At 46.8% G+C, this 71,633-nt stretch overlaps 1 protein-coding gene, 1 long non-coding RNA gene and 1 pseudogene across 2 annotated transcripts; all 3 read right to left on the bottom strand.

The window, feature by feature from the left end:
* Nucleotides 1–4,799: 4,799 nt before the first annotated feature.
* Nucleotides 4,800–15,091, bottom strand: DEFB1 (defensin beta 1). The gene is made up of 5 exons (XM_027529734.1): nt 15,038–15,091; nt 14,333–14,529; nt 13,800–13,905; nt 12,565–13,261; nt 4,800–4,948 (listed from the first exon to the last, which is right to left on the bottom strand). Exons 1-5 carry the CDS (start codon nt 15,089–15,091, stop codon nt 4,800–4,802), a joined length of 1,203 nt encoding a protein of 400 aa, XP_027385535.1.
* Nucleotides 15,092–25,271: 10,180 nt separating this feature from the next.
* On the bottom strand, nt 25,272–28,239 carry LOC113884917 (annotated as a pseudogene).
* Nucleotides 28,240–44,677: 16,438 nt separating this feature from the next.
* Nucleotides 44,678–52,802, bottom strand: LOC113884975. Its single transcript, XR_003509077.1, has 2 exons — nt 52,304–52,802; nt 44,678–44,933 (listed from the first exon to the last, which is right to left on the bottom strand). It is a non-coding gene; the product is annotated as an uncharacterized LOC113884975 (long non-coding RNA).
* Nucleotides 52,803–71,633: the final 18,831 nt, after the last annotated feature.

Genomic DNA, 71,633 nt, shown 5'->3' on the forward strand with positions numbered 1-71,633 from the left:
CCTTTTGAACGCGAGTCTGCAAAGAGCCCGGACAAACGGACTGTTAACGGAGAGACGCAGGTGCTCACTGACACGGCGGAGTGAGCGCCAGGCGGAACTTGAGATCTGCGGTCCTCCTTTGAAAAGTGCGAGAGGCGAGCGCTGTACACTGGGGGGCCCGCGGGGCCGATCGGCCGGACGCCCCGGGCGCGGGGCCCACACACTGCGCGCTTCCCGGCAGCGCTCAGCTCCCCCCGCCTCCTTTTCTCGGTGCAGACCTGCGCTCCGCTCCTGTGAGACGGGCGCGCCCGGACCTGCTCCCGGACCGACCTGGGGGGCCTGGGGCTCGGGGCGTCCTCCTCACAGGACGGCTGCGGAGGGACAGGGCTGGGGGGCGGAGGTGACCCTGCGGCTGAAGGGGCTTGTAAAGTCCTCCGTGGCTGCTTCCTTTCTTATGGCGAATGCCCAGTCGTGATGTTACTGAAAGACAAAAGAATAACCTTTGTAGCATCACTAAACTCATGACTTCTCTTTCTCTCCCTCCTCGCTACTCCTTTCTTTCCTTTCCTTCTTCTCTTTTTAAACTCACATCTGACAAATGTCAAATACACACAAACGTATAATGAATAATCATATTCCTATTTCCTCGCTTCTTGGTATTTCTCAATATTTTGCAAATCTTCTTTCAGCTCTATGCTTTTCATGTCTTTATTTCTCTCTTCCTTTTCTTTCTTTTTTTGACTGAAATGGGAAGTGTGTACTCTTTAATTTTCATTTATGTATTCATTTCTTTTTTAATTGGACTGTAGTGGCTTTACAACGTTGTGTTGGTCTCTACTGTACAGCAAAGTGAATCAGCTGCATGAATACATGTATCCCTTCTTTCCTGGATTTTCTTCCTACTGAGGTCACCACAGAGCATTTTCCCTTTCTTTTTCTTTTTGCTAGACTGTTTTGAAGCAAATCTAGGGTACCCTGTCGTTTCCCTGCTCAGCCCTTCAGTGAGCTTCTTTAGCTGATGAGGCCCTTTCTCTTCCAGCGTAACTGCCACATTGCTGGCACCCTAATCAAGTCAACAAGAAGCCTCTGATATTGCTGCTGCTGCTGCTAAGTCGCTTCAGTCGTGTCCAACTCTGTGCGACCCCATAGACCGCAGCCCACCAGGCTCCCCCGTCCCTGGGATTCTCCAGGCAAGAACACTGGAGTGGGTTGCCATTTCCTTCTCCAATGCATGAAAGTGAAAAGTGAAAGTGAAGTCGCTCAGTCGTGTCTGACTCTTAGTGACCCCATGGACTGCAGCCCACCAGGCTCCTCCATCCATGGGATTTTCCAGGCAAGAGTACTGGAGTGGGGTGCCATTGCCTTCTCCGTCCTCTGATATTACCTAGTCCATATTCAAACTTACCTGGCCCTCTCAAAAATGTTTTCTTGCAATTGATCTCTTTGATACAGAATCCAAATAAGGCCCAACTGTTGGTTGTTTTGCCTCTTTTCTCTCCCTATCATTGTAATCCTCCTTTCTCCTCAGGCCATTGGGTTGGTAAAAAAACTAGTTTGTTTTTCCTACCTAGCATCTCATGTCCTGAGTTTGACTTATTGCTTCCTTGAGTGGTTGTTTTACTTGTTTCTCTAACTTTGGCATTTCCTGTGAATTGTTAGATGTAGAAACTTGATTAGTTTCAGGTTCAACGGCTGGTGAAACCTGAGGGAACTCGGGAAGGAAACAAGAAATACCCACTATCTAGTAGCCATCAGACTGCAGCCACCCTTGATGGTGCAGCTTGAGGAAACTCAGGATGAGAAAACACAGGATCCTGGCCCCAGAGAGCCGACGAATGATTTCAGTGAGCCCAAACTCTTGCATCTTCCCATACCTAGAAAAGTGCTAAATTCCTTAACTGGGGATATCTGTTTTTCTTTTATTACCAGTAACCTTTTGTTCTTACTACGTGTTGTTATCGCAAAAATTCCTGTATATCCTGGAATATATACTGGGTTCACCATTTCCTCTTCCAAACAGTTTTATCTGAGAGGCTCTCTCCCTAAAACTGCCGGCCGAATAAACATAACTCTCAACTTGTAGGTTGTGCATTTTTTTTCAGTGAACATGCTTTTGGCCAGAGTATTTCTTAGGTGGTGGTGTGCCCTTCTCTGAATCACAATAGGAGGTCCATGAACCTCTGATCCTGTCGCTTACAGTGAGGACAAAGTTGATGATTGAGTGTAGTTGATCTCAGCCATAATTCTCTATCATCAAATTCCTTGCCAAGCTTTCCAACAGATATTTTAAAGCCATCCATTGACATTGTTTTAGTTCTATGGTTTCATTCAGGGGTGCAAAATGTGGTTTTCCAATTCTATTACCCATTCTTCATGTATCTGGAAATTTTCTATAAATATTTCACTCATATAATGGTTATTTACCGTAAAATACAGTTTCTACAAGAAGGGCAGAATAAATGCTTCATCTTTTCTCCTATATACTGATTTCCAGAGTAATAAGTTGGAATCTTAACAAACCCCAAGTATAAATAATATCGTTTTTTAAGTATCAGTATGACCTCATGGGTTTTTCTATACTTGATGTGTTTAAAATATAATTTACTATTATATTTTTGTGTATTTAATGTGTTTATATATTTTATATATTTAATCAGTTATAGTCACAATTCTCTGCCAGGATGGAAAATGCTCCATCCTAGCCTAGGGAGGCCCCCTCAGATTGGAGCCAGTGTTCTCTGGACATTCACCAGCCTTTGGTAGCTTCTCTACTATCTAGCACAACGAGACTCCAGACTCATCTTGTCCATCTCATGCTCCGTACTTGGAACCTGCCGCTTCTATAAGACATCCTGGTTCTTTCTAGTGGCAAAGGTAACGACCCATGGCCTGTGTACTAGGGGTGCTCATTGCTACTTCACTGTCTCTGCATTTGTAGGGGTGGGGCTGAGAAATATACACTTGTTAAGAGGGGGAAAGTCTGGATTTTATACTAATACATCCAATTCAAATTTAAGGCTATAGGATTTTAATATAACCTTTTAATTTTATATGAATCTTCTCTTACATCAAAAATCTTGGTTCTGATGATGTTTCTCATCCTCCCCCCAACCTGACTTTCATCTTGAGAAGCTTCAGATAGACACACAGGCAAGATTAGTACAGTGCGTACCCGTACACCCTCCCTCCGGATCCACCAGTTGTAATTGCTTTGCAAATTTAATTTGCTTTGAGTGATTACAGAGGAAGTTGCCAGCTTTGTGACATTTCAGCCAGCTCTAAATATTTCAGCTCATACCTCCTAAGAACAGGCCATTCTTCGGCAAAAAGTCAGTGCAGGAAACAACTCAGATGCAAATCTCGTAGATACTGCTCTGAGGAGGGGCACTGGTCATGGCGTGTTCAGATGACTTTGGCTTTTCCACTGGACAACAGTCATGTCTTGCATCTTCAAAATATATGTTCTATACTCTGCGTCAGATCAGATCAGATCAGTTGCTCAGTCGTGTCCGACTCTTTGCGACCCCATGAATTGCAGCACACCAGGCCTCCCTGTCCATCACAAACACCCGGAGTTCACTGAGACTCACTTCCATCGAGTCAGCGATGCCATCCAGCCATCTCATCCTCTGTCATCCCCTTCTCCTCCTGCCCCCAATCCCTCCCAGCATCAGAGTCTTTTCCAATGAGTCAACTCTTCGCATGAGGTGGCCAAAGTACTGGAGTTTCAGCTTTAGTATCATTCCTTCCAAAGAAATCCCAGGGCTGATCTCCTTCAGAATGGACTGGTTGGATCTCCTTGCAGTCCAATACATTTTACACAAATATACATGTGTTTTGTGAAAACGAAATTCTTCAAAAGTACTTATAACTGGAAGCCACTGCTTTTCACTGGTCCTTCTCTGAATGGCACGCTTACCCTTCTTATTTTCACTTATCAACTTTAAACACCATCTGTTGGCTCATAAACCACAAGGACTTAGTTGATACCACCCACTGGACCGCCAGGGAATTCCCCCACGTTTTTATACTGCTTGATTTTTATGTGTGCTTGTGATTGATTGAAGTGGAATGTGGGCTTGTTCTTGCTAGATGAAGGAGAGGACAGCGTGTGTATCATCAGGAGTTGAAAGAAATTTATTGGAGAAAAGGGAAGGCAACCCTCTCTCTCCCAGCAGTGGGTGTCTACAGGCCTCGTGGTGCAGAGATGACAAAAGGCAGGGGCAGTGGTCCTGGAGATGCTTCTGTGAGTGATGTGTAAGTAGATCATGTGACGGTGCCGGAGTTAGAAATGATCCTCCAGGAACCAGCTATTAGGCCTCCTTACTCGGGATAGTTTTATGGTCTTAATGAAAGTTCTCAAATGCTAAGGTTAACCAACCCACAGCCCACTGTCCCAGCCCAGGGAGGAGCAGAGGCAGCAGTTCTGGGCTCAGCAGATGGACAGGCTGCTGAGATCACTGGGTCTGGGATGAGCTTCTGCTACGAATGAGGGGGCCTGAGGCTGTGTCATTTATCGCGTGCTCTCAGTCTCACCTGGACCCCCTGCATTGCTCACCTGTAGATCTGGTGATAAATCAGAGTGGAGGTGGCAAGGCTCATGGCCTCATCAGCATCCCCCAGTCCCATACTCGGTGGGCTAGGCGCCTGGCCTTTCTGTCCTTTCAAACTTCAAACTTTCTTAATCTCTTCCAAAAGGAGACACAAGACTCATTCTAGTCTCAAGGACGTCCACTTCACAAAATCCTTTTATTAAAACAATGGTTACAAATACTCCACGTGGCTCCTGAGTGCCCTCTGCCGTCGCTCCCAGCTCAGAGTCAACGGATGCAGCACTTGGCTTTGCCCCTGTAGCAGGTGCCTTCGATCCTGTTGTAGAGGGGGCAGGGCGATAGGTTGCAGGTCCCCCCTTTCCTGGCACATATGTAGCTGTCAGACTGCTGGCCGAGAGCTGTAAGCTGGCCAGCACCTGAGAGAAGGGAAAAGCAACCATGTCAGACTCCTGGCTTGCGGCCACAGGGATTTCAGGGGAAAGCAGGACAGACAGCCCTTTGCAAAGCACATCACAGGGGTTTCCCTTGCAAGAGCTTCACCCCAAGATGACCTGTGGAGCTGCTCGTGAAACACGGCATCTGAAGAGCCCCCTCAATGCTGGTGGGTTATGGTGTCTCCACCCTTAGCGAGCCCTCATTTTTTGGCATTATCTTTGAAGATTCAGTTGGAGAAGGAAATGGCAGCCCACTCCAGTACTCTTGCCTGGAGAATCCCATGGAGGGAGGAGCCTGGTAGGCTACACTCCGTGGGGTTGCAAAGAGTTGGACACGACTGAGCGATTTCACTTCACTTCACTTGAAGATTCAGTACATTATAAGGCCAAAAAGGAATAGCAACGTATCTCATCAGAGTGCTTTGGTTATGTTCCTTATCTAGAATGAGTCTGTGTGATTTTTAGCAAAGCACTCAAACATTCTGAACCCCAGTTCTCAAATTTAAAATTAAGGAGACTAGATTATGTGATCTCAATCATTTTCAAGATTCTGAGGCTGGTCATCTTTCTTTCTGTCGGGAAACAGCACTTTTATGGTTACTTTTTTTTAAATTTAAACTCTTTATTTTATATTGGAGTATAGCTGATTAACAATGTTGTGATAATTTCAGGCGGACAGCAAAGGGACACACCGATGCATATACATGTATCCATTATCCCCCAATTGCTCCTCCCATCCAGGCTGGCGTGTAACATTGGGCAGAGTTCCATGTGCTATACAATACGTCCTTGTTGGACATATAGCATTTATATATACCGTTTTATATATACCATTTTATATATAGCAGTGTGTACATGTCCATTCCATTATGGCTGCCTTTAATTCTCCAAGAAATTTATCACTAACTGACAGAGGAATAGAGATTAAATGTTCTCATTATCTAATCAGTCAATGATTATATTATGTTAAAAGATGCAGAAAAATATTGGAAAAAATTCAACATTGATTCATGATTTTAAAAAAGAAAGAAAGAACTCCTACCAAACAAGGAACTGATTGTCAGTCTCATCACACAGACTCATTCTAGAATAAGGAAATTAACCAAAGCACTCTGATGAGATATGTTGCTATTCCTTTTTGGCCTTATAATGTACTAAATCTTCAAGTGAAGTGAAGTGAAGCAAAATTGCTCAGTCGTGTCTGACTCTTTGCAACCCCATGGAGTGTAGGAAATTTACTTAACCTGATAAAGAGTACTTACAGAAGCCTACAGCATAGTGTACACTTAATGGTCAAGCACTGAAAACGTTCCACGAGACTGACAATCAGACGAGCATAACTGCTATGTTATTATCATTCCACATTGTACTTCAGGCACTAGCCAGGGAAATAAGATAAGAAAGAAAGAAACAAAAGGTACAAGCGTTGGAAAGGAAGAAATAAAACTGTCTCTATTTGCAGATATTATGATTATATGAAGGCAGTCTAAAAGGAATTAACAGGAAAGCTTAGCAAATTTGCTGTCCATGAGATCAATATACAAAAAGAAAAAAAGAATTTTACTTCTGCAATCAACGGGAAAAAAAAAATAAAAACACCTCATAGAAGAGCATAAAACATACCTGGTTACAAATCTAAAAAATAATGTACAATATCTGTATCTGTAAAGAATATAGTATTTTTTAAAGAGGCCCTAAATAAGTAGAAATGCTATGCTTAAGCATTGGAGGATTTATTATTTTTAAACTTTTAATTTTCGCCCAATTAAGCTGCAGTGCTAGCCCCAAACCATGAAAATCCCAGGAGATTCTTGCAGTGAAACTTGATGAGTTGATTCTAAAATTTTTGTGGCAATTCAAAGGACCAAGAATAGCTAAGGCAGTCTTAGCAAAGAAGGCAGGAGAACTTGCTTTATGGGATTTTGAGACTAATTATAGAATGCAATGGCAACCCACTCCAGTTTTCTTGCCTGGAGAATCCCAGGGACAGAGGAGCCTGGTGGGCTGCTGTCTGTGGGGTTGCACAGAGTCAGACACGACTGAAGTGACGCAGCAGCAGCAGCAGCAGCATAGAGCCACTGTGATTAGACCAGATGGTGAGGATACAAACATACCAATGGAACAGGGCAGACGAATATACAAACAGAATAGCAGAAGATGCCCAAGGAGATCCATGCAGATACTGAAAGTTGAACAACAGTGGCTCAGCATAACAGTGGAGGAAAATGGTCTCCTCCATGCTTGGTTCTGGAACAAGTAAATATTCATAATGGAAAAAATAAACCCTTTACCCTTAGTCACACCATACGCGCACATTAAAAATCACTGCCAGATGATTATCAACCTAGATGTAAAAGGAAAATCAATAAGCCCTCAGAAGACAACACTGAACACTCTTCATGCCTTTGGGCTAGAAAAAGATTTCTTAAGGCATCAAAGTACTAACGTTAAAGGAAAAAATATGACACACTTAACCACCTTAAAATAATGTGGAAAATTCAGAGAGTGAAAAACTAAGGCACAAGGTGAGGGAAGTATTTGTCATGCTTACAGCTGACAGGGCTGCTATGTAGAATCGATAAAAAACTACTCCAGGTTACAGGGCCTCTCCTCCGTCCAGCCTCCACACCCAGGAGACCAATCACTTAAAGGAGCCATGTCTGGGGCACCCCTGGTGGTCCAGTGGTTAAGAATCTGCCTTGCAATGCAAGAGACATGGGTTTGATCCCCGGTCCAGGAAGATCCCACATGCCTCAGAACAACTGAGCCCCATGTGCCACACTACTGAGCCTGTGCTCTACAGCGTGGGATCCGCAACTACTGAAGCCCACGTTCCGGAAAGCCCGTGCTCATCCCCAACAAGAGAAGCCGCTACAACCAGAAGCCTGTACACAAAACAAAGAGCAGCCCCCGCTGCATAGCTAGAGAAGGTCCTCACATCAACGAAGACCTAGCACAGCCAAAATGAAGACATAGATCCTTACAAAGAAGAAGCCATGTTTGATTCTGTGACTCTGGTTTGAAAGCCTCTGGGGCCCACCTGAACACAGATGGGGTCTCCTGCGGCCTCAGGCCTGATTGACCTGTGCTTCCCTACATCCCTGGCTCCTCTCCTGACCCCTCACCCAGGTCCCAGCATGCTTTGTGCCTTGACAGCCCTGCAGAGTTGGAGCTGATGGCCTGGGTTTGACAGAGTCGCTGCTCTGTCTGTTACCAATCATGTGACTTTAGCCAAGTTATTAAACCACAGAATGGGGGTAATGATTCTTCCTCCCCATAGTGGAGCTGGGAGGACTAGAGTAAGAGTGAGAGCTCTGCTTTTTTTTTTTTTTTATCTGGATGTCTTGGCTTTCAGGGAGGCCTGGGGTGCTGCGATTCATGGAGTCCCTAAGAGTCGGACACGACTGAGCGACTGAACTGAACTGAACTGGGCTTCCAAGGGGATCCCCTCGTTTCTCAGATGGTAAAGAGTCTGCCTGCAATGCAGGAGACCAGGGTTCAGTCCCTGGGTGGGGGAAGATCCCCTGGAGAAGGAAGTGGCACCATACTCCAGTATTCTTGCCTGGGAAATCCTATGGATGGAGGAGCCTGGCAGGCTACAGTCCATGGGGTCACAAAGAGTCGGACACGACTGAGTGGCTGCACCTACCTCCTGGGCTCTCATACCAGCTCTCCTTCCCATGTGGTTTGTCCTTGCCCCCTCTCGTTTTGACAGAGGCAGATGAAGAGACAAAATAGGTGATGAAATAGTTAATCCCACTAGGGGATTGCAAGCAGAAAAATATGGGAGACCCCTGTAAGTTAGTGATCACTCGAGAGAGTAGGTTTGCTTAACCATAAAACCAAGCAGATTGCTTAGCAACCAAACTGTGCAGCAGAGGCACAAGGCATGGCTCAAAACAGTAAAACAACGGTGGCATGAGACCCACGTCTGCCCAGTGAGCTCAGTGAGTCAATGACCCCCAGGACATGCTCTCTGCACACATAGTAGAACTAATTTGTGGACCTAGCTTGACCAGGAAGGGACGAGAAAACGCCCCTGATCAACCTGGAGGAGGAGCAATGTTGGAAGCATGATGTCTACCTAAGAAAGTCAAAGAAGTTCTCCCTCTCCCCACTTTTCCATTGCTTATAAAAGAAGCCAGTAAGTTTTGGGGTGGTGGCTGCACGGGTGCAGGAGGGCCGCGAGGAACTACTGGACATTCAAGGTCAGGTGGGGCAGCCGTGAGGAGGTACTCCTAGTACAAGGTAAGGAGCAGCAGCTGCGCTTTGCTGGAGCAGCTGTGAAGAGATACCCCACGTCCAAGGTAAGAGAAATCCAAGTAAGACAGTAGGTGTTGTGAGAGGGCGTCAGAGGGCAGACACACTGAAACCATAATCACAGAAAACTAGTCATTCTGATCACATGGACCACAGCCTTGTCTAACTCAATGAAACTAAGACATACTCTGTGGGGCCACCCAAGACAAGAGGGTCATGGTGGAGAGGTCTGACAGAATGTGGTCCACTGGGGAAGGGAACAGAAAACCACCTCAGTATTCTTGCCTTGAGAACCCCATGAACAGTATGAAAAGGCAAAATGATAGGATACTGAAAAAGGAACTCCCCAGGTCGGTAGGTGCCCAATATGCTACTGGAGATAAGTGGAGAAATAATTCCAGAAAGAATGAAGGGATGGAGCCAAAGCAAAAATAATACCCAGTTGTGGATGTGACTGGTGATAGAAGCAAGGTCCGATGCTGTAAAGAGCAATATTGCAGAGTGCCTGATGAACTATGGATGGAGGTTCATGACATTGTACAGAAGGCAGGGATCAAGACCATCCCCATGGAAAAGAAATGCAAAAAAGCAAAACAGCTCTCTGAGGAGGCCTTACAAATAGCTGTGAAAAGAAGAAAAGACAAAAGCAAAGATATTCCCATTTGAATGCAGAGTTCCAAAGAATAGCAAGGAGAGATAAGAAAGGCTTCCTCAGTGATCAATGCAAAGAAAGAGAGGAAAACAACAGAATGGGAAAGACTGGAGATCTCTTCAAGAAAATCACCCTACAAAAATCATGAAATGTGAACATTAAAGTATCCATACCCCATTGCCTAGACCACATCGGTACCTCTTTTGTCTACTGTCCCATTTTCCGATGGAAACACACCACCAAATTTAAATCAGCCTTAATCCCAGTCGCATACTTCTTACCTGTCAATAAATGCTCAGAATGTCGGTGCTGTACAGTCTGTGCACCTTTGAAGGTGGCTAAAGAGGGTCAGTGGGGTCATTTCCCCTCCTGCTACTTTTGAGTCTCTCCCACATCACCTTGATGAGGTTGTATTAATCCAATCAAGGTTAAGTATCACCTTTGATCTAACAACATCTTGCAGACACTTTCCAAAAAGAGAAATACCTTATAAATTCACTCGTATATGGAACACTAAATACAAAGTAAAAGAGGGAATAAGCACAAAAAATTAAAGAGACAGCAAATGACACAAGAATAAAGACACATTCACAGAACAGAGCAGCGGGTTTCCGAGGGTGGCAGTAAAAGAGGCCCACAGGGCGGTAAAAGAAAAACCCGGTTTTTGGTGCTGGTCAGTTTTATGGCATGCCAGTGTTGAAATCTATTTTTATACAAATAAAACATATAGTATTGTAACCCAAAGATACCCTAGAAAAAGAAGTACTTAAAAACTACATTATCCATGCCTCAGTGCATCCCTTGTGACTCAGCAGGTAAAGAATCTGTCTGCAATGCCAGAGACCTGGGTTCAATCCCTGGGTTGGGAAGATCCCCTGGAGAAGGGAAAGGCCTCTCACTCCAATATTCTGGCCTGGAGAATTCCACGGACTATACAGTCCATGGGGTCGCAAAGAGTTGGACACAACTAAACGACTTTCACTCACTTCACTGAGAGACAAGGGGGTGGTGACCCTCAGCCTGAGCAAGGGTAGATAAGTGCCTGGTTTGTCAGGGAGTTCTCGAACCACTCGAGGTGGCCTCTGCTGGCCTCTGTTGGTCCAGGAGCAACAGTCCCTGACACTTGCCTGTAGCCCCCTGCTGAGATCCCCCTGACAGCCCCCTGCTGTCTGGACTCCCAGGGTTCTGGAGGAAGAGCTGGCGAAGGGCACCTGAGGATGAGGGCTGAGCTGATTCTGGGGCTTCCTGTGGCTGTAGGCAGTGCACAGGCTGACCACAGTCTCCAAGCAGGGGACTGACACGGGGGCACTGTTAACGTGCGTAAGTGGCCCCGAGGATCTGGGAGGCCCTGATTCTGTGTTTTTCAGACAGTCCTCCCATGCTCCTCTTTGCCCTCCATTACAAGATCTATCTTGAATCAAAATAGTATTAAGATGATCCTCAAGGCTTAGAGATAAAAACCACACACAAAATGTTTTCTATGGTAAAACTTTATTAAAATTCAAACTTATTCATTGGTAAATTTTATAAAATTTGTGGGAGACAGTATATCAATCCCACCAAAATTATCATTCAAAAGCAAGGCAGCAACTGATTCCAACTAGTTTTTCATACCAGGATGACATAATAGGGCTTCCCTAGTGGCTCAGTCTGTAAAGAATTTGCCTGCAGCGCAGGAGACATGGGTTCAATCCCTGGGTTGGGAAGATCCCCTGGATGAGGGCCTGACGACCCACTCCAGGATGCTTGCCTGGAGAATCCCCATGGACAGAGGAGCCTGGTGGACTGCAGTCCATGGGGTCCAAAAGAGTTACGCACGCCTGAGCCACTAAGCGTAGCATTCCAGGATAACAAAGTCACATGATACATAATAACAAAATCAAAAATGTCCTGATGAGCATAAATACAAAAGATCTTAAAAAATATTAGCATATTACATTCAACAGTATTTAATTATATATACATATGAAATGGATCTTGACCTATTGCTGATTTGATTTAGGGCAGAAGGAAGTCCCTGCAGGGGCCGGGTGCAGGGCCTGCCTAACCAGCGTGTTGAATGTGACCAAATGATCTTTCTACATCTCTTGAGAGGGCTGTGTAATTTTTCTAGTTTATTCTGAAAACACAGAAAGAAAATTTTATAAAACAAAGCTTTGTAGTAACATTTAATGACACTTGATAAGCACAGCCTTGGGAATTTTCCCCACTGTGATTTATAGTGCAAGACTCCACAGAGCCCACTAGACTTCTCTCAGGACAGGGCGTGGCTGACCTTCTGCAGAGCAGAGTCCGGCCCTTTAGGCAGGTTCCAAATGTTCAGATACAGATACTACCATCCAACACAGACACTACCATCATCAACTACAGATACTACCATCACTTCCTATCTACACAATGGTTAAAGTCACTCCTAGAATTTGCCTCAATTACTGATAATAGTTTTAGGTTGACAGCTTGCCATTCGGTTGGATGAGTGCCATGGGACAGACTCGGATTCCATGAGGAGACAGGGCAGTGTGTGCAGCTGTGTGTCCCCAGGGTGGTCCGGTCCCACTGCTGTCTCGCCCACCAGGGTGGGGAGTCCTGCTTCACCGGGAACAGCCGCTCCCTCTAACACCCAGCCCACCCGCCAGAGTCACAATCAAGTCAGGGCACTGGGCGCTGGAGGACGAGTCTCAGTTGCCACTGGAGTCTTTGTCCCAGTCACTCTCTTCGGAGGAAGAAGACACCTGGAGGTCATCATAGAGGACGCTCCGGGGCCCGGGGACAGCGTGTCCGTCGGGCTCCTGGTCGACGGACGGGCTCTGAGCAGGAGGGGCTGGCTGCTCCGCAGGCCGTGGAGACAGGGGCGCCGTGTACTGGCAGCTCCAGCAGCCTTCGCCATCTCTCAGGAAGAGCATCCTGAGAGGCTGGGCCGGGACGTGGATGATGGGCAGGAGGTGGGCTGCGGAGACGGTGCCCACGCTCCTGGAAGGAGATCTGTCCGCTGGAGGCTGGAGGTCCAAGCATTGCCCCTGGGCAGGTGTCTCCCTGGATACACGGGCGGCCACTCTCGGTCCACGTCCAGCTGTGCTGGGTGGAGGAGGGAGATTCAGGAAGGCCCCCAGATCTGCTGTCGGAGTGCTCTGCTGGGGGGTCTGTACGGGGCTGAGTCTAGGTTTCTTTGGGAGGTTCACACATGTCAGGCTGGGGGTCTGCCCACATCTCTTGCCTGGAGCCTCGATGCGGCCCTTGGAGGCTGGAGCCAAATTCCTGCCGATGAGAGGCACTGTGGGGAGGCTGGATTTCACATCATCTCTCCTCGTTGGTGACCCTCTTGATTTGGGATCCTGGAAGGATTTCCTCTTGGATGTGTGGATAAGCAGGGGCATGTTTGGGTGCTGTAAGAGAAGACCACACAGAGAGGCCAGGGGTGAGAATCTCCTTCCCTCCAGAAAAAAAACACCTCACAGGAATTAATTTTATATGATAAGGTCCTCAACATCCGGGTGCTCATGTGACCTTGATACATTTATACATCCAATGGCAAATGGAAATGTTCTAACAATGTCTCTTGTTAAGTAAGGGGAAGCAAGCTTTTGGTAGATCTTCTTCTCGAGACTGTACACAGATTGGGGTTTTGCATGCGCCATGATGGCAAAATGAGTTTATCTGTACAGTTTTGGAGGATGAATCACAATTCACAGATTCCTGTTCTAACTTAAAGGATTCGACTATGGAAGCTGCTGATAAAATTACTTCCATGTCCCTGCCAGCTTCTCGCCAGACATGTGAGTAAGAATGCAAAATCAAAGGCACTGCGAAAAATGGCATCTGAAAAATAAATGATGACTTTGGTCAGGAAAGAACATGACCGGTTTCCTCCCACAGACAGGACTGAGGCCAGTGGATTAAAGAGGGGGCCCAGCAGAGACTGACCCTCAGGCAGAGGCCGGGCTCCGGCTCCTCCTTCCAGCTCTGCGGCTGCCGACCACGGGGCCTCCTGGGAAATCGCTGCAGGAGCTTCCTCTGCTGCTCCTCTTTCCTGCAACACAAACATGTCAAGTGTCAGAAACCCAGTATCCTTGTCACAGTTGGGATCAACGGTGCTGTGGCCCAGCCCCTTTCCTAGTTTGGGTGTGACATCAGACCTGAACCCCTCTGCCTTTGTGCAGACCCCTGGGTCCTTCCTAACTCCAAAGACCCCTCCAGGGTCTCCCAGGAAGTCCTGTCTCTTCATCTCTATGGCTTTGGGTCTGGTCAGGTGCAAAGTTATGTGTGTTCCCCACTCTCCTTCGTGACTTCAGAGTCTAGTGTGAGCCCCCAAGTGTGGCCCCTGAGCACGTGGCTCCTGTCTCTGTCTGCCCAGTTTCCCTGTCCTTTCTAGAGATGGCTCAGCACAGTGTCGACAAGGAGAGGAACCGTCTCCAGATTGCAGCCCAGACCTTGGGTCCCACCTCCCGGCCGCTCACCTCTGCCTTTCCTCCTCCTCTCTCTCAGCCGTGTTAGGGGTCCCTGGGGTCGGTGGGTCCTGCAGCTTCCACGCCAGGTTCTCCTTACCGAATCTGGACCCCAAGGGCAGGGGGACCAGCGCCCCTTGCCAGCGCTTCATGGGGCACCTGAGGCTCCTTGCTGTGTGCCCAAAGGCTCCACAGTCCTTACACTTCACCTGTGGGTGGAGGAGAACCAGGTCAGTGAGTCAGCAGAAGCCACAGGCACGAGTCCAAAGGGAGTGCAAGGATGGATGGAGAGCGTTGCACGCTGGTTCTGGAGAAAGGACGCGGTCCCTCAGGTGCCGGGGTAGTTACAATATTGTGGTTCCCAAAGCCCTCATCAGGAGCATCAGAGGAGGAGGGGCTGGCGGTCTAAGGTGAACAGTAAGAGCCCCATTGAAAGATCTGGATGAAGCCAGGGCAGACATAACCCCGAGGAGCCCAGATGGTCCCTCCCAGGCTCTGAGTGGCCAGATCTGCTGGGGAGGGAGGTCGAGGGAGCTATCTTTGGATGCGAATGCACTAGTGAGTTATGGACCCAGAATATTCCAGGTCTAAACCCTGTCTCCGCAGTCCATGCCACCCACAGATTCCCTGCGGGTCCAAGCCTCCACACACCATAGAGTCTTTGTCCTGTGGTGGGGGAGCCATCTGCCTCCCAGGTCCCGGGTTTTGCTTCCTCACTTTCTGATCTTGAAAGAGTTGGCAGGCTGTCAGCCATCCGTAATGACCAGCCATCTTCCACACCTACTGGAGGTTCTCCTCAATCTTAATTTTTGGATTTTCTCTGTGAAAAGAAAGAAAAAACTGTCAAACTGATGCAGAGACACAGAGACATCCCTGCCCTATCACCCCTAAATGGGGATCATGACATCGTGACCAGGTTTCTGACCCTAAATGGGGATCATGACATCGCGACCAGGTTTCTGACAATTTGACTTCTCCTACCCAGATCTTTCTCTTCACAGAAAGTGGAGATGAACTAAAGAGCCTCTTGATGAAAGTGAAAGAAGAGAGTGACAAAGTTGGCTTAAAACTCGACATTCAGAAAAGTAAGATCACGGTAAGTGGATAGGGAAACAGTGACAGACTTTATTTTTTGGGGCTCCAAAATCACTGCAGATGGTGACTGCAGCCATGAAATGAAAATACACTTGTTCCTTGGAAGAAAAGCTATGACCGATTTAGACAGCATATTGAAAAGCAGAGACATTCCTTTGCTGACAAAGGTCCATCAAGTCAAGGCTATGGTTTTTCCAGTTGTCATGTATGGATGTGAGAGTTGGACTGTAAACAAAGGCAAATACCGAAGGACTGATGCTTTTAAACTGTGGTTGGAGAGGACTCTTGAGAGTCCTTTGGACTGCAAGGAGATCCAACCAGTTCATCCTAAAGGAAGTCAGTCCTGAATATTCACTGGAAGGACTGATGCTGAAGCTGAAACTCCCATACTTTGGACACTGATGCGAAGAACTGACTCACTTGAAAAGACCCTGATGCTGGGAAAGATTGAAGCCGGGAGGGGAAGGGGATAACAGAGGATGAGATGGTTGGATGGCATCACCAACTCGATGGAAATGAGTTTGAGTAAGCTCCCGGAGTTGGTGATGGACAGGGAAGCCTGATGTGCTTCAGTCCATGGGGTAGCAAAGAGTCAGACATGACTAAGCGACTAAACTGAACTGAGGGAGGAAACTTCGGTGGAGAAGCCAGGATAGTCACGGTGGTCAAATGTGTAGTGGCAGTGAGAGAGGAAAATCTGGGTGGTGAGCATGAATAAGGTTCAAAAACTGAAATGTGATAATGTACAAAAGGGCAGAGTCGCTGCAGTCAGCATGACGCGAGGTAGCCAGCAGGAGCTTGCCCGCCAGAAGAATCAGAAAAGGCAGAGCAGCTCAGTTAAGGGAAAGCACTGAGCTGCTGGGGTGATTGTTCCCCAAGCAGAGGGACATGCAGATCACGCAACAGAAGCTGAGAAAGGCAAAAGGGAAGGGGGAAGCCAAGTAGCTGTGGGGCTTCGTGTGCAACCCTCTAGCCCTTGGCCTGTGTCCCTGAAGCCAGTGCCCCAATGCTGGGGTTTCCTGCTGCAGGGGTCCCGGGCCCCAGGACCCATGGCGTTCCCTTTGCCCTGAGTCTGCAGCAGGTCCCTTTTGTGCTTCCTTCCCCTCACGTAGCCTCTCTCCCTTTCGGCCACTCTCAGAGGGTGAGGGGGTTATCCTTTCCCAGTCTTTTCTATTCCTGTGGAGTTCACCCACCCCAAAGTTTTAAAATTAGCTTTGTAATTGCAAACAAAACAAAACAAAACAAAAACAAAACAAACTACAAATGAAACATCTAATATTAACATCAATGTTTACTCAATTTAAAAAATGAAATCATAAAGTTCAAGACACCTTACCCTATTGCCAGGCCATACCACTACATAAGTTTACTATGGACTTTTTTTCTGAACGATATGCTGAACACCAGCTTTAAAAAGCAAACCAATCTAAAATCCAGCTGTGTTCCTCCTCTCTGTAGGAGATGATCAGAGAGGTGGGAGAGGCTTGCCCTCACTGAGGGAGATGCAGATTTCATGGTGGCTGAGGACCAGTCAAGAAGGAATGTCCCTTTCTCTGCTGACCTGAGGCTGCTCCAAAGTCGCATGAGCTTGTCGAGAGTTTCTTAGCCAAGTGACGTCATCTATTCCCTTTGGTCTAACCACATCTGAAGACATGTGAAGAGAAAGAAATAATTCACGATTTCCCTCATGTGTGGAACACAAAAGACAAACAAAAAGAAAACAAGAAAAAAGAATTTTAAAGAAGACAACGTGGACATGATAGCAAATACAAAGATACACAGACCTGAGTAAAGGAAATCAGAAGAGGAACCTCAAAGAAAATGGGGCAGCAAATAGTAACAGAGGAAAACTGCAGTTTTTGCTGCTGAGAAGGTGTGTGATTCACAGAAGCTGAAATGTATGGTGATACACCTAAAACTTCACTAAAATTATATTAGGATAATACCAAAACTTAAAACAAGTAAAATAAAATTCAAAAGAAATTACAGAATCGATCCCAGGCTGTCCCGTTTCCCTGAGGGACAGGCCAAACACCAAATTTAAACCACACAACCTGAAATTCAGCTGTGAGCCTCTAGTCTGTCAGCAGATGCTCAGAATCATGAGTGCTGGACACTCCAGCTGAGGAGATGCAGCTTTCAGGGTGGCTGAGGAGGGTCAGAGGGGAAATTTCCCTTTCCCACTGACTTTATACTCCCTTAAGGTCACATGACCTTGATGAGGTTTTCCTTCCTTTTTTTTTTTTTTTTGATGAGATTTTCTTAACCAATCAATGTTATGTAGGCTACAGTCCAGGGGGGTCACAAGGAGTCAGACACAACTGAGCGACTGAACAGCAAAACTCACCCTGTATCTTGTCTTGTGTCTTGAAGACCCATTTAGAAAAGAGAAATACCTTGTGAATTCACTTCCATGTGGAACACTAAACACAAATTTCAAAAGCAAATAAGTCAAAAAAAAAATAAAGAAAGGAAAGCAAATGACAAAAAAGCAAACATTCTCACAGAGCAGAGCAGGGCATGTCAGAGGATAGTGGCAAGGGGACAGCTGATGAGTGAAACAGGTCCACAGGATGGTCACGAAACACCCAAGTTGTTGGTGCTCACCAATTGTCTGATCGACTGGAATCGAAATATATTTTTTGTACACATAACGTTTAATCTAACAAATTCGCTGAATCAGTTCAGTTCAGTCGCTCATTTGTGTGCGACTCTTTGCTACCCCATGAATCACAGCACAGGGCAGGCCTCTATGTCCATCACCAACTCTGGGAGTTCACTCAAGCTCAAGTGCATCGAGTCGGTATTGCAATCCAGCCATCTCATCCTCTGTCGTCCCCTTCTCCTCCTACCCCCAATCCCTCCCAGCATCAGGGTCTTTTCCAATGAGTCAACTCTTCGCATGAGGTGGCCAAAGGATTGGAGTTTCAGCTTCAGCATCAGTCCTTCCAATGAACACCCAGGACTGATCTCCTTTAGGATGGACTGGTTCGATCTCCTTGCAGTCCGAGGGACTCTCAAGTGTCTTCTCCAACACCACAGTTCAAAAGCATCAATTCTTCGATGCTCAGCTTTCTTCACAGTCCAATTCTCACATCCAGACATGACCACTGGAAAAACCATAGCCTTGACTAGACGGACCTTTGTTGGCCAAGTAATATCTCTGCTTTTCAATATGCTATCTAGGTTGGTCCTAAGTTTCCTTCCAAGGAGCAAGCATCTTTTAATTTCATGGCTGCAATCACCATCTGCAGTGATTTGGGAGCCCCCAGAAATAAAGTCTGCCACTGTGTCCACTGTTTCCCCATCTATTTGCCATGAAGTGATGGGACCAGATGCCATGATCTTCATTTTCTGAATTTTGAGCTTTAAGCCAACTTTTTCACTCTCCTGTTTCACTTTTATCAAGTGGCTTTTTAGTTCCTCTTCACTTTCTGCCATAAGGGTGGTGTCATCTGCATATCTGAGGTTATGGATATTTCTCCCAGCAGTCTTGACTCCAGCTTGTGCTTCTTCCAGCCTAGCGTTTCTCATGATGTACTCTGCATATAAGTTAAATGAACAGGGTGACAATAGACAGCCTCGACGTACTCCTTTTCCTATTTGGAACCAGTCTGTTGTTCCATATCCAGTTCTAACTGTTGCTTCCTGACCTGCATATAGGTTTCTCAAGAGGCAGGTCAGGTGGTCTGGTATTCCCATCTCTTTCAGAATTTTCCACAGTTTAATGTGATCCACACAGTCAAAGGCTTTGACATAGTCAATATAGCAGAAATAGATGTTTTTCTGGAACTCTCTTGCTATTTCGATGTTGGCAATCTGATTTCTCTTTCCTGTGCCTTTTCTAAAACCAGCTTGAACATTTGGAAGTTCACGGTTCAGGTACTGCTGAAGCCTGGCTTGGAGAATTTTGAGCATTACTTTCCTGGCGTGTGAGATGAGTGCAATTGTGTGTTCGTTTGAGTATTCTTTGGCATTGCCTTTCTTTGGGATTGGAATGAAAACTGACCTTTTCCAGTCCTGTGGTCACTGCTAAGTTTTCCAAATTTGCTGGCATATTGAGTGCAGCACTTTCACAGCATCATCTTTCAGGATTTGAAATAGCTCCACTGGAATTCCATCACTTCCACTAGCTTTGTTGGTAGTGATGCTTTCTAAGGCCCACTTGACTTTACATTCCAGGATGTCTGGCTCTAGGTGAGTGATCACACCATCAGTGGCCGAGAAGAGCTACCCCACATCCGAGGATTGGCGGCTGCATGGGCGCAGGAGGGCTGAGAGGAGCTACTCCACCTTCAAGGTCAGGAGCGGCGGCCATGAGGAGATAGCCCTCGTCCAAGGTAAGGAGCAGCAGCTGCGCTTTCTGGAGCCGCCGTGAAGACATACCCCACGTCTAGGGTAAGAGAAACCCAAGGAAGATGGCAGGTGTTGCGAGAGGGCATCAGAGGGCAGACACACAGAAACCACAATCACAGAAAACTAGCCAATCTGATCACACGGACCACACCTTGTCTAAGTCAATGAAACAAAGCCATGCCGTGTGGGGCTGCCCAAGACGGGAGGGTCATGGTGGAGAGGTCTGACAGAATGTGGTCCACTGGAGAAGGGAATGGCAAACCACTTCAGTATTCTTGCCTTGAGAACCCTGTGAAGAATATGAAAAAGCAAAATGATAGGATACTGAAAGGGGAACTCCCCGGGTCGGTAGGTGCCCAATATGCTACTGGAGATCCGTGGAGAAATAACTCCAGAAAGAATGAAGGGATGGAGCCAAAGCAAAAATAATACCCAGCTGTGGATGTGACTGGTGATAGAAGCAAGGTCGATGCTGTAAGAGCAGTTTTGCATAGGAACCTGGAACGTCAGGTCCATGAATCAAGGCAAATAGGAAGTGGTCCAACAGGAGATGGCAAGAGTGAACATTGACATTCTAGGAATCAGCGAACTCAAATGCACTGGAATGGGAGAATTTAACTCAGATGACCGTTTTATGTACTCCTGTGGGCAGGAATCCCTTAGAAGAAATGGAGTAGCCATCATGGTCAACAAAAGAGTCCGAAATGCAGTACTCGGATGCAATCTCAAAAACCACAGAATGATCTGTATTTGTTTCCAAGGCAAACCATTCAATATCACGGTAATCCAAGCCTATGCCCCAACCAGTAACGCTGACGAAGCTGAAGTTGAACGGTTCTATGAAGACCTACAAGACCTTTTAGAACTAACACCCAAAAAACATGTCCTTTTCATTATAGGGGACAGGAATGCAAAAGCACGGAGTCAAGAAACATCTGGAGTAACAGGCAAATGTGGCCTTGGAGTACGGAATGAAGCAGGGCAAAGGCTGATAGAGTTTTGCCAAGAGAACGCACTGGTCATAGCAAACACTCTCTTCCAACAGCACAAGAGAAGACTCTACACATGGACATCACCAGATGGTCAACACCGAAATCAGAATGATTATATTATTGTCAGCCAAAGATGGAGACACTCTTTACAGTCAGCAAAAACAAGACTGGGAGCTGACTGTGGCTCCGATCATGAACTCCTTCTTGCCAAATTCAGACTTAAATTGAAGAAAGTAGGGAAAACCACTAGACCATTCAGGTATGACCTCAATCAAATCCCTTATGATTATACAGTGGAAGGGAGAAATAGATTTAAGGGACTAGATCTGATAGGCAGAGTGCCTGAGGAACTATGGATGGAGGTTCGTGACACTGTACAGGAGACAGGGATGAAAACCATCCCCATAGAAAAGAAATGCAAAAAAGCAAAATGGCTGTCGGAGGAGGCCTTACAAATAGCTGTGAGAAGAAGAGTAGCCAAAAGCAAAGGAGCAAAGGAAAGATATAAGCATCTGAATGCAGAGTTCCAGAGAATAGCAAGGAGAGATAAGAAACCCTTCCTCAGCAATCAATGCAAAGAAAGAGAGGAAAACAACAGAATGGGAAAGACTAGAGATCTCTTCAAGAAAATCACCCTACAAAAATCATGAAATGTAAACATTAAAGTATCCATACCCCATCGCCTAGACCACATCGGTACCTCTTTTGTCTACTGTCCTATTTCTCCGATGGACACACATCACCAAACTTAAATCAGCCTCAATCCCAGCTGCATACGTCTTACCTGTCAGTAAATGCTCAGAATGTCGGTGCTGTACAGTCTGTGCACCTTTGAAGGTGGCTAAGGAGGGTCAGTGGGGTCATTTCCCTTTCCTACTACCTTTGAGTCTGCTCCCACATCACCTGACCTTGATGAGGTTGTATTAATCCAATCAAGGTTAAGTATCACCTTTGATCTAACAACATCTTGCAGACACTTTCAGAAAAGAGAAATACCTTATAAATTCATTCATATATGGAACACTAAATGCAAAGAAAAAGAGGGAAGAAGTACAAAAGATTATTAAGAGAGAGCAAGTGACACAAGAATAAACACACATTCACAGAACAGAGCAGCTGGTGTCCGAGGGTGGCAGTAAAAGAGGCCCACAGGACGGTAAAAGAAAAACCCAGTTTTTGGTGCTGGTCAGTTTTATGGCATACCAGAGTTGAAATCTACTTTTTATAGAAATAAAGCATGTACTACTGTAACCCAAAGATACACTAGAAAAAGAAATACTTAAAAATTACATTATCCATGCCTCAGTGCATCCCTTGTGTCTCAGCGTGTAAAGAATCTGCCTGCAATGCGGGAGACCTGGGTTCGATCCCTGGGTTGGGAAAATTCCCTGGAGAAGAGAAAGGCTACCCACTCCCATATTCTTGCCTGGAGAATTCCATGAACTATACAGTCCATGGGATCGCAAAGAGTCAGGCAGCACTGAACGACTTTCACAGTGCATAAAGCCACCTGTGTACATATTTTATCTATGTCTTGTTTCTCTGGGGGATACACTGAACACCAAATAAAAACAAACAACCTGAAGTCTAGCTGGGTACCTCCAATCTGTGAGTAGATACTCAGAATGGTGGGCGCTGGACTCCATCCAATGGAGGAGATGCAGCCTCGGAGGTGGCTGAGGGTCCGTGGTGGAATTTCCCTTTCTTAGCTGAGTCGTTACTGCTCCAAGGTCATGTGACCTTGTTAAGATTTTCCTGACCAATCCAAGTCATATATCAGCCTGTTCCTTCCATGTCTGAAGACAGATTAAGAGAAGAGAAACACCTATTGACTCTACTCATGTGTGAAGCAGGAAGAAACCAAGAAACAAAAAGAAAACAAGTGGAAAAAAAATCAAGGAACAAAACAAATGACACAAGAACACATACACAGATGCACGGAACTGAGTGGTGGATGCAGCCGGGAATTTGCAGGGGGGAGGGCCCAAGGGTAACACAGTCATGGAGAGTAAAGGAGGGAAGATAATGTGTTGGTGCTGAGCAGGTGCACGGCATGCAGGAGCTGAAATATATTGCTGTAAACCTAAAACTCTAATACTATAACAGAATACCTCAGAAAATAAAATGAAAATGAAAAAAAATTAAAGAATCTTCACCCCATTGTCTAAAGCCACATCACTACATATTTTGACTGCTGTTCCATTTCTCTGGGGGTTTAGCTGAACACCACATATATTTCAAAGCAACCTGAAATCCAGGTGCACTCCTCCTATCTGTCAGTAGAATCTCAGAAAAATGGGTGCTGGACAAACTTACTGGATGATATGAAGCTACTCAGGAGGCCAAGGATGTGTGCATGGGGAAAGTTGTCTTTGCAAACTGACCTACTCCAAGGTCACATGACCTTGTTGAGCCATTTGTACCCAAGGAATGAAATGCATGACAATAGACAGACAAGACAATTGGTTGCCCCTTACCCTTGCTCAGTTTTACCACCTGGCTGTCCCCAGAATTCCTCGTGGAGATTTTGAAAGCTAATGATGGAGTCTCCCTGGTAGTTCAGAGGACAGGACTCCACCTGCCAGTGCAGGAGACATGGGTTCGATCCCTGGTGTGGGGAGATCACACATGCTACAGAGCAACTAAGCCCATGTGCCACTATTGAGCCTGCGTTCTAGCGCCCGGGAGACACAACTACTGAGTCCATGCACCACAGAGCCTGTGCTCTGCAGCAAGAGAAGCGATTGCAAGGAGAAGCCTCCACAGGGCAACCAGAGAGTAGCCCTGGCTCGCTGCAACTAGAGAAAAAGCAATCATCGCAAAAAAGACCCAGCATAGCTAAAACTAAATAAATAAGTAACAAAAAAAGAAAAGTAGTGAGGTATCAGTACTATCCTTGTGTGTGTTTCTGTGAGTGGACTCGGGCCTTCTTGGGGAATTGTGCTGCTTTGGCAGGAACACACCTCATCCGAGTGGATATCCAAGAAGACTCTCCCTGGAAGTCCTACAGACAAGAGAGGAGATTTGCTTTGTGATGACATTCATTTCTTTCTTTGGAAAAGGACATTGCACTAATTCTTTTAAAAACCTGCTTGTGTGATGGCTGATAGTCTTAGGTATTTTATATTCTTGCAGATTTATCCCATGAGCTTATGTGAGGGTAACACGACTGGGTTTCTGTTGAGACTGCTGTGTGCATAATTCAGGAATCAGCTGAGTAAGATAAAGAGTACAATCATGGAAGGAACTCTTTATCCACTTGGCTCAGTTCAGAGATTTGGGGACAAAATAACAAAGATTTCTGAGGTCTGGGAGGGCAGAGATCACATGTCTGTCTCTTGAGCCCCAGGTGGTTTCCATCCGCAGACATAGGTTGAAGGGCCTCAAATAATATAAGAACAGAGGTTTCTGAGACTCCCCCCAGGTCCCTGCTTGAGCAGGTCATGACATTCTGGGAAACCTGGCCAGTGGAGCTGAAGATCAGAGCTGTGTCACCCCCAGGGCCTGAAGGGGTAGATAGGGTGGGGAGATGTTGAAATGAGTGGAGCTGAGGTGTATGGAAAGAGCAGTGGAGAAAGGGGGACTCAGAGAATGGGGCTGAGTCTCTGCCCACTTTCTCAGAGTGCAGACCTGCGTCCTTGTGTTTATAGGGGCCCAAAGAAACCAGACTTCCCAGGTGGCACAACTGATAAAAACCCATGTGCCAATGCAGGAGACATAAACAGACATGAATTTGATCCCTGAGTTGGGAAGATCCCCTGGCGGAGGGCATGGGAACCCACTCCAGTATTCTTGCCTAGAGAATCCTATGGACAGAAGAGCCTGGCAGACTGTGGTTCATGGGATCAAAAAGAGCTGGACACGACTGAAGCGACTAGCATGAACACAGGCAAAGCAACCAGACAGCAACAATGAGCTCCTTTAGCCACAAACGATTGTTTGAATATTTACAATATTTATTGTACACACAAATTTTAACTTCTTACAGAACTTTACATCCACGTCGCCAGGTCTCTTCATTCTCCATTTCATGCCACGTTTTAATGAATAGGTCTTTCTCCAAATCACAATCTACTCACGTGTTTGCTGTTGTTGTTGTTCAACTGCTAGGTTGTGACTAACTCTGCAACCCCATGGACTGTACCCCCAGGCTCTTTTTTCCATGGGGTTCTCTAGGCAAGAATGCTGGAGTGGGTTGCCATTTCCTTCTCCAGGGAATCTCCTGGACCCAGGGATCAAACCCACGTCTCCTGCATTGCAGGTGGATTTTTTACCACTGAGCCACCAGGGAGACAGGATTGTATGTTACAGCAGTTTTTAGGGGCTTGCACAAAGGATCTTTTAGGGGTTTGCCCTGCTACACAAAGAACCTGCCTGTAATGCAGGAGACCTGGGTTCAATCCCGGGGTTAGGAAGATCCTCTGAAGAAGGGAATGGCAACCCACTCCACTATTCTTGGCCTGCAGAATCCCATGGACAGAGGCACCTGGTGGGCTACAGTCCGTGGGGTCACAAAGAGTCTGACATGACTGAGCGACTAACACTACACCTCCTACACAGGATTTTTTTCTTCTGATACGAAATCTAGCTGTAACTCCACTGTGATTTTAGGATTGCTGCATCCTCAGTGTGATAAGTTTGTGTTGACTGAGAAATAAGTGATCACCGAAGACTTCCCTTCCTTCATGACACTGATGGTATGTTGTATAGTCTGAGTACATGTGGACCAGAGGGGTTGCTCTATGGAGAGAGAATTTCTCAGAACTTTCTGTGAAATCACTTTTCTAGGATAAATTGTTCAGAAGTATGCTTTGGTGCTGCTCAACAGACTTTAGTATTTCTCAAAGGTCTTCGTCTTTGTTCTTGTTTTAGTGCTTATTTTTTTCACGGAATTTCTTGTGCACATCAAGCCTGGGGCTTGGCCGAATGTTTGTTGACAGTTATCAAAGTCCTAGTGGTTCTTCACATGGAGTTGGCTCATGTTGAACAATAATTATGAAAGAAAAACTAGGTGTTCTTATCCTCAGCTCACATCCTCTAGGGTCTTTAAAAGTTTGGAGTTGTTGCTGAAAACACCCATATTGTATTTAGAGGGAGTTCTGCTAAGTTACCTGAGGTCGGGCCAGTGACTAAAGGCTTCGCCACAGAGATAGTGCACATGTGGATCCATGTCCACAGGTGATTCCTGTCTGGACAGGGAGTGTGATGCCTGAAGGAGCCTCCATATTGATTACAGACAGTTACTTTAGTGAGTGTGAATTTGGTGAGTTTAAATGCTAATGCTATGGCTGCTGTTCCTCCCACATTCCTCATCTGTGGAATGTGGAAGGAACAGCATGTCACCTCAGGTGAGAAAGTCTACTGAGGGCCTTCCTGCCTTTCTCTCTGGTGCTGGGTTTCCTCGTGTCGTCTAAGAGAAGAGCAGTGACTAAAGCACTTCCCACAGAGCTGACACTCATAGGGTTGCTCACCCGTGTGTGTTCTCTCATGCCTTCTCAGGTTTGCATATTGACTGAAGGTGCTCCCACACCGCTGACATTGATAGAGTTTCTCTCCTGTGTGGGTCCTTTTGTGCCGAGTCAATCCAGAACTCTGACTGAAGGCCTTCCCACACACAAGACACACGTGAGGTTTCTCTCCAGTGTGGATTCTCTTGTGCTGACTAAGGCCAGAGCTTTGGCTAAAGAGTCCCACACTGACAACATTCATAGCGCTTCTCTTTGGGATGGAGTTTCTCGTGTTTTCTAAGGTAAGAGATTTGATGAAAACTTTTCTCACACAGACGACATTTATAGAGCTTCTCTCCTGTGTGTTTTCTCATGTTCCAGGTATGAACTTTGAAGAGCTTCCCACACACGTGACATTCGAATCGTGTCTCTCCCGTGTGGACCCGGTTGTGTTTTCTCAGAAAATAGCCATTTCCACAGAGACTGCATTTGTATGGTTTCTCTCCTGTGTGAATCATCCTGTGTCATCTGAGGTTAAAGTAATTATTAAAGACTTTTCTACATAGAGGACATTCACATGATTTTCCTCTAGTGTGAATAGGACCCTGTGCATTAAGAAATGATCCTTGACTACATGATTTTCCACACTGTTTGCTGACATGTTTCCTTCTTAAGTGAATTGATGAATGTTGAGGTGAAGATCTAGAAGCTAATTCATCTCTCAAATTAGTGCATGCAGCAGGATCCCCTTGCTGGTGAGAAACCTGTTTTGGGAAAGGAGATATGAGGCTGTTACTGGTTTGCCCATGTCCAGGCAGACACTTATTCTTCTACATGTTCACCCTAGAGCATCAGCCAGTAATAGTCTCCTGGTAAACTGTCTCCCGTGTTGGTTGCAAACATGTTGTGATACTCCCCTTCAGGCACAAACATTCTCTTTTATAGTTTCCAAACCCCAGATATCAGATAATTTTGAAAACTTCAGTGTGTTCTAAAGACTAGGAGATGAACAATGTTTGTGATATTGACTTTTTTCCTTACATTAGTTTTAAGCTCATATTCACTTAACCAATTTCAGACTATTCAAAAATTTGCTCTGAAAGCTTTATCTCAACTTACACACAGGCAACTGTGCTCAATTACCAACTTATCACACTGCTGGGTCTTTCATTTGGATGACTGAGTTTCCCACCCCTGAAACTTACTACTGACATAGTAGAGGATATGTGCTTTCTGTAGACACTTTGCATGAATATCATTTCTTGTTGTTTAAGGGATCGTTCACTGCCTAAAGAAGGGAAAAAAATATAGATTTTAGAATGGCATTAGGGAAATAAAATGTAGACAACCACCAAGGTCATGTGAGTATGTTTCAAATATTGGCACTCAGTTGGAGAAACTGTGTATAGCAAGGAAATATTCAATGTAGTATTTGAAATATTTTAAAAGTCATTGTCTATTAGCAAAGAAAAACAGGATTAAAATATAACAATGTAATGTGGTCAGGAGACATTGGGTCAGAAAATGGTGGAAAAAACATGAAATGGCAGGATCAGGACAAGAATTACTATGTGAAAATTTAGGTGCGATAACTCCACAAGAAACCTTTCCTTAAATACGAGAAAATGGCAGGAAGTAATATGAATTGTGATGATAGGGGCCCAGAAGGATGACAACACGAGGAATATGCCCCAATGTCCTCACTTCCACTTTGGAATATATCCCTGTCTTCATCAGACTTTCATCTGGTGTCGCCAAGGACTTAACACACCAGCTGAAACCGTTTTGCCCTGAAGCCCAGGCCTCTGACGCTCACCTGGACTGACCTTGGAGGCCTCCTGCTGCTTCAGTCCGCAGCTCTGTTCCTTGTTCCAGCTATGAAATCACATCTGATATGCTAATTTCATAGCCTGTTTGATTAAAAAACAAATAAACGTGGATTTAAGTGTGGGCTAATTACCATTTGCTGTGCTCAAGTCATGGGTAAGGTAGTGAAGAAAATAAAGAGATAATTGAAGGTCGGTGCAGGTAACATCTTCACCGGACAGAACAGTGAAGGTCCTTCAGCAGACCAGGAGGAAACCCAGAGCAGCAGCAAGAACAGTGAGGCTGTCTAGGGGCTGATGCCCGTGCACCAGTTCAGAGAGAGGCCACAGAATCCTCAGTCTTTTCCAAATGGGAAAGATCAAAAGACTCTACAGTGGGCTGAATATTCCTGTCAAACAGGATCCAGTAGTGATTCATCTTACAGGAAGAATCGAAATTATGTCATATACAGGACTCTGGTGTTAAGTCTTCATGAAGTGATTCGAACAGAAGAATTATTATTTTAAATATTTGATCCTTTTATTTATACATTAAAATGTCCATTGAATCCCCAATCCTGTTCTGAACTTTGAGACTAAGTACCAATAAAGATATGAAACCTGGCCAAGATAACCTTTCAGTGTGGTAATGAAAAGTGCCATGAAAAGGAATGTCTTCCTTTAAGTAATTATGAGGACTATCAGAGAATCAGGAAGCAGCTGAGTGGGACACAGGGAAGCTGTTCTAAATGCTTGTTCAGTGAGTGAATGAACAGAATGGACACAGGTGCAGGCACATCCCTGTTGACAGACTCACCTACAGAGACCAGGTGGGAGACAGTTTCCAGCATCACATTTCTAAACAGGTTTTTCTGGGACTTGTCTAGCAGGCTCCAACTGGGTGAAGTTGACGGCTACATCTTCAAATGTCACCGATTCCTAAAACATCAGGGATATTCTGGTTTAGACAGAACAACCCTACCACTGTCCAGAGTGGGCGGCTGAGCTGAGGAAGGATGGGGACTGGGTGCAGCTTCAGGAGGAAGCATCACTACTCACCAGGGGCTCCATCCTTAAGCTCAGTCACCGGGAGCCTTTCTCGGGATCTCACTCACAGCTGATCAAGCACTAGGCAGGCCAACCTGAGGATGGAGAAGCCACGAGACCCCAGTCCTGTGCTTCCAGACCCACCTGAATTCAAGCCCCAACCTTCACCTGGGTGTAGCCCCAGCCCAGCACTCAGAAACCGGTGGTGCATCCAGGGAATACTATGCAGCTTCTTCTCTCCCAGATCCCATGTGAAGAGCTAGAGCTGTGGTTGCTAACACAGAAAGTCAGAGTCTGCAAATAAGAACATGCTAAGCATTGACTTTGTGTTCATCAGCCCGTGGCACCCAGAATCGCTCAGTGTCCTCCTGGGTTCCCACCCTGGGGGACCCTGACTCTCGCCAGAGTGGATGGTGGTTTACAGCTGTAGGTAAACACTCTGGAAGCCCCCAGATCATCTCCTGCCTTATGCGCCCACAGTGCTTCTCCAACAGCCCTGGCAGTCCTCAGGAAACACACTGCCTTCCAGCTCCCCTCAGCCCTGATATTAGTTCTGTCCCACAGGCACATGAATATCAGTCACCTAAGGACCTATTTTAGATGGAGTTGAATTGAGAACTTATTCCATTTGGAGAAACCGTGGCACCTGTCTGGCCAGCCTCGTCCTTAACATCCTCCGAACCAGAAGGTAGCTGGCATCCAGGAGTCACAGTGTTGCTGTCATAGACTGTTGCTGTTCTCTAGATCAACGATGTTCAAAAATATGGAAAAACTGAGGTTTAGGAAGAAATTGCTTCATTTGCCAATTTACAAATGACACCCAGAGATTCCAAAAACTTTAATATGACAGAGTTACACTAGAGGAAGGAGCAGCTGTCATTTAATTTTGCTCAGTCAGTGTCCTGTGATCAAATTCCTTTAGGGTAACAAAGGTCTCCCTGGTTTTACCTGTAATATGACCTCTAACATTAGCAATCAGAAGAAGCTCCCTGTAATCTCTTTTCATGTTTATCACCCAGTTTGGGAGGAACCTCTCCATATATCCACAGTCGATCCCTTCATCACATCCCCTCTGTCTTGAAACAGAAATCTCCCTAAAGATATTTGCTCTCAGGCTCCTGCTCTCCAGTCCTCCATTCACAATCAAAGTGAAAGCCTAGGGGTCATTTCCTATCAGAAATGAATTCCTGGATCCATGCCTCTGCTAACTGTGGAGAGGAATCAAGTGTCTAGGACAAAGCACAAACCCCAAAATCCACTCAAGAAAGTGATTGAATCACTGACTGGATTATCCATGGATGGACTGTCCGTGTGTGCTTGCTAAGTCACTTTAGTCGTGTCCAACTCGCAACCCCATGGATCATGAAGGGCTGTCCAGGAAAACCAATCAAGATTTGCCTTTCATTTTGACTTAAAGACAATTTCAGAATGAAGTGACATGTTCGTCTTCACTCTTAGAATTTTCCTTCTACTGATAAGAGGAACAGGCAAATTCCTATGATATCGAAGGAAACCCCAGTCATATGCAAAAGGGCAGTCACACCAGTGGACACATTTCAAGAGACATGCCAACAAATAATTATGTTGAAATAATTATTTCAACATAAAAATCTATCTCAAGTCACATAAGAAATGAAGAAAATCGCTTGATGAAACCCATAGAAGGACAGTAATTCAGAGAGGCAGAAAATGAAGTATTTAGAAACAAATTAGTAAAAACATCAGATGGAGATCAACAGCCAGTAGAACTTTCCAAGATGAAGGGCATGCTCTATACCAGTGTTGTATGATACAGAAACTGCTGTGCCACACGTGTATCATGACAAGAGACTTGAAATCTGGATGGCACTACCAACGATGTGAAAGTTAGCTATTCAGTTGCATGAATTTAAATATTCCAGCCACATGGGGCTGTATTAGAGAGCACACGGCTAGGATCTTCGGTTAGGCAGATGAAATAATTAAATAGATTTAAGACAGCAATGTTGGAGCTGAAAAAAAGGGATGTGAACAGTCAAAGTTTGGAAATGAGAGTGGCAAAGAAAATGTTGACACAGTATGAGTCAGAGACCATAAGAGGCTGCTTTGACACCAGTGTCTAGAGACAGATAAGACATAACATTAAGGGAAAGGAACACACTCCTATCTCAGTTTGGAGGACTCACCAAAACCCCAAATTGCAGGAGCCAGTGAAGCCAAGTAGAATCTGAGGACTCCACAGCAAGCAGCTGATTTCTTTCTTCAAGGTCCCAAGCAGTCCAGCTTCTTCTTCTCTGAACAAATACATCCCTCTGCCTGTATGACTTCCTTTTATACCTGAATAACAGCCTATAATCCAATCTAGGCAATGGTTCACCTTATTGGGAACCCTCTTCAATTTGATTAGGTTTTCCAAACTAATAGGAAAGTATAACCCTCAGGCATGTTGAAGAGCAAGGATGTAATGACATTGTCCAGGGACAGTGAGAAGATCCATCATTTCCTTCTTCATCCATAAATATTTTGAGTGCACTTTCTGCACCAGGAACCAACTATGTCTTCAAAACAAGCAGGACATCAGACACACTGGGATTCTGGGGAAATGAAGCTGGGATTCTCTGGGAGAAATTAAAAATAAAATGCAAGATGAAGGACTATGAACACTTGAAAGATAAATAACGAGGTGACCATATAATACCTACTCCTGGACTGCAGAGCATGACTCATTAAAGCACTGGCCACACAGGGCCTTCAAGAACATGTTAACAATTTATTAACTGTGCACAGAAAATGGGAAGACAATTTTATACTCTATTTCTTGGTTAGTGGGGAAATCAACAAAAAATTTTCCTACATAGTAAACTGTTGTAATTTATTTTACTTCCATGCCATGCACAGTTGATTTCCATACTGGAGTAGAAATATTACCAGTGTGGCAATGGTTCTTTAAGCTAAAGAACCATTTAGCTTATCCATGGTTCCCAAATGGATAAAATTAAACCAGAGGACATAGTAGGTATTTCATTTTATCTGAGGACATTTTGCTTATACCCCGTATAATGCCTGGGAATCCTATTATTTCATGCATTTCAATTCCATCTCCCATGTTCATTAAAGAAATTTCATCTGATGCTAGTATATTAAGGTAAATCCACTATGTTTTAATTTTTTTTTAAAGAATATTTTAAACTTTCCCCATTACCACGCAATCTCCAAGGGCTCATCTTTTTCCCTTACGGTTCATCAGATTTTGTGTAGACCATTTCCTAAATGAAACATCATTTTGGGAGTGGACACTTTCCACCGCAAGATTTAAAGAACTCTTGTAGGATTATTCATTATTTATGATATCACCCACATAAAAAGAAAGGAGTTGCCTTTCATCTCACTCGGGAATTCATTTCTCTACCTGTGTTTTCCCCTATTCTCTCCTGGCATCAGAATGTATGTTATAATTTAAAACGCATGCACTGTATTTTATTTTCATCTAGTTTTTAAAGATAGTTGATGTAAAGTATGATATTCGTTTCAGATGTAGCATGGTGATGCCCCACTAAAGTTACTGTAAAATATCACCTGTATTCCCTGAGTTTTGTAATATATACTGGCAGCTCATTTATTTTATACAAGGCAGCTTGTTCCTCTTAATTTCCAACCCCCAACTTGCGCCTCCCAGCTCCCCTTCCCCAGTGGTAACCACTGCTTTGTGGTTTATATCTGTATGTTTCTGTTTTATTTTATTTCAGATTACACACATAAATGATAACACAAGTGTTTGTCTTTCTCTGAGCTATTTCACTTGGCATAATATAGAGTGCAATATTACTCAGCCATAAAAATAAAAGCAGTTTGCCATTTGCAGCAACAAGCATGGACTGGAGGGTGTTATCGGTTCATCTGTGGATGGACACTTAGGCGCTTCCGTATCTGGGGTCTTGTACACAATACTAATGTGAACATGAGAGGTGCATGTATCTATTCGAATTCATGTTTTCCTTTTCTCAGATTTTACCCAGGAGAGGAATTTTGGATCATACAGTAGTTCTGCTTAGTAGTCTGAAGAACCTCCATACTGTTCTCCACAGTGGCTACACCAATTTGCATTCCCACCAACAGTGTAGGAGGGTTCCCTTCTCTCCATATTCTAGCCGACACCTGCTAGCCGTAGAATTCTGATGATAACCGGGACAGGTGTGAGATGACATCTCATTGTGGATTGGACTTCCATTTCTTTGATTAACATTGTTGAGCATCTTTTCATGTGCCTGTGGCCAAGTGTATTTCTTCTTTATAAAAATGTCTGTTCAGACCTCTGCTCAATTGTTATTTGGCTTGTTTGGTTTTTTTGATATTGAGTTGTATGAGTTGCAAACCAGCCATATACACTTTAAACCACTCCTCTCTGAACCCTCCTTTTTGCGTTTAAATATATTATGGCATCACCCAACCTGAAATTTTAAATGAAACAAAAAAATATAAGCAAATAATTTGGATTCCTTTTATTTCTAATGGTTTCCCTCTCATACCCTCTTTAATCCAGGTTGAGGGTAGAGCTTATTAGCATTTCTCCCCACCTCAAACAATTTTGTGTTTTTCCTTATTAATTCATAGACATGATTCTTGCCAGCAAAGCTCACATCCGATCAAAATTCAAGTCTCATGAGATGCCATCAGTCTTCATGTTATTTCCATCCTGAGCAGAAGTCGATTCCTTCTGTTGTGAGCCCCATTTTCCCTGGAATCTTATCACTTTTGTCACAGTTTTGGATACCAGAGGGCAGAGGAAATGAAGTTTCATGTGCTGAGTATTTATTCGGGAGTGATCTCAAGATAACCATGTTGGGAAAGGATGAGGAGGAGGAAATCCATGCAGTCAGGAAGCCCAGCTTCACCTCAGCCCGACAGCAAGCGCTGGCCAAGCACACAGTGACCACTGCGCCTACACGGCCCTGCGTGTGTGTCCTTATTCAGGCCACAATGTCCGGGGCTGGACGTCTATCCCTGTGGTCAGCCCCACGAGGGAGGGTGTCACCTTGAGACGGGTGCCTCTTTGCTGATGAGTCACCCCCTGTGCGTGATGACTGGTAAAGTCCCCCGGGGAGTGTGGGTCCCACAGTCCCCATCATCCTGCAGCTCAGAGAGCTGTGAGGACAACATCCTCCATTCTCTGTGGCCAGAGTGGGCAGTTTCGAAGTCAGACCCTCACAGGCTCAGTCAGGGCAGATGGCTGGAATTCAGCCACGATTGGGGGACAGGGGGAAACAAAACTGGGAACTGCACGTCCCAGGAGGCGGCCGCCCTGCAGCCAGCTGTCCTCACTCTGGAGAGCTGGTGGTGTCCTGTGGGGTTCCCGGACCAGGCCTGTCTGTGCCCAGAAGCCCCTCCTTCCATGGCTGGCAATAGGGTTAGCGCCCCCATGCCTTCCTGTGGATGTGGATTCCTTTCTCTTCCTGCTCCTAGGCTTTGCCCCAGAACATATTTCCCTGTTAAATCTAGACCTCTGCTGCCTCGAGGACTGATATCACGACCTTGTCACAGACTCGGGGAAGCCTGTCCCTTCACCCCCTTTGCTATAGGTTTATCACCATCATTGATATAATAAGCACATCTCCCTCCACACATTCATCATCGTCCTCACTGTTATTTTGTTAATCTTCATTATTCCCATTATTCCCATTACTGTCTATTATAGTACATTGTGGCTGTTAATATACAACACTGAGGGGACACACTCTTTGGGGAAGTGTTTCCAGGAGCTTCCTGAAATACTCCAAACTGCCCTCCAGGAGCAGAATCAACACTCGATTCTACTAACAGATAATCAAGGTATGAGAAAGGGATGCAATGCACAGCATGAGGAATATAGCCAATATTTTATAAATATTTTATATGGAGTATGATCCATTATGGACCTCTCAGAGTCCCTTTAACAGCAAGGAAATCAAACCAGTCAAATTCAAGGGAAATCACCCTGAATACTCGTTGGAAGGACTGATGCTGAAGTTGCAACTCCAGTATTCTGGTCATCTGATTCGAACAGCTGACTCATTGGAAAAGTCCCTGATGCTGGGAAAGATTGAAGACAGAAGGAGAAGAGGGTGTCAGAGGATGGGATGGCTAGATGGCATCACCAATGCAAAGGACCTGAACTTGAGCAAACTTCGAGAGATGGTGAGGGACAGAGGTGGTGAGGGACAGAGAGGCCTTGTGTGCTGCAGTCTATGGGGTCACAAAGAGTCAGACATGACTGCACAACTGAACAACATCATGATCCATTATCATCATCCAAATATCAAAGTACTTAATTGCACACCTGAAAGTAATATCCTGTAAGTCAATTGTAATTCTACTTTTTTAAAAATTAATAAAAAATAAGAGGTTTAAAAACAAACCAAAAAAACACAAAAAAATGAATGAACTTTATAAACTGGATTGTGTCCCTTCCCCCAAATTCATATGTTGAATCCCTCACCTTGAAGAGACCAGAATGCGACATCCCTTATGGGGGATCTAGTGGTTAAGACTTCACTTTCCCATGCGGAGACAGCAGGTTTGATCCTTGGTCAGGGAACTAAGATCTCACATGCTGCAGGGTGTGGCCAAAAATTAAAAATAAATAAATAAAGATTGAAGAGACCAGAATGGGGCTGTCTATGGGGAAGGGGCAGATAAAACACTGATTAGGTTAAAGTCATCCCCAGAGGGTGGGTCCCTGATCCCAGCAGACTGGTGCCCTTAGAAGAAAAGCAGGAGACCCCAGAGCCTGAGGAGGGGCAGGCCGAGAAGGACGCAGCAGGTGAGTGGTGTCCACACTCTAAGGATGGCGGCCTCAGGAGAAAACAAACCCACCTACACCTTCATCTGGAAACTTCCTGCCTCCAGGACCGAGCCTCTGGCAGCAGTTGGAAACTTTTTCACGCTACGTGCTAAGTCGCTTCAGTCACGTCCGACTCTTTTGGACCCCATGGACTGTACCTGCCAGGCTCCTCTGTCCATGGGGATTCTCCAGGCAAGAACACTAGAGTGGGCTGCTGTGCCCTCCTCCAGGGGATCTTCCGAACCCAAGGATCAAACAAGAGCGTGCACCTCTAAATTCAGCCTGGGGGAAGGTGCAGTTTCACATCAAACCCCTCAGGATATATTTCCCATTTCTCTGACCCAGAACGATCTGGTTCTCACTGGCCTCTCCTTCCCAGAACTCGTGTCCCAGGACGCACAGGTACAGTGACAGAGGAGACTGCCCCATGTTTGTCATGGTCTTCGAGCTGACAGTCGGGTTTTCCCACAGTCAAGTAGCCAAACAGACCTATTAGCTCCAAAGAGCTGGAGGAAGGTGAGCTCTCTATTACATTCATCGTTAAACAGCCTCCAGGAATACCAGCAACTGTATTTTTCCCCTTTGACCATGTGTAAACAAAAGGTCTGTTTCTTGGGTGGGTAATTATGGTAGCACAAGTTTTAAAGTGAAGTGAAAAGTGATCTCAGTCCAGGCTCACAGAGGAGGATTATACTGTCAAGGGCAGAGCAAGGTCACCGAAGGCAAGGGCACGATTTTTACGTTCTTTGCAATTTCGCGTTTCATATAATAAGGTCGCAGGATTGTTGTATGGAATGACAGTCATCCTCACACCTGGGGTTTCTGCCCTGAAGTCTCTACCCCAGCAAGAATGGGGCCACTTTTCCCCACTAAGAGGAGCAGTTCAAAACTGCTGCATCAGGCAAAGTGCCCAAGACACTTCCTTTGGGCAGGTCTGTGGGGCCTCACCCGGCTCGGGTCAGGCATCTCCACATTCGAGGAAGCAGGTGCCCTGGGTCCAGAGAAAAGCGGCTCACCTCTGTGAGGGTGAAGGGTCAGTGCAGGAGGGAGAGGTCTGGGTATGTCTGCGTTCATGCCTCTGGCTCTCTGGAATCTGCTAGAAAGTCTCTTAGTGAGCATGTAGATTTGTAGATAAGTTTCCTCTAAGCAGCAAAGCATGAACTGATGTGTGGACCACAGCGGGGCATGTCTGAGGGTGGGCTAGGTCGGGCCCCGGGCCTACCCTGGATCTCTGTGCTCCGAGGCCTCCCCTCCCACGTTGGGTGAAAGCATCTGGACACTAGTGTGGTTTGGAAATTAAACCAGAAAAAGTGAGGGGTGAAAATCCTTTGTAAAGTCCTTCTATAGGATTAAAAAAAAAAAAGACTCAAATAACAGACCTGGGCTGCTGCAGGCCCCTAGATCCAGTTTAACAGGTTTTTCAACTCGCTCTACAGACTGCAGACAGCAGGGTCCAGAAAATGGACAGAAGTGTCTGTCAACCTCTTGTTTTAAGAGTCTGCAGGTGGCCGTGATCGAGGCCTCACACAGAACCAGCCTGCAGGCTGACTGAAGAGGTCAGTGCCTAGTGTCCCCTGGGCCAGTGTAGACAGCCAGTGACACACACTCAGCATGGGGAAAGAAGCCTGGGATTGGGAGGGGAAATCACAAACACACACACGCACATATTCACACACACACAGCCCTGCACACAGAAACATCTGTGCATGTATACCCACACTCACACACATACCTGTGCACACATGTGTGTGTGTGCACACTCACACACACACACCTGGAGCACACAGAAACCCGTGCCTGTATACCCACATGCACATACACACACACATGTGCGCACACACACATGCACACACCCTGAACTTACATTTTTCTGTTGACTAGTAGCAGGGCTGAGACATCTCTTGTGGGAATCTGTTTCCACTCAGCTGGATTAGGGTTAGATAGTCTACTTTCTGGGCCACCACTCAACCCAGGGAGCTTTCAGGACTCAACCTTTAGATTCAGTTGAGTTTGCCTGTCTCAGTTGTGCAGGCAAGGGGGGTCCTTCCCAGGGCCTGTGTTTGCGGGGGCGGGGGATAGGGTCTCCTCTCTGGCCAGACCCGTGTCCCTTCTTCCCTGTTAATCATTCTCTGGGTCCTGGTGACCCCAGAGTTACTGATCACCAAGAAGAAAGCACACTGTCTCCGTGAAGGACTGCAGGGGTGATTCGTGGTCAGGAGGGTATGACGAAAGGGAGGGGGTGCCAGCCAAGACACCCGCACTCCTGTCCTGGCCCATTCAGAGGGACTTTCAGGAGCTGTTTACGGTAGTTTGCACTGATATCCTTTGTTAAAACAAGGTTCAGTTTTTCTGGCACCAAAACAAATTTGGGCTTGGTTCATGTCTGAAGAGAAAACCTATGAGGAGGGTCCAAAAGGCACCCTCCGCTTTTGCCTGAGATGCAAAAGCAGAAGCAATGGGTCCTGTGCTTGGGGCACAGAGCGGGTTTCAGAGGATCCTTTGTGAAAGACTAGTTAAAAGATGACAAGTGGGGGGAAGTGCAAGGAGAGAAGGAAATTAGTCTGACTGGCTTTCTGTCCTGCACCATTGATTCAATGGAGATCGGTGGGAAGGAGTGGAAGACAAGGGTTGAGGGTAGGACCAGGGGCAAAGGACGGAAAGGAAAAGGCAGACAACTAATGCGGTTCGTTTATAACAAGTAATATGTCCCACCTGGCTCTCCGGGTTGCTGTGGATGTGCCTTTGTTCGGGTAGAGGGAAAGGACAGGACATAGTTTATTCAGCTAGTTTATTTGGCAGTTTAATTTATAAAAGTAAGTATTAGTCACCTGTCACAGGAGCCTCTGTCTGTGCTCTTCCCAGAGCGCAGGAATATTTGGGGCACTGGGTTTCCTCCAGGGAACGTGACTCACCTCCAGCTGGGGTGGGACTCAGCTTCCTGCCAACATCAATGCTGGGACGCAGCTCTAAGAAAACCATGGGCTCCAACTGCCTAAGGCTGCGAACCTCAGGCCCTGTTGCTTCTCCCACAGCATCTCACTCCTCCCTGTGACTGGCTGCCAAGGGCCAGCGGGAGAGGGGCTTCCCACACCCCCACCCAGGATACCGCATTTCTGCTGGTCTGTCTAATCTCTGAACGCAGCTCCGTCCAGAGAGGCAGGCGGTCCCGCCCGGAGCAGCCCCAGCTCTCGGCCCTTGTTCCCGGGGACCAGTCCCTGAGGGGCCACCATGAGGGGAGGCTCGGATCTCCTCTTGTTCAACAGAAACGCGCCCCACGACCACACCCCCGGAGGCTGGAGCAGGACAGACCAGGCGAGACCTCCCTGACGGCAGAACCGCGGTCCAGACAGGTCTGTGGCCTTCAGACCTGACCTCTGGGAAGCCATCAAGTCCCTCAGTCGTCTGAAATACGTTTCCTCGAGGTCCTGAACTACAAGAGATGTTGGCAATTTGGAAAACGGAGACTCGAACAGTCAGAGAGCTGGCTTTGAGCTACTGAGAAGGTCCTGCGCCGGAAGGTGCCAGCGGCCCTGGAGCCCGCCCTGCCGTGCGCGCCACGAGGCGGCGCCGGAGAAGGGACCGGGCGGGTCCACGTTCCGGGCGTCAGGCGGGACCGGACTCCTTTTGAACGCGAGTCTGCAAAGAGCCTGGACAGACGGACTGTTAACGGAGAGACGCAGGTGCTCACTGACACGGCGGAGTGAGCGCCAGGCGGAACTTGAGCCCTTTGAAAAGTGCGAAAGGCGGGCGCTGTACACCGGGGGCCGGGCGGGGTGCGCGCGGAGACGGAAGCCCCGGGCGCGGGGCCCACACACCGCGGGGCTGGATGGACGCCCCGGGCGCGGAGCCGACACACCCCGCTCTTCCCGGCAGCCCTCAGCTCCCCTTGTCCTTTTCTTGGTACAGTGGAGCCTGGCTGTTCACTGGGAAGAGCAGAGAGCAGGAGAGGACTCGGAGACTCACACCCAAATCCACAGGGACGACTTGGTTCCGGGGAGCAGGCTCCGCGAGCAGACCTGCGCTCCGCTCCTGTGAGACGGGCACGCCCGGACCTGCTCCCGGACCGACCTGGGGGGCCTGGGGCTCGGGGCGTCCTCCTCACAGGACGGCTCCGGAGGGACAGGGCTGGGGGGCGGAGGTGACCCTGCGGCTGAAGGGGCTTGTAAAGTCCTCCTTGGCTGCTTTCCTTTCTTATGGCGAATCCCCAGTCGTGATGTTACTGAAAGACAAAAGAATAACCTTTGTAGCATCACTAAACTCATGACTTTTCTCTTTCTCTCCCTCCTCGCTACTCCTTTCTTTCCTTTTCTTCTTCTAAAACTCTCAGATCTGACTAATGTCAAATGCACACAAACGTATAATGAATCATCATATTCCTGTTTCCTCGCTTCTTGGTATTTCTCAATATTTTGCAAATCGTTTTTCAGCTCTGTACTTTTCATGTCTTTATTTCTCTCTTCCTTTTCTTTTTTTGACTGAAATGGGAAGTGTGTACTCTTTAATTTTTATTTATGTATTCATTTATTTTTTAATTGGACTGTAGTGGCTTTACAACGTTGTGTTAGTCTCTACTGTACAGCAAAGTGAATCAGCTGCATGAATGCATGTATCCCTTCTTTCCTGGATTTCCTTCCTACTGAGGTCACCACAGAGCATTTTCCCTTTCTTTTTCTTTTTGCTAGACTGTTTTGAAGCAAATCCAGGGTACCCTGTCATTTCACTGCTCAGCCCTTCAGTGAGCTTCTTTAGCTGATGAGGCCCTTTCTCTTCCAGCATAACTGCCACATTGCTGGTACCCTAATCAAGTCAATAAGAAGCCTCTGACATTACCCAGTCCATATTCAAGCTTATCTGGCCCTCTCAAAAATGTTTTCTTGTAACTGGTCTCTTTGATACAGAATCCAAACAAGGCCCACCCATTGGTGGTTTTGCCTCTTCTCTCTAATCCTTTCTCCGCAGGCCATTGTTTTTATATAAAAAAAAATAGTTTGTTTTTCCTGTGTAGCATCTCCTGTTCTGACTTTGACTTATTGCTTCCTTGAGTGGTTGTTTCACTTGTTTCTCTAACTTTTGCATTTCCTATAAATTGTTAGTTAGATGTAGAAACTCCGTTAGTTTCATGTTCAACTGCTTGTGAACCCTGAGGGAACTCGGGAAGGAAAAAAGACATACCCACTATCTAGTAATGGCACCCCACTCCAGGACTCTTGCCTGGAGAATCCCATGGATGGAGGAGCCTGCTAGGCTGCAGTCCATGGGGTCGCTAAGAGTTGGACACGACTGAGCGACTTCACTTTCAGTTTTCACTTTCATGCACTGCAGAAGGAAATGGCAACCCACTCCAGTATTCTTGCCTAGAGAACCCCAAGGATGCTGTCTCTGGGGTCGCACAGGGTCGGAAACGACCGAAGCGACTTAGCAGCAGCAGCAGCAGCAGTAGCCATCAAACTGCAGCCACCCCTGATGGTGCAGCTTGAGGAAACTCAGGATGAAAAAACAGAGGATCCTGGCCCCAGAGAGCCAAGGAATGATTTCAGTGATCCCAAACTCTTGCATCTTCCCATACCTAGAAAAGTGCTAAATTCCTTAACTGGGGATATCTGTTTTTCTTTTATTAACAGTAACCTTTTGTTCTGACTATGTGTTGTTATTGCAAAAATTCCTATATATCTTGGCAAAATGCTGGGTTCACCATTTCCTTTTCTAAACAGTTTTATCCGAGAGGCTCTACCCTAAAACTGCTGGCCAAATAAACGTAACTCTCAACTTGTAGGTTGTGCATTTTTTTTCAGTGGACATGCTTTTGGCCAGAATATTTCTTGGGTGGTGGTGTGCGCTTCTCTGAATCACAGTAGGAGGTCCATGAACTTACAGTCTTGTAAGCTTACAGTGAGAACAAGGTTGATCACTGAGTTTAGTTGCTCTAAGCCTTAATTTTCTATCATCAAATTCCCTGCCAGGCTTTCCAGTGGATGTTTTAAAGCCATCCATTGACATTGTTTTAGTTCTATGATTTCATCAGGGGTGCAAAATGGTGATTTTCCAATTCTATTATCCATTCTTCATTTATTAGCTGGAATTTTCTATGAATATTTCACTCATATAATGGTTGTTTTTTTGATTACAGCCATGAAATTAAAAGATGCTTACTCCTTGGAAGGAAAGCTATGACCAACCTAGACAGCATATTAAGAAGCAGAGACATTACTTTGTCAACAAAGGTCTGTCTAGTCAAGGCTATGGTTTTTCCAGTGGTCATGTATGGATGTGAGAGTTTGACTCTAAAGAGGGCTGGGCGCAGAAGAATTGATGCTTTAGAACTCGGGTGTTGGAGGACTCTTGACAGTCCCTTGGACTGCAAGGAGATCCAACCAGGCCATCCTAAGGGAAATCAGTCCTGGGTGTTCATTGGAAGGACTGATGTTAAAGTTGAAACTTCAGTATTTTGGCCACCTGATGCGAAGAGCTGACTTATTTGAAAAGACCCTGATGTTGGGAAAGATTGCCGGCAGGAGGAGAAGGGGACGACAGAGGATGAGATGGTTGGATGACATCACTGACTCAATGGACATAAGTTTGGGTAAACTCTGGGAGTTGGTGATGGACAGGGAGGCCTGGCATGCTGTGGTTCATGGGGTTGCACAGAGTCGGACACGACTGAGTGACTGAACTGAACTGAATGGTTGTTTACCCTAAAATACAGTTTCTACAAGAAGGGCAGAATAAATGCTTAATCTTTTCTCTTATATACCAGTTTCCAGAGTGATAAGTTGGCACCTTAACAAACTCCAAGTGTAAATAATATTGTTTTTTAAGTATCAGTATGACCTCATGGTTTTTTCTATGTTTGGTGTTTAAGATATAATTTACTGTTATATTTTTGTGTATTTAATGTGTTTATATATTTTATATATTTAATCATTTGTAGTCATAATTCTCTGCCAGGATGTAAAATGCTCCATCCTAGCCTAGGGAGTTCCCCTCAGATTGGAGCCAGTGTTCTCTGCACATTCACCAGCCTCTGGTAGCTTCTCTACTCTCTAGCACGAGATACCCCAGATTCATCTTGTCCATCTCATGCTCCGTACTTGGAACCTACTGTTTCTGTAAGACATCCTGGTTCTTTCTAGTGGGAAAGGTAATGAATGACCCATGGCTTGTGTGCTAGGGGTGCTCATTGCTACTTCACTGTCTCTGCATTTGTAGGGGTAGGGCTGAGAAATATACACTTGTTAAGAGGGGAAAAGTCCAGATTTTAAACTAATATATCCAATTCAAATTTAAGGCTATAGGATTTTAATATAACCTTTTAATTTTATATGAATCTTCTCTTACATCAAAAATCTTGGTTCTGATGATGTTTTTCATCCTCCTTCCAACCTGACTTTCATCTTGAGAAGCTTCAGATGGACACACAGGCAAGATTAGTACAGTGTGTATCCATACACCCTCCCTCTGGATCCACTAGTTGTAATCGCTTTGCAAGTTTAATTTGATTTGAGTGATTAGAGAGGATGTTGCCAGCTTTGTGACATTTCAGTTCAGTTCAGTTCAGTTGCTCAGTTGTGTCCGACTCTTTGCAACCCCATGAATCCTAGCAGGCCAGGCCTCCCTGTCCATCACCAACTCCCGGAGTTCACTCAGACTCACATCCATCGAGTCAGTGATGCCATTTCAGCCAGCCCTAAATACTTCAGCTCGTACCTCCTAGGAACAGGCCATTCTCCAGCAAAATGTCAGTGCTGAAGATTGACACACAGATGCCACACAGATGCAAATCTCGTAGATACTGCTCTAAGGAGGGGCACTGATGATGGTGTGTTTAGATGACTGTGGCTTTTCCATTGGACAACAGTCATGTCTGGCTTCTTCAAAATATATGTTCTGCATACAAACTCTGCATACATTTTACACAAATATACATGTATTTTGTGAAAACGAAATTCTTCAAAGTATTTATAACTGGAAGCCACTGCCTTCCACTGGTCCTTCTCTGAATGACATGCTTACCCTCTTATTTTCACTTATCAACTTTAAACACCATCTGTTGTCTCATAAACCACAAGGACTTAGTTGATACTACTCACTCCCCTAACCACTGGACCACCAGGGAATTCCCCCACGTTTTTACATTGCTTGATTTTTATGTGTGCTTGTGATTGATCGAAGTGGAATGTGGACTTACTCTTGCCAGATGAAGTAGAGGACAGTGTGTGTGTGTATCATCAGGAGTTGTAAGAAATTTATTGGAGTAAAGGGAAGGCAACCCTCTCTCTCCCAGCAGTGGGTGTCTACAGGCCTCGTGGTGCAGAGATGACAAAAGGCAGGGGCAGTTGTCCTGGAGATGCTTCTGTGAGTGATGTGTAAGTAGATCATGTGACTGTGCCGGAGTTCGAAATGGTCCTCCAGGAACCAGCTATTAGGCCTCCTTACTCAGGATAGTTTTATGGTCTTAATGAAAGTTCTCAAATGCTAAGGTTAACCAACCCACAGCCCACTGTCCCAGCCCAGGGAGGAGCAGGGGCAGCAGTTCTGGGCTCAGCAGATGGACAGGCTGCTGAGATCACTGGGTCTGGGATGAGCTTCTGCTACGAATGAGGGGGCCTGAGGCTGTGTCATTTATCATGTGCTCTCGGTCTCACTGGACCCTCTGCATCGCTCACCTGTAGATCTGGTGATGGATCAGAGTGGAGGTGGCAAGGCTCATGGCCTCGTCAGCATCCCCCAGTCCCATACTTGGTGGGCTAGGCGGCCTGGCCTGTCTGCGCTTTCAAACTTCAAACTTTCTTAATCCCTTCCAAAAGGAGACACAAGACTCATTCTGGTCTCAAGGATGTCCGCCTCACAAAATCCTTTTATTAAAACAATGGTTACAAATACTCCACGTGGCTCCTGAGTGCCCTCTGCCATCGCTCCCAGCTCAGAGTCAACGGATGCAGCACTTGGCTTTGCCCCTGTAGCAGGTGCCTTCGATCCTGTTGTAGAGGGGGCAGGGCGATAGGTTGCAGGTCCCCCCTTTCCTGGCACATATGTAGCTGTCAGACCGCTGGCCGAGAGCCGTAAGCTGGCCGGCACCTGAGAGGAGGGAAAAGCAACCATGTCAGACTCCTGGCTTGCGACCACAGGGATTTCAGGGGAAAGCAGGACAGACAGCCCTTTGCAAAGCACGTCACAGGGGTTTCCCTTGTAAGAGCTTCACCCCAAGATGACCTGAGGAGCTACTCGTGAAACACGGCATCTGAAGAGCCCCCTCAATGCTGGTGGGTTATGGTGTCTCCACCCTTAGTGAGCCCTCATTTTTTGGCATTATCTTTGAAGATTCAGCACATTATAAGGCCAAAAAGGAATAGCAACATATCTCATCAGAGTGCTTTGGTTACGTTCCTTATCTAGAATGAGTCTGTGTGATTTTTAGCAAAGCACTCAAACATTCTGAACCCCAGTTCTCAAATTTAAAATTAAGGAGACTAGATTATGTGATCTCAATCATTTTCAAGATTCTGAGGCTGGTCATCTTTCTTTCGGTCGGGAAACAGCACTTTTATGGTTACTTTTTTTTTAATTTAAACTTTTTATTTTATATTGGAGTATAGCTGATTAACAATGTTGTGATAATTTCAGGCGGACAGCAAAGGGACACACCGATGCATATACATGTATCCATTATCCCCCAAATGCTCCTCCCATCCAGGCTGGCGTGTAACATTGGGCAGAGTTCCATGTGCTATACAATACGTCCTTGTTGGAGGTATAGTACTTATATATACCATTTTATATAAACCATTTTATATATAGCAGTGTGTACATGTCCATCCCATTATGGCTGCATTTAATTCTCCAAGAAATGTATCACTTTTTCCTAACTAACTGACAGAGGAATTGAGATTAAATGTTCTCATTATCTAATCAGTCAATAGTTATATTATGTTAAAGATGCAGGAAAATATTGGAAAAAATTCAACATTGATTCATGATTGAAAAAAAGAAAGAAAGAACTCCTACCAAATAAGGAACTGGAAGAAACTTCCTTAACCTGATAAAGAGTACTTACAGAAGCCTACAGCACACTGTACACTTAATGGTCAAGCGCGGAAACATTCCATGAGATGGCAATCAGACGAGCGTAACTGCTAGTCATTATCATTCCACATTGTACTAGTTAGGGGAATAAGATAAGAAAGAAAGAAACAAAAGGTAGAAGCGTTGGAAAGGAAGAAATAAAACTGTCTCTATTTACAGATATTATGATTATATGTAGGCAGTCTAAAAGGAATTAACAGGAAAGCTTAGCAAATTCGCTGTCCATGAGATCATATACAAAAAGAAAAAAAAGAATTTTACTTCTGCAATCAACAGGAAAAAAATAAAGAAATAAAAACACCTTATAGAAGAGCATAAAACATGCCTTGTTACAAATCTAAAATATAATGTGCAATATCTCTATCTGTAAAGAATACAGTATTTTTTTTTTTGTAATTTAAAGATGCCCTAAATAAATAGAAATGCTATGCTTAAGCATTGGAGGTTAATTATTTTTAAAATGTTAATTTTCCCCCAATTAAACTGCAGTGCTAGCCCCAAAACCATGAAAATCCCAGGAGATTCTTGCAATGAAACTTCACGAGCTGATTCTAAAATTTTTGTGGCAATTCAAAGGACCAAGAATAGCTAAGGCAGTCTTAGCAAAGAAGGCAGGAGAACTTGCTTTACTGGATTTTGAGACTAATTATAGAGCACAATGGCAACCCACTCCAGTACTCTTGCCTGGAAAATCCCATGGACAGAGGAGCCTGGTTAGGCTGCAGTCCATGGGGTCACTAAGAGTCGGGCACGACTGAACGACTTCACTTTCACCTTTCACTTTCATGCATTGGAGAAGGAAATGGCAACCCACTCCAGTATTCTTGCCTGGAGAATCCCAGGGATGGGGGAGCCTGGTGGGCTGCCGTCTATGGGGTTGTGCAGAGTCGGACACGACTGAAGTGACTTAGCAGCAGCAGCAGCAGCATAGAGCCACTGTAATTAGACCAGATGGTGAGGATACAAACATACCAACGGAACAGGGCAGACGAATATACAAACAGAATAGCAGAAGATGCCCAAGGAGATCCATGCAGATACTGAAAGTTGAACAACAGTGCCTCAGCATAACAGTGGAGGAAAATGGCCTCCTCCATGCTTGGTTCTGGAACAATTAAATATTCATAATGGAAAAAATAAACCCTTTACCCTTAGTCACACCATACGTGCCCATTAAAAATCACTGCCAGATGATTATCAACCTAGATGTAAAAGGAAAATCAATAAGCCCTCAGAAGACAACACTGAACACTCTTCATGCCTTTGGGCTAGAAAAAGATTTCTTAAGGCATCAAAGTACTAATGCTAAAGGAAAAAATATGACACACTTAACCACCTTAAAATAATGTGGAAAATTCAGAGAGTGAAAAACTAAGGCACAAAGTGAGGGAAGATATTTGTCATGCTTACAACTGGCACGGCTGCTATGTAGAATCTATAAAAAACTAGTCCGGATTACAGGGCCTCTCCTCCGACCAGCCTCCACACCCAGGAGACCAATCACTTAAAGGAGCCGTGTCTGGGGCACCCCTGGCAGTCCAGTGGTTAAGAATCTGCCTTGCAATGCAAGAGACATGGGTTTGATCCCCGGCCCAGGAAGATCCCACATGCCTCAGAGCAACTGAACCCCACGTGCCACACTACTGAGCCTGTGCTCTACAGCGTGGGATCCGCAACTACTGAAGCCCATGTTCCGGAAAGCCCATGCTCATCCCCAAGAGAAGGCACTAGAACAAGAAGCCTGTACACACAACAAAGAGCAGCCTCCGCTGCATAGCTAGAGAAGGTCCTCACATCAACGAAGACCCAGCACAGCCAAAATGAAGAAATAGATCCTTACAAAGAAGAAGAAGCCATGTTTGATTCTGTGACTCTGGTTTGAAAGCCTCTGGGGCCCACCTGAACACAGATGGGGTCTCCTGCTGCCTCAGGCCTGATTGACCTGTGCTTCCCTACATCCCTGGCTCCTCTCCTGAGCCCTCACCCTGGTCCCAGCATGCTTTGTGCCTTGACAGCCCTGCAGTGTTGGAGCTGATGGCCTGGGTTTGACAGAGTCACTGCTCTGTCTGTTACCAATCATGTGACTTTAGCCAAGTTATTAAGCCACAGAATGGGGGTAATGAGTCTTCCTCCCCGTAGCTGAGCTGGGAGGACTAAAGTAAGAGTGCGAGCTCTGTTTTTTTTTTTTTTTTTTAATTTATCTGGATGTCTGGGCTTTCAAGGGGATCCCTTGGATTTTCAGATGGTAAAGAGTCTGCCTGCAATGCAGGAGACCAGGGTTCAATCCCTGGGTTGGGGAAGATCCCCTGGAGAAAGAAATGGCACCCTACTCCAGTATTCTTGCCTGGGAAATCCTATGGATCGAGAAGCCTGGCAGGCTACAGTCCGTGGGGTCACAAAGAGTCGGACACGACTGAGCGGCTCACCTACCTCCTGGGCTCTCATACCAGCTCTCCTTCCCATGTGGTTTGACCTTGCCCTCTCTCATTTTGATAGAGGCAGAGTGAAGAGACAAAATAGGTGATTAAATAGTTAATCCCACTAGGGGATTGCAAGCAGAAAAATATGGGAGACCCCTGTAAGTTAGTGATCACTCGAGAGAGCAGGTTTGCTTAACCTCAAAACCAAGCACATTGCTTAGCAACCAAACCATGCAGCAGAGGCAAGAGGCATGGCTCAAAACAGTAAAACAACGGCGGCATGAGACCCACGTCTGCCCAGTGAGCTCAGTGAGTCAATGACCCCAGGACATGCTCTCTGCACACATAGTAGAACTAATTTGTAGACCTAGCTTGACCAGGAAGGGACGAGAAAACGCCCCTGCTCAATTTGGAGGAGGAGCAATGTTGGAAGCATGATGTCCACTTAAGAAAGTCAAAGAAGTTCTTCTCCCCCTCCCCACTTTTCCATTGCTTATAAAAGAAGGCTGTAAGTTTTTGGGGTGCAGCACCCCATTGCCTGCCCACTTTTAAACCTCATAAATATTGTATTCTAATAAATCACTTCTATCACTTTGCCTCTCATTGAATTCTTTTCTGGGCTAAGAGATAAAGAACTTTGGTACCAGAGCTCTTCAAAAGCACCCCTGGGCAAAAATGACTCCAGTTTCACTTTCACTGGTTTAGTTAAGTTCGGGCTGAAAATCCAGATTCCCACCTTGGCCAGGCAGATAACACAGCTCTGTGAAATGGGCTGAGGTGAGGCAGTAGGGACTGGTGGGGTCTGCGGTGTCCTGAGGACTGCATCCTGTGTGGAGGCAAAGCCACTCTTTAGCCGCAGCTCACTGCTGCCATGCAGGAGTCTGCCACATCTGTTGTGTCTTTAAGAGAAGATAACATGTACACAGTGCTATATTTGATGTGGATAACCAAAGGGCTTCCCTGGCGGCTCAGCACGTAAAGGATCTGCCTGCAATACAGGAGACACAGGAAGCTTGGGTTCAACCCCTGGGTCAAGAAGATCTCCTGAGGAGGGCATGGCAACCCACTCTAGTGTTCTTGCCTGGAGAATCCCATGGACAGAGGAGCCTGGCGAGCTACACTCCATGGCGTCACAGAGACAGACTGACTGAAGCCACGGAGAACGCAACCAAAAGGACCTACCGAATAGCACAGGGAACTCTGCTCAGTATTATGTAACAACCTGAACTGGAAAAGATTTTGAAAAAAGAGTAGATACATGTATACATACAACTGAATTATGTTGCTGTACACTTGAACATAACACATTTTTAATCAAGTATACTCCAATATAAAATTAAAAGTTAAATAAAATTTTAAAACTTTTTTAAGAAAAGAAGATAAAAATCTGATTTTTTTGTGTGACATATCCTGACTTTTAATTGGGAGAGAGTTAAAAGAAATATTATTTTGAAAATTCCATGAACTCAAAAATGACTTTCATCATTCCCTCACTTCTCAGAGTCCTCAACAAAGCCTTCCTGGCTCCTCGAGGTCCCGTCAGCTCTCATCGTCAAGTGTTCCCCTAGCATTGTGGTCTTAACAGCATTTTACAGCACAACTGTCACTAGCTAAGGAATTCTGTAACCGGTTTGCTTGTGCTCTGCTTCTCAAATGTGCGGCCATGGATTTCGGGGCTGTTCCCCGACGCGTCCCCTCATTCCAGGGCAATGCCTGCCTGCAGCAGCTCTTTGCCGGATACTCCATGAACAGCGAGGACACAGCCTCAGCCTTTCTCAGCACCTCTGCTGGGCTCCCGTCCAGCTTCTGCAGGGACCTGGGTGGCCTTGCCACTGTGACATTATTCCATGTTCACACAAAGATCACCCGTGTAAGCTAACAGTGGGCGACACGGGCCTTTTTCTCTGACCGGGAGGAAGACTGCTCAAGAGAACACCAAGTCTTAGGATCTCCTGCAGTGACCACAAAGCGCTGGTTCCCCAGGGCCTCACGGGCCTCGATTCCCTACCTGTGAAACGACCCGGTCTGAGGGCTCTTCCAGAAAAGGAGTGAACCAACCCTATAGGGGTTCGGGGTGGCTGAGCAGTGCCGCCTCCCTCCCTGCACTAGGCCTCTGGCATTGGGGCAGCCTGCTGGCAGGGCGGGTATTGCAGGGGTGGCTGCAGCAGCTGCAACAACCAGCACACAGCAACAAGCACACAACCACAAGGAGGGGAAACACCCCAGCTGGCGCCTGAGCACGGGGCACCTTGACCCTGGGACACAGGCTGGGGACCCTGGTGTGTTCTGACGCAGAAAACACCTGGGGTCTTCCTCCCCTCCAGACGTTTCGACATCCCCCAGAAAACGTGGTGTCGAGCTTGCCCTTCCCTGCAACCCCTTTCCTGGTGTGAGCATTTCAGGTCTCAGAGGGGGTGCTCCACCTGCAGGGACCCCACCGCTCAGGCCCCCCCAGCTCCAGCCCAGAGGTGGGGAGGACCCCACTCCGCCCCTTCTAGAAGAGGAGTTGGGCTCGGGGAGCAGTCCTGAGGGTTCCCATCCTGAGGCCCTCTTTGCTGCTGCTTCTGTGCGACAGGGCTTGCCTGTCGTCCAAGGGCAGTATCTAAGCCAGTCCAGTTTATGCTGGGCGCTCCATCATATCAGCTGCCATTTCTGGAAGGAGTGATTAGTAAGTTCAGTTCCTCCTGTGAGTCCCTGGGAACACTCTTTTTTGAGGCTTTGGATGAGATGCTTGAGATCCTACTTAGATGTCATAGACTGGAAACAACTCTTCAAGTTAATATCGTGGCTTTCAAACATTTTGAGTGTGAACTGAGCTGCGGTAAGAGACTTTGCACGGCTGCTCATGAACACACGTGCTGTGAGATGAGTGTGATAACAGCAGGACACTGCATGGATTTCTCTGAGTCTCTTAAGGGTCCCGACTGGAAACATTAAAGTTCTGCATTGGAATACTTGGGAACCCAGCTGTCTGAGGGGAGCTCTGAGGAACCCCTGGAGTAAGTGAGGCACAACTGCCCAACGACGTGCTGCCTTGGAGGAAAGCACAGCAGGGCTTGCAGAGAATTCCAGAGCTTAAGGCTCTTAGAGCCCTCTGCCGCAGCCCACTCACTCTGCCAACGGGGAAACTGAAAGCCAGAAGAGGTGACTGGCTGGAGATGACCTGGGACTGAGTGGCAGGGCTGGGATAAACTGTGTTCTTGATTCTTCTGGCAGGCAGGGGCTCCCCTTTTCTTACACCAGGGGCATTGCTGATTTGACCCCGAGGAACTGGCATCCCCTGGCCTGACACAGAGCTCCCCTGCGGTGCACTGGGGAATGGGCCACCCTGGAGGATGTGAGCGGATTTCTCAAGGAAGGTGGATCCCTGAGTGTCTGCACGCAGGTGAGTCAAAGACTCTGGCGGAACTGGTCTTGTGGGCAGGGCAGGTGGCACCTGCTTGCAGGAGAACACCTGGGAGGGCCCACCCTGGGACCTGGCGAGACGGGGTGCACCTCTGGGCTGGCTGGGATGCTGCGCCTCTCGGGGGTAAGGGGGCATCTTGCAGATGGAGTAGGGGTCCCCTTCACAGAGGATACTTTCTGGATGCCCAAGACAGAGACAGGGCAGGGGATGTGGGGGCTGCCTGGCACCTGATATCCCCGCCAAGGGCAGAGGGAAGGGAGCCCTGAGGGAGAGATGAGAGATGGGAGGGCCCTCCTGCTGCTCAGCTGCCCTCAGGCTCCTGGGAGAACTAGCCCAGGGAGGCTCTAGGCAGGCAGGTGCACTCCTCGCACTCAGGATGGCCTGGACCCCTCGGTCGGACCACCCCTCGCCATCTGCCCCGGACAGGCCGCTCAGCCCCGGAGAGGCCTTCCTGCTGCCGCGGGCTCGGGTCGCAGAGGCGGCCAACCTCAGACGCGGCCCCGAGTTCCAGCCCCGGGCGCTGCAGGGTCCCGGCTCACCTGGGCCCAGCTGGGAGAGGAGCAGGCCGAGGGCCAGCAGCAGCAGGCGGAGGAACCTCATGGTGGCGGCGGGCAGCCGGAGGCCTGGGGAGAGAGGCTCAGGGGAGGCCGGGCTGCCGAGGCTCCAGAGGCGGCAGGGTCACCGCCTTTATAGGGCTGGAGGATTGCACAACCGCACACACCGACGTGAAGGGCGGCGTCCAACGCCAGGGAGAGATTCTAATAAATAACCTTTCACATCAAGCCTTGAGTCGTCGGGGAGTCACGTGGACGCGCGTCTCCCTCCGGCTGCAGCTGGATCCGGCGCTTGCAGGCCTGGAGGCGGCTCCTCCCGCCTGCTCTGCTCTGGGTCCCCGCGGAGCTGCTCAGATAGAGTTCCCGGGACGGGAGTGCACGCTGGAACCCCTCCCGCCAGAGGCTCCGGGAGCCGGAGAGGTGGCCCCGGGGGCACTGAGCCAGGCGGCCGCCCGGCTGGCAGCCCGCGTCAGGCCTGTAGCTGAGCTGCGCTCTCCACATGGTGCCCCGGACTTCACCCTCGTCCCTCACAAAAGCCGGACTGGACTGTTGCCTTTCCTCCAACCTTTGGAATTTTCTTCCGGCCCAAGGTTGACTAATACTAGTCTTTCTAGTTTCTGGCTGGTGTTGCTTTTTTTAAATCAAAATATCTCTCAAATCTTTTTATAATCTATGAGCTTCTTCTGCCACTTAAACTTTTTTTTGGGGGGGTCAAGACAAATTTTTTGGAGCAGTTTTAAGTGCACAGCAAAATTTAGGGGAAGGGACAGAGTTCGTCGTATTCAAACATTTCTCCTTTCACTCACTGACTCAGGTGTGTATATGTGGTTCCTGTTATGTGCTGGGTGATGTTTAGGGTCTTGGGGTGCAGTGAGGACCAAGATTTATGTTGGTTTCCTGCAAAAGTCTAGTTGAGATGGACAAGCAGACGGGCCGTTGCCATGGCACTGGATAGGCGCTCTGATTGGCAGCAAGTGAAGACCATGGAACAAGGTGGGGATCTGAGGAAGCGTGTGTGAGTTTGGCTTTGGTTTCTTCCTTAGGCAATAGGGAGGTCTGGGAAGATTTGAATCAGGAGAAATACACAAGCCAGTTGCCATTTTAGAAACCGTCTCAGGGAAGTGTGGGTGGAGAAAGGCAAGACTGGACTTGGGAGGAAAGGGGAGGAGCTGGTGGAGCAATGAGGGTCTTAACTAAGGTCGTGAAGGGGGGAAGGAAGGAGACATGGATTCAGGGATGTTAAGAAGGAAAAGTCCCCCAGACACGGAAGGAGACAGATTGAGCTCGATTCCTGGCTCCGTCTAAGTAAAAGGTGATGCCCCGGACCAAGGTAGCATAACCAGGAGGAGGAGGTGATTTGGGGAAGTGGTGGTGAGTTGCATAGACATTTCCGCAGAAGCAGTGTCTCGGTTTGGGTTTCCCGAGGTGCAGAATGTGAGTCCAGAACGTGACTGAAGGTGGAGAGCTGGGAGAGTAAAGAGAGGGGGAAAGCAACTGGACGAGAAGGAAGTGGACAGAGACGTGCGCCTCCAGCCCGCGGTTCCCTTTTTCATCAGCAGCAGGGCTCCAGGCTCCCGCTTTCTCAGTGGAGCTGCCGAGCCTGGCACCACGGCTGGGACAACCTCTTGGCTGGACTTGCCCCATCTGTGAACCAGGGAGATTCAGACAGAGCCCGTCAGGTCGGCACAGCTGGCATGTGTGTTGTTTACACAGATCAGGGGAGGGACTGGCGGGGCACCTGTGTGCGGCGCTCCTTAGAGTAAGAACAGCCACTTTCACTGACAGCTCACGGGCCCTGGGCCAGCCCACGTGCCCTGCGTGACTACGGAGCATGGAGCGCTCTGCAGCAGAGATGGACTCGACTGCATTTCAACGATATTTATGACATAACCACCATGTGCTGAGCGCCGCAGGAGGGAAGAAGGCACCCTGCTCCTGGGGGCTGGCGGCTCCTGTGGGTGAGCCTCTCTCTTGTTTGCCAGCCACCTCTGAGAAGTCCTCCCTGACCTCCCCTCGTCCTAAAAGTGGCTGGTACTTCTGGGCTGCCCTTTTACAGCCTCCTTCCTGTTGCGTTCTTGGCATGCTGGCTGCTTCCCCCGACATCAGTGGGGTCTGAGGGAGGGGCCGCATGGAGACCCCCATCATCTCCCCTCCCAGGAGAGTCTGCTGTCGGTATAGATGACCAGTCGCTGGAGGAAATGAATGAAATGAGTGCTGCCATGGACTGAATGGTGTCCCCCAGTTGCCCATGTTGAAGCCCTGTGTTTGGAGGTGGGGCCTTTAAGGAGGTAGTTAAGGCTGAAAGAAGTCACAAGGCTCCATCCCTGTAGGACGGGTAGTCTTATAAGCAGAGGAAGAGATTCATTGCTCTCTTTGCCACATGAGCACACGGTGAGAAGGCCACCTCCAGAACCACGAGACAGGAGCTTCTACCCTTCAAGCTCCCAGCCTGTGTGTTTCGTTACAGCAGCCATCCCGACTAATACACGTGTCTGCACCTCAATTAACTCTCTGTCTCCTAGGACCCCAGAACTCCTGGGACTCCACTCCTGAGAGCTCCCCAAACTCTTGGCACCCCAGCAACAGTCCTTCTCTAAATGCCACAGCCCACGTTTGTGAAAGGATTTCAATCTGAAATGGAACCGGAAGATATAAAATGGAAAATCTCATGCATGTGCCCTCAGAAAAATAAAACTTCAGGACTAGAAACAGAGTTTCTGTAAATGCCTGGTTTACAGAAAAGTGATAATATTACAGTTTTCTTAAATGAGAGGGCCTTGGTCATAGGTTGCCTCATATCAGCCTTGGAGGGTTTGCTTATGGTTCCAGAGGTGAGAAAAAGAAATGACCTGGGTTAGGCTCATCTGAGATTTGTTTGCCTGCCTGGGCTGGTTTTGTCTGCTCAGGGAACTTTCAGGCCTGGTCTGTGTACTTTTTTAAACTGATTTTTATTTTAATAGACTAACTGGACTCTCCCTTCTTTACATTTCCTGGCCATAAACACAGCCTACCCCACACCTTTTACTGACTCACTTACGGCTTCTACAGTTTGTGTGCCCTGATGCAATTACTGCTGTTCCTGAATAAACTCATCTTTTCGGCAATTTTGCACTCCCCTCGGTTTACCTTTTCACGTGGTCCACGGTAGCTATTTCCACTCCGCTCTGCTGTGTCTGAAAACAGACTCAAGGCCTTGTTTATAGTTTGGGGCCGCGTCAGGAGGGCCTGCTTTCCGGGGGGTGGCGATCATTAACACTCTTTGCCTGAGAAAGCTCAGGTCAGGGTCTTTTCAGAAAGAAACTTCAGATTTAAACACATTTGTGTGGGGTAAAAGAAAAAGAAAATCTACGTGCGTGCACATCCACAGATGAAAACACAGGGGAAAGCCCGGAGACTAACAGAAAATCACCGAGTGGAAGCAGTATTTGCTTCTGAGAAGGGGCAGGGGTTTGGAGGGACAGGCCGGGGAGAAACCCTCCATGTTCCCGTGGCAGGTCTGCATCCTGATTATTCGGTTAGTGGAGCTCACGTGGTGGTCGGGGGTAGCACGAGCCCCGGAACTCCTGGCACTTGCTCCTGTTCTCTCCCTGGCGCCTGACCTTGGCCGCAGCCGGCTGGGTCCTGTCCTCGTCTGCTGGTCCGCGGCCCGCTTCCCGGAGGCAGGAGTTGTTTGCGTCTGGTGTTGATCACACCTCCCTCCTGAATCAGGGCTCAGGCGCCGCTGGGTGCGGATGACCTCAGGTGTCCCAGGCCACCACCCTCACGTTCCCATCCAGCAAAAGAAGGTGGTGAATTTTATGGGGTTTTTTAGTGGCCAGTTTCCAAACGAGGCAGCCCATCAGAATCACCAGGGACACCTTCACGAAAAGCTCCTGCTTGAAAATTGCCAGCAGTGAAACTCTAGAATCTGTCTTTTATTTTGGGCTGTGCTGCACAGCTTTGAAGGATCCTAATTCCCTGACCAGGGGCGGAACTCTTGCCTTGGCAGTGAAAGCACCGAGTCCTAACCACTGGACGCCAAGGAATTCCCTGGAATCTGCCCTTTCAACATGAAAAAGACTCAGGCAATGCCGTGGCTCTGTGCACAGAAGGCAGAGCTTCCTGCAGGCCTCGTGGCCTCCAGAGTTCCTGCCGGGCTGGCAGCGCGAAGGCAGCGTTTGCTCTAAAGCTGTGGACTCACTGGGCCTCCAGTTTGGCTACTGGACAGGTGAGGGCCCTGTGAGGGCGTCAGGATGGGAGGCAGGTCGCCTGGCACCCCCGCAGCCCCCCGCCCCCACCCAGATCCACCTGCGGATGTCACCATCCGGCTTCCTTGCAAAGTGCTCAGAACTAAAGCAGGTTTTATTTTTTAACAGCATCGACAGTGAATGTGTCAGAAAGGTAATGGAGCAGCTGTCTTAGCAGGAGGAAAGGGGGTGCACTGCCCCCAGCACCCCGTCCCCACACACCTGCCTCCCCGTTTATCCAGCCCATGGAAGGCCAGGGTGGGCACTAAACCTGGGTGCTGGGTCCTCCGTAAATTACTACACGCCGGCAGTCAGTGCCCTTGCTCCGAGGCAAACTTTTTTTTTTCTCTCCTTATTTAACAAATATCACAAATATGCCAGAGGTTATGCCTGAGCATAAGAAACACCTTGCGTGTCCTGACAGCCCTCATATTATGTGTTGCTCATTCGTAGACAGAGATGGAAAAACGACCAAATTCTTGTTATTTGAATATATATGTCCAGATTCCTTGTGCACCACCTGCTAGTTATCCAGGAACTTTCTCATCAAACTGCTTATATTTTCTCCAGATGCTGCTGGGTGCTCACTGCCATTCTAGAAAACCAAGAGGCCTCTCCAACAGGGACTCAATCAGAGTCCTCGCCAAGTCCCTTCCTGGGCCTTGGTCTCTTGCTTATTATGAATGAGTTTATAAAATAGAAAACAAATTTATGGTTACCAAAGAGGAAGGAGGGAAGAATAAATTAAGAGTTTGAAATTAACATATACAAACTACTATATATAATAGATAACCAACAAGGACCTACTGTACAGTACAAGGAACTATACTTAATATTATATAATAACCTATAAACATGTAAAAAATGATTATATATTATATATAATTACATATGTAAATATAATTGAATCACTTTACTGTACCCCTGAAACTACCACAACACTGTCAATCAACTATATTTCAATAAACATTTTTTTAAAGAATGAGTTTATAAGATAGATAAACAAGGCCGTCTGTATAGCACAGAAAACTATGTTCAATATCTTATAATAACCTATAATGGAAAAGAATCTGAAAAAGAATATATACACACATGTGCATATGGGGCTTCCCAGGTGGCACAGTGGTAAAGAATCCACCTGCTAATATAGCCCCAGGAGAGCTCATTTCCATCCCTGGGTTGGGAAGATCCCCTGGAGGAGGGAAATGGCCACAAACTCCAATACTCTTGCCTGGAGAACCCCACAGACAGAGGAGCCTGGCGGGCTACAGTCCATGGGGTCACCGAGTTGGACACGACTGAGTGAGCACACACAGTGCACCCCACACACATGCATTTAAAACGGAATCACTGCTGTGTTAGAGAAATGAAAATGGAGTCTTGTTCGGGCTTCAGAAGCAGGAGAGCAGGCCTCCGACTGATGTCTGGTCTGCCTGGACTACGTGCCTGCTCGCAAACACACCAGTTGTCATCAGCAAGTCAAGCAGCACGTTCCCTAAGAGAGGGAGTGGGTCTTGGAATTTTCTCAAGCCCCTGGAGACCTGTCCAGCCCCCAGGGTCCAGAAAAAAACTCACAAGATGAAACAAACAGCCTTGTAAAGGTTAAAGTTAAGCCAGAGCTGCATTTTTGTGTGCAAACTGATGATGATATCAGTGGGAGGCCTGGGATTATAACTGGGAGTGCCCCAAACTGCCTTCTGAAGTCTCGCCCTTGGGGTGGATGCACCACAGCATTCTGAGTCCGCTGAGGTTTTCCTCCAGGCAGCCCTGATGTTCCCTCTTCCCCCTCAGAGCTTGTGTTTCCAGAAAAGCTTGATGGGCTGGTTGGACCTGGCATCCCCCTGCCAGTCCCCCCATTCCTGGCCAGGGGGACGTTCGGAAATTTCTGGGGAAATTTCTGGTGTTTTTCCTAACCAAGGTGAGGTGGCCATGGCATCTGGTACATGGAGGCTGAGAGGATGGCTAAGCATCTGGGTATCATCCGGTGCCGGAAACAGCCCTCTGGACCAAGGACTGTCCTCCCAAAGGTGCCGAGGTGGAGAACCTAGGTGAGAGATGGTCAGACCTTTCTGCCCTACTGCTTATCATCCTGCTCCTGTTGTTGCTATGACCACATCACCTGCCTTGGGCCTGGGTTCCAGGAACGAGTATTTATCGTGAAATCAGTGGAAAAAACTGGTATGCTGTGGGCTTGATCTTATCAAAGATAATTGGCAGGAGAGCGGACCACGCTCGGGTTACTCATCAGGCAACAACTGCAGAGCCTCTAGTCCTGGGCGGGGCTGTGCGGTGATCCAGCCCTGCCCTCTGACACCCGAGGGCGGTGAGCGGGAGAAACAGGGTCTGCGCAGGATTGACTGAGATACGGGCCGGGGATGCCCCACTCTGCTCCGAAGTTCTGAGTCATCACCAGTTTCACAAGCAATCGCGGGGGTAGGCACTCCAGGGCCGGCGCAAGAAGCTTTCTGTTAAGAATAAATGTGCCCTAAATTACTCTTAAATAGCCAACACCATTTTGAGTTGTTGGAGGTCTCAGTTTCCCAGTGCACTTGGATCTAAATATCACCGGTCCCTTATGAGGTGCTCCGTTCCTCCCACAGGGTAACTGCTCATCTGCTGTGTGTCTGGGACCCTCTTGCTCTGGGGTTGGCTACGGTAGACATGCTGGTCTCTCCACGGGCGCCGTCACCCTGTCCCTTCACACATGGGCGTAGGTCAGCTTGCCACCGTGGAGAGCTAGTGTGAGTTTTGGGGCCCGAAATCTGGAGACTGTGACTCTAGGAAGATGGGGGGCCTTCTCAGACTCCCATGAATGAGGCCTCTGACACCCCCAAGTCCAGGCTTGCAAAGGAGCTGAGGCTGGGGTCGTGGGCTACAGCCCAGCTGGGGACACCCCTGCAGGGCCCGCTGTTTGGACAGGTGCTGACTCTGTCTCTCTGATTCGACTCAGACGATTCAAGGACTGCTGGGTCCTTGATGCTAGAACTTTTACTTCAGTGGATGAGGGGGAGATGGACAAGAAATACAAACAGTACACACACGTGTGTGAGTGTTTGTATGAACCAATCAGCTCATGAGGAAAAGGAGGCAGCAGAAAGGATGAAGGGGGTAGTTCAGAGGGCGGGTGGGGGGAAAGTGTCTGAGGAGGGAGCCTGAGGCCTGCACAGGATGAGGCAGCAGCTCTGTGCGCTCCTGGGGGCAAGAGTCCTCTCGTTACTAGTTCCCAGTGAGGCATGCGTTCCCCCGGGGGGGTACACACAGGTGCACACACATGCCTGCATGTGCACACGCACACACACACACCACACATACATGCACCACACATTTTACAAGAGGTAGAAATAAAATTGTCCAGACTGTTATCCCTTGACTCTTTCTGGTACAATTCAGCCAGTGTTTTCTGAGCTCCCGCGGTGCGCCTGAGAGTTGGTCACTGAACGAAAGTGTCTCAGGAGCAGGAACGCGGTTTCAGAAACAGCTCTGCTACTTCTCCGTCTTCAGGTGAAGGACTTGCCAGCAGACCTCAGGTTTGCTGATGGCTTAAAAGGCCACATCAAGGTCAAATGAACTAAGTGATTTAGAAAACTTTGCTTAGCCAAAACAAAACAAAACAACCAACAGAAGCCAAATCCAGAAAACATGTCTTACGGATTTTATGCAGGCAGGTGGAAAAGCAAAATGATGACATAGTTTGAAATTTTCTTTTTAAAGAAGGTAAAAAGAGCAGAAGCCTAGAAACTCTCAAGACAGGTTACTTAGTGAAGAAACCTGCCTTGTGCTCTGGAATCATGTATGTGTGCTTATGCATATGGTCCTCAGATCAGAGAAACAAGTCAGCCTGACATCACTTTCCAGAGTTAATAATGGCATTTTTCTTACCTTAAATGAACGATTCCTCTTTCCTCAATGGCTAAGAGTCACAATCTCCCTTTCAGCTCCCTGAGAGGTGACGCTGGCCTGTCTGAAGTGGCAGAAGGACCCACTCCTTCCTCCTCTCTGAAAGGAGGTGGGGTCCCCTCTCCCTTCAGGAAAATCTGCATTATTTCACTAGAGATGCAGCCTCATCAAGACCAGTGTGGTAAATTTGAGATGATTATTTTTACAATCTGAGAATCTCAAAGATCATGAATGCGGGGAGCTGCCCGTGAGAACGGGGTCCTTTGTCCGAAGGACACAGCTCTGGGAGCTGCCTCAGTCCTTGAGGGTTTGCTTGCAAAAGCTCTGATGAACAGGAAGAGTTAAATGAACAAGCGGCTCAGTACCATAGAGAGGATATGCCTTGAGAGATGATGGTTAACATGCAATCCCCCTCAGGAAAAGGGAAATTAAAACATTCAGGGCTTTCTGAAGAACAGCTGGAGAATTTAATTCAGAAGATTGTTATAGCAGTAAAAAAGGATGCATGGGAGACTCCCACTCCAGCCAGCCTGCACCTCCAGCATATCCTCCCTCAGTTCTTGCTGGACTCGATCCACCTCCGCCTTTTGTAGAACCGCGAGAGCTTATATCTATCCTTGCTTCTTTGCCCGGTGAAAACATAAAAATTAAAAGTGAGATATTATTATCTCCTCTTCAACAAGCAATTAAGCGAGCTAATGAAGAAGGAAAACATATTCCCGGGTTTTCAAGAATCTACCCAGTGTTTGAAAATGCTCAACAGCAGAGGTATTATAAGCCGCTGCCCTTTAAGCAACTGAGTTAAAAATGGCTTGTGCACAATATGGCCTGACTGCGCTGTTTACTCAGGCTATTATAGAGGCTTTAGGAAATCAAAATCTGCTACCTAATGATTGGAAACAGGTTGCTCGAGCTTGTTTATCTGGAAGAGATTATTTACTATGGAAATCTGAGTTTGCTGAGCAATGTGGGATCACAGCCGATATCAATCGGTGACAGGGACTGAACACCACTTATGAAATGATCGTGGGAGAGGGAGAATATCGAGACACTAATACTCAATTTAATTATTTGCCTGGAGCCTACCCTCAGATTAGTGCTGCGGCTCTACAAACATGGAAAAAGCTTCCAAATTCTGATAAAAAGACTGAAGATTTATCTAAAATTCGCCAGGGGCCAGATGAGCCATATCAGGATTTTGTTGCCCGCCTGCTTGAGGCAATTGGTAAAATGATAGGAGATGAGCAGGCAGGGATGGTGTTGACTAAACAACTTGCTTATGAGAATGCCAATTCGGCTTGTCAAGCTGCCCCGAGACCTTACAGGAAAAAGGGAGGCTTATCCGATTATGTACGAATTTGTGCCGATATCAGCCCTTCGTACGTTCAAGACATAACTTTGGCCACGGCATTACAAGGGTAATGCCTTAGCTGGTTTTAGTGGACGGCTTGATAATCATTATCCCTCAGATAAAATTTTACAATTTGCTCATTATCACCAATTTCTCTTCCCCAAAATCGTTGTTTCTCAGCCCCTTGCCGACGCCCTAACTGTATTTACTGATGGCTCTTCTAATGGAATAGCTAGTTTGATTATACAAGACAATACTGCCGCCTGGCGTACTAATTATAAGTCTGCTCAAGAAATAAAACTATTTGCCGTTTTTCAGACTCTATTACAAATTTCTGCTCCATTTAATTTATATTCTGACAGTCAATATATCATAAGAGCCTTAAACACTATTGAAACTGTTCCATTTATTGGTACCCTGAATTCTACTATCCAAACTCTTTTTCGTGATATACAACATTTAATTTGTTCCAGAGTTAATAAATGCTACTTTAGTCATATTCGTGCTCACTCTGGGCTTCCTAGACCTTTAGCACGAGACAATGCTTTGGCTGATGAAGCTACACGTATATTTCCTTTATTGGAACAAATGGCAAAAACTTCCCACAGCTTACACCATCAAAACAGCAATAGCTTAAGACTTCAATTTGACATTACTCGAAAAGCTGCCAGACAGATTGTTAAACAATGTCAAACATGTCCTCAGTTTTTTAGCGTCCCCCACTATGGAGTTAATCCTCAAAGATTGTTGCCAAACGATATATGACAAATGGATGTTACCCATATTCCTGAATTTGGTAAACAAAAATTTGTTCATGTTACTATTGACACCTTCTCTGGCTTTTTACATGCCTCTCTACAATCCAGAGAAGCTAGCAAACATTGTATAGCTCATTGCATTAAACGTTTTGCTGTTATGGGAACCCCTAAAACCATAAAAACAGACAATGGTCCAGGATACACTGGAAAAAGTTTTCAATTATTTTGTACACAGTTGTCTATCTCACATAAAACAGGTATCCTTTATACTCCTCAAGGTCAAAAAATCATTGAACGGGCACATCAAACTCTCAAACATCAATTGCAAAAACTAAAGAAGGGGGAATTGTATCCCAATACCCCCTCCAACTCTCTAAACCATGCTTTATTTGTTCTAAATTTTTTACAATTGGATATAAGTGGCCGTTCAGCAGCACAGCGATTTTGGAACTTTGATGCACAAACAATAAGACCTAAAGTCTTTTGGAAAGACCCACTTGTGGGAAAATGGTATGGACCAGATCCTGTACTAATGTGGGGACGAGGGCATGTTTGTGTTTTCCCACAAGATGCCGAAGCACCGCGCTGGCTGCCGGAAAGGTTGGTACACATGGCAGAGACAGTCTCTAGCAAACCAGATGAGGAGATTGACGATTCAAGAACATGATGAATTACCATCTCGGCAACAACTTCAGGCATTGATGCGAGAGGCACAGAATCGTGTTGTGGTGCAGGGCGATTCGATATCGCCTTTAAGCTTCCTGATAACCTTATTAATTATCTTAAATTGGATTAACACTGCACGCTCTGAAGAATATTCAAATGCTTACTGGGCTTATTTTCCTGACCCTCCCCTTCTCCAACCTGTGGGCTGGGAGGGTCAGTCCATTCCCATATACACTAATAAAACTGTTTTATTTCTTGCACCTTGTTTAATTAAAAAACTGATCGATGATCTATGGATCATAAAGGCTTCCATCTATGGAAATGGTCTGTGGTTAAAGGAACATAAGCATGCGCCTATATAAAAAGAAAGGGGGGAAAAAAAAAAAAGAAAGGGGGAGATGCGGGGAGCTGCCCGTGAGAACGGGGTCCTTTGTCCGAAGGACACAGCTCTGGGAGCTGCCTCAGTTCTTGAGGGTTTGCTTGCAAACATAGCTCTCTGTCCCGCCACCCCAGAGATTAGGCGCTTATTTACTGCAGGCACCTGGAGTTCTGTGCAAACTTCTCACGCACAGAGAAATGTTATCTGGTGTAAGAAATAATAACAGGGAGCCATTCCCATGCTCTCAAGATTTCTTGTGACTGTTTGTAAGATGTATAGGCCAACCAAGAAAAAATGTCAACTGTCTTGTCTTTCTCACGCTTTTCTGTATAAATACGAGATGTTGAATAAAGTTGGTGTCAGACTGCGTCCCTTCGTGGTGACGTGTCTGAACCTCTCGACCCCATCTTTGTAGTCTCTTGCTTTAGTTTCTTTCTTAGCCCCACCGTGCACGTTCTCGGGACCTGATTGACTTTGCCGGCTGGCTCCGGCACATGAACAGCTGTCACTGCATGTGAATCACAGGAAAAATACAATCGAAAATGTTTAATCAGCGACACTTCACTTTTCTCTGAGTTAAAAAACAATTTTAGTCACAGTATTTTACAACTGCCCATTGACCAGCCAGAACTGCTTATTCCTGGTTCAGGCAATGTTCTCAATGACCTTAACACTTTCTGGTGATAAAGTCATGAGACCAAAGGGCAGAGAGGATAGTTACACACTTGCAAGACAGAGTTCTGCAGACTCTGACGGCATGTGCCACAAGTTACCGGCCCAGCAGCAAACAGGGATCACTGAACAGCTTCTGATGGAGGTAGAATGCTCACATTCTAAATTCCTTCAAAGAAAGTCCGTATGTAGGAAGTGCAGACCCAGAGTCTGTTTCTTTCATGGAAGAATAATCTGCATGAAACCATTGCTTGTTGGAACTGAGGAAGGGAGGAAGACAAAATCTGAAAACATAGAGTCATTTCCTTCGGTTTGTATAAATGCTAAAAACAGATTCTGAGTTAGTTGAAGTGTTTGTTTTTAACATTCCTTCTTTCGTTTCTGTGGTATCCAGGTGAGACTGTTTTGCCTCATTAAGAGTCACTGAAGCAAAGCAGAGAAATAGTTTAGATGTTATACACAGTACTGCCTGCAGGTAGCAGCGTCACCACCCTGGTTTGGTGGTAACAAGCGAATGGCAAACTAACTTCAGGAGACGAGTCCTCTCAGCATGGTCACAGGCCTCTCCTATAGGGTAATCATGTTACGCATGTAATTTCTGTTATTAAGGAAGGACAGAAAGACCAAACAGAACAGCGATTGTCTGTGTTCAGTGCCTGTAAGCGCGCCTCCAGTGGACAATGCATGCGGTTCATTTCCCTTTTTATTCTGTGTGGTTTGTTCCGACTATGTTTTTGAAATGAAATGTTATGTTTGTTGAATCTAATAATAAAAATAGGTCTAATAATTTGTACATCTTTTAAAAATGCACAGGCTGGCATACACAAACATAATAAAAGTTTTCACCAGGAAACATTTGGGAAGCGTTGCTCTGAAGGATGTGGTTGCGTGGGGTGGGGTGGGGGGGGAGGTGAGGTGAGGTGATGGGCAGAACCCCAGTTCTGACCACAAGGGAGATGAGGTGAGAGTTGCCAGTTCCGTGTGTATATTTTGGCTAACTTGGGTTTCTTTCTGGGATTTAGATTTATTTGTTTTCTCTGAAACGACTTTCTCTTTTAAAAGAGTGTAGTGGTTAAAAAAACAAAAGCAAAAACAACCTGGGATCCCTGGCAGGGTGCCTAGAAGGACCACTTGCACAAGCCGAGGAGCTGCCGGGCCTGGAGTCCAGGCGCAGGATGGGGCGAGCTGCCGCCCTCTAGTGGTCGGACAGAAACTTGCGCGCACTCCGCCTCCCAGAGTTAGCCTTTCTCTTAAGAAAACTCCCGCCTGACCCCCTTTTATTTTACAATGTTCTTTTTTTTCCTTTTTACGTTTTTAGTTTTTAAATTATTTTTGGAGTATACTTGATTTATAATGTTGTGTTAGCCTCAGGAGTACAGCAAAGTGAATCGGTTATACATATACGTATATCCACTCTCTTTTAGATTCCTTCCTCTATAGGCCATCGTAGAGTACTGAGGAGAGTTGGCGTATAGAGTTCCCTGTGCAGCGCAGCAGGTTCTTATTCGTTATCTATTTTCCATAAAGTAGTGTGTATACGTAGTGTGCAGTGTGTATATGTAGCTTGTATATGTAGTGTGTAGTATGTATACGTACTGTGTAGCTTGTATATGTAGTATGCAGTGTGTATATGTAGTATGTATACGTAGTGGGTAGCTTGTATACGTAGTGGGTAGCTTGTACATGTAGTGTGTAGTTTGTATATGTAGTGTGTAGTGTGTATATGTTAGTCCCAATCTCCTAGACCTTCCCTCCCTCACCCCACGACAGCCTGGTAACCATAAGGCTATCTTCCACATCTGTGACTCTTTCCGTTTTGTAAATTAGTTCATTTGTACTCTTTCTTAGATTCCATTCCTTTTGATAAACAAGAAAGCCCCACACTTACAGTCCTCCCCTTTTCCACCCAAAGATTCCTGGGGATGCTTGCCAAGAATTCATTCAACTTGCTACATATTTTCATCAGCTAAGAGTTGGTCCGATCTTTCTTGAAGCTTGTAATACAAAAATAAAAGTTGTCCCCCCATATGTCAAATGTAGATAATATTATAACCCTGAATATACTCAGGTAAACAGCTCCCCTCACCTCGGCAAGATTCCTGTTCTCTCCTGGAGCTGCGTGTTCCTGAATGATGCCCCTTGCTTTAGTTCCTGCTGAAGATCCCAGTCCCTTTGAGCTTTCCAGTTATTTTCCTGCACGTTTCAGGGGCAGTGATGCAGGTTCTATGAGCAGGTTTCCATCGCTCTGGCTCCTTTTGCTTCCCTCCCTTTCCCTCCCCTCCTCTTTCTCACCCTCTTTCTATATCCTCAGCCTGTCTCATCTTGTGGAGGGGAAATTGCTAAAGGACAGGTAACTCAGCTCCAAGCTTGTGTAGACAGTGGTTCCAGTGAGCTACCTGTACCTCCTCATTTATTTTACCCAGCAGCTTCAGGCGGGAGGTAAGACCTTAGGAACGGGAGCTCTGTCCACTCTGCTCAGAGGGGCTCAGGGATGGAGGTCTCTTCTGATGGACCATGCGAGGAAGGAAGCAACGGAAACCACGTGGCCACTGATCAGCGGGGCTTCCCAGAGACCCGCCATCATGACCCAGGGTCTCCGTGGAAGCTCTTCCCTGAGCCCTGGGCTCCCCGGGAGTGGCTGCCCCCTGAGCCTCTCCGGCCCCCCGGTCCTCTTCCGACCCCTAATCCCGACTCCCGGCTTCCTGGCCGTGGCATTTGGGGCCGCCCTTGCTGTGTCTCTTAGCTTCTGTTTCTCCCACCAGCTGTGTCTCTGTGTGTTAGTTATGTGCAGGGTTGCAGAACCAAATGGTCCACATCATGCTAACCCAACCTCAGCTATAGCCTGTGGCCAAGTTTCAGTGAAGAGACTTAGAAATTTTCTAGGACTGTCTTATGTGTGTGTGTGAGAGGGGGTTAGCTCTCAGAAGATTCTGGGACCCAGGAAAAGTTCCTCCAGAGCCTAGACTGCCACAGCCCATCCCTGTGGGGCTCTATGAGGGGGCCTCCCATCTTCCTCCCCCTCACTTGTTCAGATCTATTTGTGAATCAGCCAGGGTTCTACAGAGAAATAACCCATTTCTTTAGTTTAAGGAATCGGCTCATACCATTGTGGAAGCTTGCATTTGTGCTAAGTCACTTCAGCCGTGTCTGACTCTTTACGACACCATGGACTGTAGCCCACCAGACTCCTCTGTCCATGGGATTCTCCAGGCAAGAATACTGGAGTGGGTTGCCATTTCCTCCTCCAGGTGTTCCTGACAGGGTCAAACCGCATCTCTTATGTCTCCTGCGTTAGCAGGTGGGTTCTTTACCACTAGTACCACTTATGAAAGTTTGCCGGGGCTCCTGCGTCTCCTCCCACTCTAATCCGGCTGTCGTGGGGCAATGCCAGGGACAGGTATCATCACCTCTGGTTACATCTGGTCCGGCAAGTGGAGAGTCCATCCAGTGCAGTAGACCAGCAGGACTTAGGGAGGAGCTGATGTTGGAGTTCAATTCTGAAGGCTGGCTGCAGGTGCAATTCCTTCTCTTTGGGGGGAAGTCAGTCTTTGTTCAGGCCTTCAACTGATTGGATGAGGCCCACCCATGTCACGCTTTACCAAAGGTGAGGTAATTATAACCTGCTTTACCAAAGTCCACTGATTTAAATGTAGGTCTCGTTTCCCAACATCCTCACAGGAACATCCAGAATGATGTTTGGCCAAGTATCCAGGCAGCAAGGCCCAGCCACATCCGTACGTGAGATGAAGCACCACAAGGAGCTTCTCAGGTTTGTTCTTTTCTGTCTTCTGTCTCCCCTTTTCCTCAAAGTATGGGTTTCCAGCAGTTAGAAGCTTTGAGATGGACAGCATTTATGATCTCTTAGAAATGTCATCCCTACCCCCAGTCTTGAGTCTGGACACCTGTGTCCTGCGTCCTATTTCACACTCAGAGGCTCTGTCACATCAGGAAAGCATTTGCGCTTCACAAGCCTCACCTATAGAACAGGAATTTTTATGTGTCTCTCGCAGATTTGTATAGAGAAGGAAATGAGGTGGTATATGGGAAATAATCTTTTAAACAGTTCAGCACAAAAGTCAGTATCATAGGTTGTGATCACCCCATCCTTTCTGGGAGATGGCCTTCCCTGCTTGCTCACTGCCAGGTCTGGTCACATGAAAGTGTTGTTACCAAAAGGGGGGATCTGGCTGCTTGCCACTGGAAATCCAATAAACAGGCCAGGTTGGTGAAAAGGAAAGTTTGCTTTATATCAGATGCTGGCAAGTTGGGGGCAGTGGGAGGGTGGACCTTTGTCAAAGGCCGACCCTCCCATCACTGACAGTCAGTGGGGCAAGAGCTTTTATAGACAGAAGGAAGGTGCTACAAGCAGGAACAGCACAGTCAGCTCTGACAATCAGCTTCACACTGACCATCGGTGGTCTGAGCAGCATCATCTTGATTGTTTTAAGTACAGTTAACTTTCAGTTACAGGGTTTGTTCACTCCCATTTCTTTGAGGCCAGTTCTCAGAATTCTGGCCACTTATGTCACGGCTACACTCTGGTCATCATATAGTTAACTTCTCCCACCTGGTGGAGTTTCAGTGTCTATAAGATAGCTCACAAGAACGGCTCAGAGTATTATCTGTATCCCTTGAGGAAAAACAAAAGGTCCTTGACCCTGCTTAATGACTACATTAATATTATTTGGTCTCCTTTGACTGTTTTCCCTTTGTTTCTGCATGCTCTCATTTCTCTGATTAAACGTATTCTTTGACTAAAGTGTTCCACAGACAAGAGGCAGGCAGAGGACATCGAGGTGGGTGGCAGGACTGTAGAGTTATGCGCCATTTCAGCATTCGGCCGACAGGAGTTAAGTATCTGGTGAGAAGGCGCGGCGGGGAGGGGAGTACACAGCTCTGTTTGCACAGGTGTGTCTGGCTCAGGCGGAGACTGGGGTGCCCCAAGGGAAGTCTACCTTGCCGGGGCTCCTGCGTCTCCTCCCACTCTAATCCGGCTGTCGTGGGGCAATGCCAGGGACAGGTATCATCACCTCTGGTTACATCTGGTCCGGCAAGTGGAGACAAGACACCACTTTCTCCTCCACGCCTTCGCTCGGGGTGCTCCTGTGTCTGGGAGTTGCACCAGGCCCTTCCTGGATATAGGCTCCTTCACGCCCCCGGGAAGCAGGAAGTCCTCCCAACTGGACGGCCTTTCTTCTCCAGTGAGACCCGGCTGACGACGCTGAAGCCAAGATCCCAAAGATGGTCCCCACTTGACCTGACAGTCCTGGGCCACGAAGAGACAGAAGCTCAGGTCTGTCGTGCACTTTGGGAAGTTACCTAAATCACTAGCGAACTAGGCCAGAGGTGATCCTCCATCCCTTCTCCCCGGCCCATTTATTCATTTTTAATTTCTAGACCTAACGGACTTTTTTAATAAAATTACAAAGCCTGCATTTTGTCTTTGCTAATTTTTAATTGAAGCAGAGTTTGCATAGAGTGAGGAGCATAGATCCTGAGTGTTCAGCTGGAACCCGCATCCCTGTAAAGCTATGGGACGGCTCCATCCAGCCCCAAGTTACCTTGACCCCCTCCCCTCCTCCTCTCAACACCCTCCTGCTCATCCTGCCTGCAGAACTCTGTGGAATCTGGGTGGTGAGGTCAGGACACATTCTTAGCAGTGTAAGAATCCCTAGCTTTGTATTCCAATAGTTCTGATACGTTTCCATAGTTCTCATGCTTTTCAGGCAGATTCTTTCTGAGCCACCAAGGAAGCTAGTTTAGTGCCAGTAGTTCTCAACTCACATAGCTTTTCATTGTTCAGTTCAGTTTAGTCGCTCAGTTTTGTCTGACTCTTTGCGACTCCATGGACTGCAGCACACCAGGCTTCCCTGTCCATCACCAACTCCTGGAGCTTGCTCAAACTCATGTCCACTGAGTTGGTGATGCCATCCAACCATCTCATCCTCTGTCATCCCCTTCTCCTCCTTCCTTCAATCTTGCCCAGCATCAGGGTCTTTTCCAATGAGTCAGTTCTTCACATCAGGTGGCCAAAGTATTGGAGCTTCAGCTTCAGCAACAGTCCTTCCAATGAATATTCAAGACTGACTTCCTTTAGGATGGACTGGTTCGATCTCCTTGCAGTCCAAGGGACTCTCAAGAGTCTTCTCCAACACTACAGTTCAAAAGCATCAATTCTTCAGCACTCACCTTTCTTTATAGTCCAACTCTCACATCCATATATGACTACTGGAAAAACCATAGCCTTGACTAGACGGACCTTTGTTGGCAAAGTAATGTCTCTGCTTTTTAATATGCTGTCTAGGTGGGTCATAACTTTTCTTCCAAGGAGCAAGTATCTTTTAATTTCATGGCTGCAGTCACCATCTGCAGTGATTTTGGAGCCCCCCAAAATAAAGTCTGCCACTGTTTCCACTGTTTCCCCATCTATTTCCCATGAAGTGATGGGACCAGATGCCATGATCATAGTTTTCTGAAAGTTAAGCTTTAAGCCAACTTTTTGACTCTCCTCTTTAACTTTCATCAGAGGCTCTTTGATTCTTCTTCACTTTCTGCCATAAGGGTGGTGTCATCTGCCTGTCTGAGGTTATTGATATTTCTCCCTGCAATCTTGATTCCAGCTTGTGCTTCATCCAGCCTGGCATTTTGCATGATGTACTCTGCATATAAGTTAAATAAGCAGGGTGAAATATAAAGCCTTGACATACTCCTTGCCCAGTTTGGAACTAGTTTCATTGTAGTTTATTTTTAAATGCTATTTACCCCTGATTTTCACTGGATGGTGGGCATTAGTCTCCTGGGAGAAGGAAGGGACCATGAACTTGCCTGTGTTTGGCTCATGACAGGGACTCAATAAAGTCTGCTGGATCTGTGACTAAAGAGTCAACACTGAGAACAAAGAAGGGTTTGGTCATTTACTTGGCTCAGGTCGCACGTTGGCCTCTGAAGCGGGAGCTGGCCATCACCAAGGTGGCAAGGAGAAGCCCAGGATGTCTTGCACTGTTTTCTGCTGATCTCAGCCTATCAATCACTCGTTGTGGTCAAACTGCCCTTTGTGGGTCTTATGACTGCAAGATGCTCTCAACTACAACCATAAGGGAGTTCTGGAAGAAAAAAAAAAGAGGCTTTTTGCTTACCAGACCTAGAAATTACACAGCACACCTGGAGCCATGGTGTCAGGCAGAGAGAGAGAGCATGCGGGGCAGAAGCCTGGAGTTTTACTTTTATTCAGGTCTAAGATCCCCTGAAGAAGGAAATGGCAACCCACTCCAGTGTTCTTGCCTGGAGTATCCCATAGCCCGAGAAGCCTGGTGGGCTATAGTCCATGAGGTCACAAAAGAGTAAGACAAGACTTAGCAACTAAACA

Source organism: Bos indicus x Bos taurus, chromosome 27 (assembly GCF_003369695.1).
Source record: "Bos indicus x Bos taurus breed Angus x Brahman F1 hybrid chromosome 27, Bos_hybrid_MaternalHap_v2.0, whole genome shotgun sequence".
NCBI lineage: Eukaryota > Metazoa > Chordata > Mammalia > Artiodactyla > Bovidae > Bos > Bos indicus x Bos taurus.

What these genes read in the sequence shown, in the direction of transcription:
- DEFB1 (XM_027529734.1), bottom strand. Translation starts at nt 15,091, where the DNA reads ATGGCTGGTCATTACGGATGGCTGACAGCCTGCCAACTCTTTCAAGAT. An exon ending in GAGGAGGAGGAAAGGCAGAG is followed by an intron (nt 13,906 to 14,332) that starts GTGAGCGGCCGG and finishes TTTGTGTTGCAG; the next exon opens with GAAAGAGGAGCAGCAGAGGA. An exon ending in AGCCCGGCCTCTGCCTGAGG is followed by an intron (nt 13,262 to 13,799) that starts GTCAGTCTCTGC and finishes CTTCTCTTACAG; the next exon opens with CACCCAAACATGCCCCTGCT.